This window comes from Pan troglodytes, chromosome 14 (assembly GCF_028858775.2).
Source record: "Pan troglodytes isolate AG18354 chromosome 14, NHGRI_mPanTro3-v2.0_pri, whole genome shotgun sequence".
In the NCBI taxonomy this organism is placed as follows: domain Eukaryota; kingdom Metazoa; phylum Chordata; class Mammalia; order Primates; family Hominidae; genus Pan; species Pan troglodytes.
Window position 1 is genome coordinate 111,058,551 of NC_072412.2, and position 72,089 is coordinate 111,130,639.

Consider the following 72,089-nt stretch of genomic DNA (forward strand, 5'->3'; position numbering starts at 1 on the left):
CAACACATTACCTTGTTGACTATAACCAATGTGTGTTAAATAAATAGACTGTAATTTCTTTTTTAATATTTTTATTGATAGTTCATCTAAAATTGCTTTGGTGTTAATACATGGGCTATGAAAAGTAGCAGATAATTATGAATATTCTTATTTGTTACTTTCTAAATGCATATGTATCCCTCAAAACTTGTATGCTCAATGATTCAGCAAAACTGTCCAATGATTCAGCAAAACCCAGTTCCAGGAATGGTAGTCACACACCTTTCCTGCTGGATCTTATTCCATCAGGTCCAATCCAGCCAGTTGTAGATGATGATTCATTTTTACCTTTTCCTGTCAGTCTCTCTCAAACATGACTGTGAGTTCAGCAGGCAATTTACTTTGCCCTCTTAAACTCCAAAATCACAATCTGAATATCCACAGTATATCTCTTAAGACAGCAGAATAATCTATAGCAATCACATGTCCCTCACAATATCTGATTGGATGTACCATCTTGACAGCACTTTCTACTTGATTGAAACTTAAATGCTTATAATCATAGCCTCTTCATACTTTCACATTTAACCAGGATAATTTGAGATGTACCTTTCCAATGGTCAATGCCATATTTTAATCAAATGATATAAACAAATAGATATATATAAACAGATCAATATGGAGCTATCCATATTGATAAGAATATTAATTATAGGCACCAAAATACATTGCCTAATATTAATGCTTTTATTTTTTTCATTTCTTTTTTTTTTTTTTGACCCATTATTGGAAGCTTACTATGTCCTTCATCAGCATCACAACTCATATCATGGTGTACAACCTGGCTTGTCCTGTGAATGTTTTTGGTACACTGTGTTGTCCTCTACTGGTGATTCCACCATTTTAAAGTCCAACTCCTTCCTTGAATCTCAACCCAACCCAACATCTTCCCTAGCTCATACAGAAATTTCATTGCAATTTTATAGTCAGCTATGTTTAAGAAATAGAAAAATAGAATTAGAAAGAGTCACTGTACTCTTCCTAAAGGGGGCAACCTGCGCATATCCTGACAAGCTCAACATGTCCAAATCATTTAATTATCATAATAGATGTGTTGGTCAAGATCCAAAACTTTTTAAGAACCAGTAAGGATTAAGAAAATACTTTCCTTTGCTCTGCAGCTTTGTAGTTTAATACAGCCCCATTTATTTATTTTTGTTTTTGTCCTCTGTGCTTTTGAGGTCTCCCCCATAAAATGTTTGCCTGGAACAAAGTCCTCACGTGTCTTCCCTGTTTTTTTCTAGTGGTTTTATAGCTTCAGGTCTTACGTTTAAGTCTTTAGTCCATGTTGAGTTGAATTGTGTGTATGGTGAGAGGTAGGGGTCCAGTTTCATTTTTCTGCATATGGAAATCCAATTTTCCTGCAAACGTTTTTTAAAGAGGATATCCTTTTTCCAATGTATGTTCTTGGCATTTTTGTCAAAAATCAGCGAGCTGTAAATATGGGGATTTATTTCTAGATTCTCTATTTTGTTCCATTGGTCTCTATGTGTCTTTTTATACCAACACCATGCTATTTTTGTTACTATAGCCTTGTATTTTGAAGTTAGGTAGTGTGATGCCTAAAGCTTTGTCCTTTTTGCTCAGGATAGTTTTGGCTATTTGCGCTCTTTTTTGGTTCTATACAAACTTCAGGTTTTTAAAATTTTTTTCTGTGAAAAAATAATGTTGCTATTTCGATAGGGATTACATTGAATGTGTGGATTGCTTCGGATGATATGATCATTTTAATCAAATTAAGTCTTTTCATCCATGAGCATGGGATATCTTTCCATTTGTTTGCGCCCTCTTCAATTTCTTTTGTCAGTGTGTTTTGGTGCACCTTGTAGGTATATTTTACCTCCTTAGTTACATTTATTCCTAGGGTTTTTTTTTTTTTTTTTGGATGGAGTCTCGCTCTGTCACCCAGGCTGCAGTGCAGTGGCACAATCTTGGCTCACTGCAAGCTCCGCCTCCCGGGTTCACGCCATTCTCCTGCCTCAGCTTCCCGAGTAGCTGGGACTACAGGCGCCCACCACCACGCCAGGCTAATATTTTTGCATTTTTAGCAGATACGGGGTTTCACTGTGTTAGCTAGGATGGTCTCTATCTCCTGACGTCGTGATCCGCCCGCCTCAGCCTCCCAAAGTACTGGGATTACAGGCATGAGCCACCGTGCTCGGCCGGGTTTGTTTGTTTGTTTGTTTTTTGTAGCTATTTTAAAGAGAATCTCCAAACAACCTGTTGAATGGGTGAAAATATTTGCAAGCTATTCATCTGACAGGTGACTAATATCCAGAAAATACAAGGGACTCAAATAGCTCAACTGTAAAAACAAACAAACAAACAAACAAAAAAAAACCTCACAAATCTCACAAATAATCCTATTAAAAAGTAGGCAAAGGACATGAGAGGACACGAGTAGACATTTCTCAAAAAAAGGCATGCAAATGGCATAACCACCAAGTATATAAAAAAGATGCTCAACATCACTAATTATCAGGGAATTGAGAATCAAAACCACTATGTGATATCACCTTACCCAGTAGAATGGCTATTACTAAAAAAACAAAAAAAACGACAGATACTGGTGAGCGTACAGGGAAAAGGGAGCTTTTATACACTGTTGGTGGAAATGTAAATTAGTACAGCCATTATGAAAAAATACTATGGGGATTTCTGAACAAAATTAAAAATAGAAGTACCATATGATCCAGAAATTCGACTACCAGGTATTTATCCAAAGGAAAATAAATCAGTGTTCTAAAGGGAGACCAGCACTAGCATGTTTACTGTAGCACTATTCACCATTGCAAAGATATAGCATCAACCTATGTCTCCATCAATTAACAAATAGATAAGCAAATGGAATACTAATTGTGCACAAAAACATTGAAATAATGTCATTTGCAGCAACATAAATGGAACTGGAGGTCACTATGTTAAGTGAAATAAGCCAGACACAGAAAGACAAACACCACATGTTGTCACTCATACGTGGGAATTAAAAATGTTGATCTCATGTAGGTAGACAGTAGAATGATAGATGCCAGAGGCTGGGAAGTGTGTATGGCTGAGAGTGGGGAATGAAGAAAAGATGATCAATGGGTACAAACATAGAGTTAGTTGGAAGCTATAAGTTCTTATTTTTTTTTCCTTTGAGACAGAGTTTTGCTCTTGTCACCCAGGCTGGAGTGCAATGACCCAATCTGGGCTCACTACAACATCCACCTCCCAGGTTCAAGCAATTCTCCTGCCTCAGCCTCCTGAGTAGTTAGGATTACAGGTGCCCACCACCACGCCCAGCTAATTGTAGTTTTACAAATACAAACATTTCACCATGTTGGCCAGGCTGGTCTTGAATGCCTGACCTCAGGTGACCTGCCCACCTCGGCCTCCCAAAGTGCTGGGATTACAGGTGTGAGCCACCACTCCTGGCTGGAAAGTATTTTAAGTTCTAATGTTCAATAGCAGAATAGAGTGACTATAGTTAACAACAATGTATTGTATATTTCAAAATAGCGAGAAGAGAGAATGTGAAATGTTCTTAAAACATAAAAATGCTAAATACTGAAGGGGATATATATCCCCAAAACCCTGATGATAATTACACCTATGCATCTAACAAAATATCACATATACTCCATAAATATGTAAAATATTCTGTATCAATAAAAAAATGAAATGATATAGGTAAAAGAAAGAAAATAAGCTGGGCGCAGTGGCTCACGTCCCAGCACTTTGGGAGGCCGAGATGGGCAGATCACGAGATCAGGAGATCAAGACCATCCTGGCTAACACAGTGAAACCCTATCTCCACTAAAAAAAATACAAAAAGCTAGCCAGGCGTGGTGGCACACACCTGTAGTCCCAGCTACTCAGGAGGCTGAGGCAGGAGAGTCACTTGAACCTAGGAGGCAGAGGTTGCAGTGAGCTGAGACTATGCCACTGCACTCCAGCCTGGGTGACAGAGTGAGACTCCATCTCAAAAAAAAAAAAAAAAGAAAGAAAGAAAGAAAATAAATGTATAAACTTGATGCTCAAAAAGTTGTGTAATCTCAGTTTCTTCATTTCAAATATTGTATTAAAATATTTTCATATACAAACATATTATTTACCATTTATCTCCTAAATTTGATACTTTAAACTCTCCAATTTTAGACTTTTTTTTTTTTTTTTTTTTTGAGACAAAATCTCACTCTTGTTCTCCAGGCTGGAGTGCAATGGTGCAATCTCAGCTCATGCAACCTCTCCCTCCCAGGTTCAAGGGATTCTCCTGCCTCAGCCTCCTGAGTAGCTGGGATTACAGGCGCCTGCAACCTTGCCTGGCTAATTTTTGTATTTTCAGTAGAGACGGGGTTTTCACCATGTTGGCCAGGCTGGTATCGAACTCCTGATCCACCCAGTTTGGCCTCCCAAAGTGCTGGGATTACAGGCATGAGCCACCGTGCCCGGCCTCCAATTGTAGTCTTTAAAGACTTACTTGTAGTATACTTCCCAGCTGAATAACAAGGAGAGTTTAAACCAAATTCCTACCAGTAAATATTTTTCTAATATAATAAAATGGCATAGCATTTCTTAACTAAAATATAAACAGATCCTATTTGAGCACAAAAGGGGAGAGCATATCATTCAGTATATTGATTAGATATTGCAGAGATTTTAGTAAAATTGAAGTTTATTAAAAATATATACAAAATGTCAACTTGAAATACATTTAAATGAGATGTACTTTCACTTAGATAAAAATGATGTTTCTTGCACCCCAAACAGCATTTACTCTGTTGTAGTGGTTATTGATTTCATCATCGGTGCTGGTCAGTTACATTATGACTATAGCTGAGTTATGGCAACTCATAAAGTAACCATAATTGAGAGACAATGAGCTTTCCAGATATTCAGTGAGATGCTTCCTCTTGGCAAAACAGACAATATTTTCCGGGTTTGGCTGCACTATTCTTTGTGTTTCGGTATTGACTTTCGGATAATCCTAACTTGGCCTTGCTTACTAACAAGGAAAAGTATCATTTGCCATTTTAATGTAATGGGATTGGGGGAAGAAGAGAAAACTACTATTAAAAGCAGACCTCATCAGACTGCAATAAAGTATAAACTACTAAAAGTCTGACTATCTGATAACCAAAGGCGTAAAATAATCTTTTAACATTTTTACTTTGTTTACATAGACATGAAAGTGTTTTAAAACCATACTACCATGCAGAGCTGATGTTCATGCATGTGCTGGAGTACGTTCTGATTCGTCAGTCTCCCACGATATTTGGTTGGTACTTATTCCTGTTCCAGGTGTTAAATGTCTGGAATAGCATTCCCGCTTTGAAATATTTTTCAAAGTGTAAGAAGCAAAAGAACAAATAGGGTGCTGTTACCCCACTTCTTCCCCCCAGCTCCCCCTTCCTCACACAGTTCATGCCACATGCCACTCTCCTGGACTACTGGAAATGCGTCCGTCCACTCTGGGCTCATCCCATCATCCCCCATGCTGCAACCTGAGAGAGAGTTGCAAGTTGCAAATCTGATCTTGTCACCACCACTCTCCACACTAAATCCCTCTAATGCCTCCCCCATTCTTTTTGGATAAATTCCTTCTGCTTGCATAGCCACGTGGTTGGCTTCTATAGCATCACTTCACACTGTGGTCACCCTCCTTCTACTCACTCGGGAACTTCTCTCCATTGAAGAAGTTCTTCTTCCCCAGCTCCAGAGCTTTCCCACTGACAGTTGTATCTCCCCCATACCAAGCCCAGGTGGTCCTCTCATCCCACAGTTGTCTTTCAGCCCCATCAACAATTATTTGGAAAGGCTTCCTTGATCCCCGAAAGCCAGTTCTTTTGATGTAGGTGTCTTTCCTTCAGAATAATTATTTACATTTGAATCAAGTATATATTAATTAATGTAATTATTTCACTATTATCCTTTTCCCACATAGGATTGTAAGCTGTATGTGAGCAGGGTTCTTGAAACCTGTAAATAGTTTTGATCATCACTATAAACTCAAAGCCTAGGACAGTGATTGCATGGGATAAATACTTAATATGTTGTATCAAATAACAAATGTTTGCCCTTCTGTAAGCAGAGTAACCTCTGCTTATAAGTTTTGTAACCTCTTAATTAATTATATTTTTCATTATAAGTGCTGACTCTTGTTACAAACACATTTTAAGTTGTGACATTATTGGTTGATTTATTCAGTTAAATGTATTAATTCTGAAATTTATTTAAAAATCAGAAAAATGATGATAACATTTATAAATAACCAATGAGTCATAAAGACAGAGTGTTATTAAGGGAATATCCCTCCCTGCAAAAAAAAGCAAGCAAACAAATAAAACCACATTTATCAGGTTTTCTATAAAGAGGTTTGTATTTAAATCAAATTTTAAATTATGATAAAATGCATTTTGAAGTGTTAAACAGAAATCCAAATATAGGTGGTATTTTCAATGCTTCTCAACTACAAAATTTAATTTTAGAGATGGCTAACCATCTATGAAGTGTTATTGGATGAGCGTGGTAACAATATTATGAAATAGAGTTTTTCTCACTTAAAAATCCCAAAAGGAGCCCTGAACAAGTCATTTTAGAAAACAAAAAAAAAAACTGAATAATATATTCACAAGAGTTAAATTAGATATTAAGTATAAATGAAACTTCCAACATGTAACATATTAAAGTAACTTTTGTTATTTAAGCATTACCAATAACATTTCAAAATTATTCTTACTTTAGATTTTAGAAGAATTAAGTAAAAGAGATCAGCCAGGAGTTCTGTGTAACTTTGAGTAAGTTAAATTTCATCTGTAGTTTCCATGTCCAAAATAGAAATTTGAAAGATCCAACAGACCTGAAGACACACATCTTTAAATGGAAAAATTGTTGCTATTTGTTTAATATTTGGTAAGATTTCAAAGTATTGTTTTTTATTACTTCTAAGTAGGAAAGATTCCATCCAAACTTTGAAATGTCCTTTGCCCTTGTATATGAAAATGTGCACGCACGTGCATTCATGAAGGGGAGAGAAATGATCGATGCTCTAATTAGAGCTGGCACCAAACCTGGCGTAGGCAGCTGCTGTGAGCTTTGTCATTACAATTTTGACGTGACATATGATTTGCGAAATACTGGGAGCATTAGAAGGCTGCCCCATCTAGGCCCCATCATGCTCAGCTCCAGACACTACCCCCACCAAAAAAAATCACATAATACCACATAAAATTATTCACTTCCAACCTCTTCCATCACTTGGTTACTCCATACAACCTCAATAGATTCTCCAGAACCTGATCAATTTTGAGACACTATTTGTCAATCTAAAGTGGTCAAGAACATTATGGCTACAATCCCTTGCTGTTCAGTTACTTCTCTTGTATTCAGACAATTTTTCAAAAGAATGACCTCTCTTAAAAGGTTATGTTTTATAAAAAGTCACTTGAAAGGGGGATAAAATTTTCTATCTCAAAATGTTCCTCTGCAATTATAAGTAGCAAAACATGGAGAGACACAGGTCTTTATACTGACTTTAGACTCATTCTGTTTAGATAACTGTATCACAGAAGTATTAGATCAACAAAGGTTCAAATCATTCCTTCACTAAGTTTCACTCTCCCATCAAAATCCAGTGCTCAGCTCTCAAAGTCAGCAGGAGATTTCAGTGTAAGCAGAGCAATGATTTCTGTGCCTACAGGTTGTCTTTCCTAAGAGAAGAAAAAAATGGTAACTATTAATCAATAGAAAATCCAACACCAGTGGAACAAATGTGTGCTTGCTAAAGCAGCATTTTCAGAACCCACATTGAATCTTCAGCATGGAAACAAAGTGCCTGTGCCTGGAGGCTCCTCCAGACCTTTTGCATCCCTAGAATCTTGTGGAGCTATAATCTCTTTTCCATAAATCTCAATTCCAGAAGGTCTTTATTCCTGAAATTATGTTACAATCTCTTTAAAACCAGATTTGGAGAGATGGTATGTGGAAATGTTTCAATGAATCCTTGGCTATCTTTACATTTGTTATGAATGTTCCCTATCTTTGATATTTAATACACAAATGGAATTTATTTCCACACATTTGGCTGGCTTAAGTCTGGGCAGAAACATTACAAGTGTGAGCTTAAGGGAACTATTGCGTTAAAAATGTTATTTGTAACATTTTTGTGTAGACTCTCATGAAGAGGATGTGTAGTCTATTTGTGGAAGAAGAAGGTGGTGAATATATGCATAAATCAATAAGTAGAGAGACACAGAAATGGCTAGATGCTCACTAAGGCACTGTTCATCTTGGGAGGAAGTAGCAACAAATTAAATTACTAGCCACTTACGAGTGATTAATTTATACACTGAAATATTATATACCCATTTAAAGAAATGAATGAATCTGTGTACAACGATATGAAACAAATACATATAGGCCCAGAGAGAGACCTGCCCATATGTTGCATCAGCATAGACAAGCGTTTAACATAATATACATCACTACTTAATTTCAGAGAGTAAGATAATATTAGAATCTATTCATAATATTCAAATTTGTTTTTAAGAGTATATTATAACCATTTAAAAATAATGAAGGAAAAAAGAGGAACGTGCTATGTCAAGGACAGCTTGTATATTATACAAGCACAGACCAGGGGAACATGGAATCTAAAAAATCAAGGTAGCAGGTGGGAGGGAGAGCCCTACACACAAGAAAAGAAAGAGACTCGTCCACTGAAGTTTCACTTGACCTGGTCTTGCTGCATTTATAGTGTACAATTGGACAATGTAGTTAAAATATTCCCTTAAAATGAGAAGATACAACCTTTATAATACATAAAAGATCAAGTCCACTACCATGTGTTAGCTGATTAGCAAATAACACTGCCAAAAGTAAAAATAAAAATAATGGATAATAACAGTAATAATAATGTGTTTTTTTTTTCCTCACTCAAACTGGCTTCCAGTCATTGAAAAATATTCTGTTTGTCTTTGGTGTTGGTAACAAAATACTAATATTTTCTGAATAATTATCTTTTTTATAATATTTCGTATGTTTTTCTTTAACATTTAATGTTTTTATTCTTTTCTTAAGGGAAAATGCCTGTGGACTTTAAAAGTCAAGAACTTCAGATAAATATCTATTTTTTACATCTCAGTTTTAATCATATCTTTTCACTGGTTTTTTGACTGCTGGCGTTTATATTTGCTTTTTGCCTAGAATAATTGCTTCTTATTTAAAACCCTCTGAATTTCTAAATTGAAATATTGGATTACTCCTCACAATGAGGGTTTGGAATTTTCTTCAAGATGCACATTTTTCTTTCTTTAACCTTTAAGGAAACGAGTTGAAGCACGTCATGGTATGTATTTCTACAGCAACCACTTTGCTTCTGCAATTTCAGAAACTTTACACTGTCTTTCAAGAATAAATACCATTTGAGAAAGAGTGGCGGGGGTAGCATATCTCTCCAGCCTCAAACTATTCCTTCCTCAGGGCAGAATTTCCCCGTGACGCTCTCTTGTCATCATCACCTTCTTCTTGTCTGAACTCATCAACATTTCAGCCAAATTACTGTGCTGCTAAGTCACTGGGAAGATCAGGACCCCACACCAAGATGATCATCTTAGAGATGCACAAAACCCTAGAATGGGTAAGGAGAGATCAAATATTTCAGATAGGAAAGTGGGATATTTGTCTAGATAGGTGGCCTAAACGTCTACTCTGATCAGGAAAACTACCTTAAGCAGAATCAATCAAAATAATGCCTTAATAATGAATCAAAAAGTGAATGCCAAAGTATCTGCCTTTAGTCAATTTGAGTGTAGCAAATGAAATATGACTTAAAACAGGGTCAATCTTGAATGCAAAATATGGACTTTCTGAACACATACAAATGTTTCCATAAATATATAAAATGTATTTGTATTTCATAGACAACTAAGGTACAATTTAAACTACGTTTGTTTTTGCAAACTCCTAAATTTCATTATCTGCCATTCATTAAGAAAAGGAGGCGAAAGAAAAAAAAAACTTTAAACACTAATGTATAATTTCAATTTTGTTTTAGGCAACTGTGTAAATGGCATTTTTTTTGGCATATTTGTATAACACAATAAATGTGTAGCCCACAGCCAAGGGGATTGCATAAATTTTCCCCTGGCATAGCTACTATTTCCAATCCAATCATGCTCAAGAGAATATCTTATCTGCTTTGTATACACACACACACACACACACACACACACACACACACACACATCTTCAACATTTGTTAACATTAACATTCATTTTGTTTCCTGTTATGCATGTGTATATGTGCTTTTATTTAATAATGTTAGTTAACATTTCCTTTTTCTGTAAATAATGATAGTATAATTTGAAAAGTCTGGCTCAATTCCCAGACTTAGGTCAAGCTAATATACGAATATATTTAGTCCAGTTTACTGTTTTATTGGACTTTGATGTTGAGTTATATTTTTTGAAAGAGTATTTTTATATTGCAAGTTCCAAAAAAGATCCTAAAAAAGACAAAGCCTTGTTTTCTTTTTATCTTTAACTGTAATAAGAAGTTGGATCTAATTTTGAAACTCCCACAATTTGCAGCACATATATTTTGGATTATGTGGGAGGCTAAAATTATATTGAGCATGAGGAATTGTTCCTATCTATTTTCTGGCATAAAATCGTGTTTTTCTTTATTGTTTTTGTATGTCTCAGAACTTCAGAAAAAGGAAAAGCATGCATCCAAAATAAAGAAAAAGTAATTATAAATTTACAACATCACAAGTGAACACAACCTACTTCTCGTAGTATTTTTGGTTTGGATATATTGCTAAAGAGCATCATCATTCTCTTAGACATGAGGTTGAAAATTTCTGGGTTACTGTTGACTTCTTTCTTATTCTTACTTTTTTAAGTCCTTTTGTTTATTTTTATTCTTTCTGTTATCACAGATCCTACTCATTTTTGTCCTTCTGTAACTATTATCTAAATACATTTAAGAGATTCTTAATTGTCTTTTATAATTTACTTTCTTTCCTCTCCAAGCTATCATTAATTTTGAAGCCAAAACAATCTCAATCAAAATATTTACTTCATTTTAATGATTTATCATTGTCTAGTGTGTTGAGTTTCAGGAAGAATGCCGGTGTCCTCTCTGTTCTGGCTATACCTTAAAATTACTTCAGTGATTTTTAAATACACCAGTCTCTGGACCATAACCTCGAGACTCTGATTCATTACGCAAGAGTGGACATGGGTCTTTGAATTTCTAACAAATGTTATTGTGTTTTAATTGTGCTAAGAAAACCCTGCACTGGCAACCTAATAAAGTAGCCTGCTAATAACAGGTACTCAATAAATATTTGTGGAACAAATGAATTATTGATTCTTTGTATGAATAGTTCATTCTCAAGCAAACACCTGAACATCAACCTCTCCCACCCCACACCCCTTTTGAAATATTCTTCATAAAACTTCCTACTGTATGAAAGTATCTTCTGTGTGTGAATTTTTACTGTCTGCATCACCACATGGAATGTGAGATCCCTGAGAAAGGAGACTTTGTTTGTTTTGTTCCCCACAGTGCCTCAGTGTCTGCAATAGCACCTGGTAAATCATAGGGTCTTCTGAAATACTTTCTGAATGGATAAATGAGTGGTAGGAGAAGTGTGAACATGGTACATAAAGGAGAAGTCACCACTAGAACACCAAGTTCCTGACATACAGTTTCAAGGTCCAGCAACATAGTTGCTACGAACTAGCTGCCTTTAAAGTTCTCTAGATCAACTATATAGATTAGCAAGTCTTTTAACTAAGCATTAAGCAGAGTACTGCTCTGAGATTCAGCACCTCAGTCTTTTAGGTCCCTAAAGACTCCGGATTGGTTCCAGAGGTGGACTGTCAAATAGGAGGACTTTCTGCAGTAATGGAAATGGTCTATGTCTGTGCTGTCCAACATGGTAGCCAAGTGTGTGTGGTTATTGAGTACTTGAAATATGGCTAGTGGCACTGAGGAACTAAAGTTGTAATTTTAATTAATTTAAGTAGCCTTAGGTTGCTAGGGGTTACCATATTGGACATTGCAGTTCTAGAGTTATTCTTCTCTCCTCATATTCAAAATTATCTTATGATGCTATCATAATTGAAAGATTAGCCAGGGACCCTATCATGGCTATGGCAGTCATGTCCGGTGAAAAATTCCATTAATGACCTCCACGTTTTATGATGTGTAGAGCAAAATCTCAGTCTCCCTGAGTAAGGCCTGCTCCATGTGGATACCTGGCTTTCTCCCTTGTCTACCTCCCTCAGTGGAGAGTCCACCTGCTGATAGTGCGCTCCTTAGGTGCCTGTCTCTGGCTGTCCTGTGCCACCTGCACAGAGTCATGCATGAGCTCCACTGTGGGAAGTCTCTAGAGATGAGCTGAGCTTACCCTACACCAACTGAAAGAGTCTATCTTAGTCCTGAAGATCTCAAGTCATCCTCATATTCCCATGAATGTGAATGGAAGTTGGGCCTGCTCAGAGAATCATCAGGGCTCTTTATTGTGGCCTGGAGCCAACTGCCAAGGAATGCCTAGGAACACACTCAGTAAGAGTGTTGCCCTCAGGCCAGATCAGACTTGAACCTGCAGAGAAATCCCCTAGGTATGTCAGCAATTGCTCATTTGGATGCTATAAACTTGAAGTTGTGAAAAATATAAAGACTTACATTATCCAGTCTCTCCTGGCAAAATATGTAGGTTTAATCATACCTGAATTTTCCTTAGTTCACACAGATATACAGATATATATCCTAAAAATTGGCATTGGTAGGTGTGTCAAGTTATCATTTTGAAAACATAGAAACCTGAACAAGATGTATCACTCCAGTCTAGAATGTCTATATGCAGAGTATCCACAAAAAACCAAACTTCAACATTCTTTCATGTCTATATTCCTTCAACATTCTTTGTCTTCAACATTCTTTCATGTCTAGAATGTCTATATGCAAAGTATCCACAAAAGACCCAAACTTTTTTCATTTAAAGAACCAAACTTCTTTAAATAAAAATGACTCACAATAATTTAATATTTTACCATTTACAAAGAGATTAACTACAACAATATTCATCTTGAGTTAATTTCCCATGAATAACTTTTTCATTTCTTAAAATTTGCTGAATGGAAAGCCAGAAAGCAGAGTGAAGCAAGTAATGTGTGTGTGAGTAGTCATTGGATACACGCATAACAGTGAGCAAGTTTCTCAGCTCCTGCATGGCAGTGTTCTGATTATCTTTTGCTGCAAAAGAGCTACACCCCAAATTAGTGGCTTAAAGTAAAAGCTCACTAGTGTATATGATGATTCTGTTGGTCCAGGATTTGGAAAGGGCATGGCAGGATGTCTCATCTCTGCTTCACAATGCCGATGATTTAGCTGGGAGGACCCAAAATGCTGGAAAAGCTGATGGGTGCTGATTCTCTCCAGCTTTTCAGGTAGGTAGCTTGGGGTTTTTTACAGCATGGCGGCCTCAGTGCAATGTGACATTTGCATGGCAGCACAGAGCTCCCAGAGTGAATGTTCCTGGAGACAGGAAGTGGAACATGTCAGAGTTGGAAGCCTGAGCCCAGTATATGGTTCAGCCTTACTTTCTCCCATATTCTGTCAGTCAAAGGAGAACCTAGCCAAGGATCACTCATGTTAATGAGGGGGAGACATAGGCCCTCACCTATCCCTGGGAGGAGGATCAAAGAGTTTGAATCTTTAATCCACAGCAGGCAGACAGCTTTCCATTGTTATAAACCACCTCCCCCTCACTCCATCTGCCTGTGCTAATTGTTTGCTCATAGGAATTTGTTTAGCACTGTGTAGAACTGGGATAACTTTGTGCTTATTTTGCAGTTAAAAGGGAGAGGCGCTAGTTTGGAGATTTTTAAAAAGCAAAGGTTTGAGAGTCAGTAAGACCTGGAGTGAACTCTCCTGTCAGCTATTTACCAACTGTATGACTGAGCAATTTATAAAAAAAAATGCAAACCTAAATATCCTCATCTATAAAAATAAAAAAAAATAAGACGTATTTGGCTGAATAGTTAAGATTAAAAATATGAAAGTGCTAAACCATACATGTTATATGCTCCATTGATGTTGCTTATTCTTTCTCTCTTCTGCAGGGTATAAAGGAATCTGAACACGACTGATATTTTCTTTAATTTTTAGATCCAGATATACATTGGGTAAAATCTACTTCATAGGTTTTCAAAGGAGCATTCTTCTGAGCAAATCTGAAAACTCTCTAAACTCCATTGGTATGTTACTCTTTATCTTTATATGAATTTAAATTCTTCTAGAAGTTAGATAAAACTGTGGTAAAGCTACATAATACTTTTGACATATTTTCAAGAGTAGGCAAACTTCGATTAATTTGTAAGATACAGGAAGAAAATTTTTCCAGTTAAAATGTACCTCTTGGTTTCTGGAGTGTTAGTAACCATTCACACTTACAGTTCAAACAGTGCAACCTTGTAAAACATATATAACTTATGAAGAGATCGAGATCTCTTTTTATAAAGCAAACAAGTAAATTATTTCCCTCAATCCATGATTTACTTTTGTAAAGTGGAAATTTAAGGCAGTAGTTTTGCTTTCAAGTGAAAACCTGGATCAACTTTTAAATATCTATAGGCGCAAACCCAAGCTAGGTCTCACACAGTGCCTCACTTAATAATCTGTTAACGTTTAATTCTTTTTCTTTTTTTTTTTTTCTGGAGACAGGGTCTCACTATGTTGCCCAGGCTGGAGTGCAGCAGCGCCTCGGCCTCCCCAAGTGCTAGGATTACAGGTGTCAGCCACAACACCCAGCCCATTACTGTTTAATCCCCTAGAAGGTGATCCTTTTTTTTTTTTTTTTTCAAAGAGACAAATTGCAGCTCCTTCTCTGGGCTTTTCTAAACTATAGCAGATAACTTAAAATCTGACATGCCAAGATATAGCCTTGTCTTAGTTTTCTATCACTGCTATAACAAATTAGCACAAATTTAGCGGTGAAAAAACAAACACATTCATTATTTCATAGTTCTCATCAGGCTGACAGACATCTTACCTGGCTAAAAGCAAGGAATGGGCAGGGCTGCGTGCCTTCTGGAGGCTCCAGGGCTGAGTCCATTCTCTTGCCTGCCCCAGCTTCTGGAGGCCTCCTGCATGCCTTGGCTCGTGGCCTGTCCTCTGTCTTTAGAGCCAGCAATGTTGCTTCTCTGACCACTCTTCTTCCAGCATCCCCCTCTCTAAGCACAGCAGGGAGACCTTCACTGATTATAAAGATGCCTGTGATTACCTTGGACCCACCAGGATAACTGAGGTCACTCTCCACCTCCTGGTCATTAACATTAATCACGTCTATGAAGTCCTTTTGTTACACAAGATTCCACAGGTTTTCAGGATTAAGAACTGGACATTTTTGGGGGATGGAGCAAAGAAGTTTCTGCCTACCACAGCCCTTGATAGCATAATTAAAACATTGCTTTTCATAAGGTTTTCCTAAACTGAATTTTATTTTGCCTCAAAGGTGCAGATGGTCAGTCTTTGAGTGCCAAGTTTAGATGCTCATCTTACTTTTAATTTCTGACCAAGATTGATGATTACTTGAATATGTTGGCTACCCAAGTAATTTTATTTACTTTTATTAAAGAGGATAATTGTATTTCAATTAATAGATTCTCTTTAACAACAATTAAAAAATTACAAATGTTAGCTGAGAGTGACAGATATGAAATAAATTTAAAAAGTCTAATCAATGCCTGGTGGAATAATTTGAGAAGCAAAATAATTAGAAACAATTTTCATTGAAAGTCATGCAGTATGTTAATTTCTTCCACTTAGCCTTCAACAAAGCTAAGGATGTTGGAATGAAAACAAGCTTATTGTCTTCTAATGATGGCCATGCCTTGGAACACTATTCCCTTCAGAGATTTGTCTCTGGTTTGTGGAATCACAGTAAAATATTATGAAAATAATTGTGGGTAAACAGGGAGAAGCCAGACATGAAAAGAAGCGAGATCTTGGAGCATATATCTATTTGCGTGCTAGTCTTGTTAGCTGTAAATAGACATGAACATGAAATGTGGGAATAGCAGAATAATTTTTCCAAGTGCATATTTTTTATCAAATCAATCTTTACTTTAAAAATTAGTGTAAAATTAAGAAGACAGCAGACATCAGTATGTTTCAGCATGTATATAAGCAGAAGTAGGCAAGGCATCTACATTTTCTACAGGTAGGAGAGAGTTATCATCTCATTAGATAGTTAAGTACCATACCATAGGGTTCAATAATATTCATACTAGGCAGAACACTAAATTCAAAGTAGCTGGAGGGCAGAATTTTCCTTATGTTCTCTTATCATCATCCATGCTGTCTTAACCACCTAGGTGTGTACCGTTAGTTCCTGGCTGCATTTTCTCCTCTTCAACTTGCAAATTTTTCCTGTATTAAAACTAATTCTGCTCTGTCATATTTTATTTGGGCTTTATTTTCTAATAATGACAATGAGTGTAAAAGGAATTCACATTATCCAATCCTATTTTATTTCTTTCAAGTATTCACCAAATCCACAAAAATGTAAGGCCCAAAAATAATGTACCAGTGGTGAAAATTTTAAACATTCCTGACACATAGATGAAGGGGATATATATTTTATGAAGTAATGAGCTTATTATAGGGGACTGAGTTTGATACTTTCTCTGCCTTCACATCGTTGTGAGAGTTTACAGATTTTACAAACTCAAGGTTATAAACTACTTTCCAATTATCGTTTCCCTACTCTGAAATAATTAAAGTAAATTCAAATGGTCTTTTTGGTAGCATTCATTCTTTCTGTCATAGCACTAGTAAAAGCCCTAAATTTGTCAAGAAAAAGAAAATGGTATCAAGCTGAATTTTGTGATGTGTGGGGAACCAACTGAAGGATATTTTTCTAGCAATTGTCTAATTTACTTTCATCATATTTCTAAACTTTCCAAAGCAATATTTAATATTCTGACAGTTGTGTTGTCTCAGTCTCTATTGAATGCAAAGAGAATCACTCTATGTCTTTTTTTATTCCATATTGAGGGCTATTTTTAGTTTTTTATTTCTTGGATGATTTCTTATTGGCTTTTACAATAAATTCCAGCTAATGGATTTTTACTTGGTTAATCTTCCTAACCAAAATTTGATCTACTTTTTTTTGTCCCCAGGCTGGACATGTTTCTTTACTGGATTAATCATCTTGCTCATTGGAATTTTTTTTTTTTTTGCAAGAAGAGACTAGAGTTATATTCTTGTTATATATCTAACCAGAATAAACTATCAAGATTAAAAATAATTGCTTAAGGAATAACAAACATAATTTCTAATATATAGCAGCTATCTTTGTTATATATTAAGCACACTGTCCTCATATAAAATGCTATTATTTTCCAGTTTGGGGGAAACTGGAATTTCTCTGTGTAGCCATGCTGGCAACTTGTCTCAGTTTCCTTTTTCTTTTTTACCCCCATGGCTAATAATTTTAAAATGCCCTGATACCATGCCTTTTTTATCATTCTCATTTTTAAGCCAACTAATAAAATGCCAAACAACACAATCATTAATATTATCTACTATTCATTACATATTTATAAATTATAGAAGCTAGACGGTAAAAGCACAATTATTTTAGAAATTCTACATACATAAAATAAAGCAGCTCACCCATGTACACCCAACCAAAATATTCTATTTTTATTTATTTGTTTATTTTAAATTATTTTGAGACAGAATCTTGCTCTGTTGCCCAGGCTGGAGTGCAGTGGTGCCATCTGGGCTCACTGCAACCTCTGCGTCCTGGGTTCAAGCAATTCTCCTGCCTCAGCCTCCCAAGCAGCTGAGACTACAGGCACACACCACCACAACTAGCTAATTTTTTTTCTTTTCTTTTTGCTTTTTTTCTTTTTTTTGACGGAGTCACGCTCTGTGGCCCAGGCTCGAGTGCAGTGACACGATCTCAGCTCACTGCAAGCTCCGCCTCCCGGGTTCATGCCATTCTCCTGCCTCAACCTCCCGAGTAGCTGGGACTACAGGCGCCCACCACCAAGCCTGGCTAATTTTTTGTTTTTAGTACAGATGGGGTTTCATCGTGTTAGCCAGGATGGTCTTGATCTCCTGACCTTGTGATCTGCCTGCCTCGGCCTCCCAAAATGCTGGGATTACAGGCGTGATCCACCGTGCCCGGCCAATTTTTTGTATTCTTAGTAGAGACAGGGTTTCACCATGTTGGCCAGGCTGGTCTCCAACTCCTGACCTCAGGTGATCCGCCCCCCTCGGCCTCCCAAAGTGCTGGGATTATAGAAGATGTGAGCCACCACACCTGGCCATTCAATTTTTAAAATACTGTTTGATAATTGAGTTAAAGCCACTATACAGAGAATAATATTGGCCAAACCGAATGTGTGGCAAATGCACTTTATATTGATCAAGGTGAAGGATATAGGAGTCGAATAAATGGTATAAAATTTGGACTAAGAACCAGTTCCAGGACAAATAACATATTAGCACAGATTTGATATGAAATTTACCTAGATGATACCAAGAGGGCTTCTAGGAAATGTTCATCCTTTCATATAAAAAAATAAATTGATGGGCTCAGAATTTCAAATAAGTGTTTGCTACTTACTTGAAAATAAGAAAGGGAGTGCTATTTGTCTAGAAAGTAGGTTATGTTAACATCATAAGGTATTTAAAGACATGGTAAGCTCATACAGATGTATCATGAACATGAATCAAAGATTTTACTTGATTAATAAGATAAACAATAAGATGTTACAACCAATTCAAAGGCAAATTTAAAATCATCTATAGGTAAAACTGGTCGATTCACAGGGCAATAATCCTTAGCATTTTCACTGGACACAATCTCTTTGCATTTTTCTGGAAGAAAGTCAATTGCATTTATATCATATTTTTAAAATTTCACAAAGTTGCGAAATAGCTCAAAGATGATGAAAGGCAGAGAAATCTTGGAAGACTCTGCTAGTCAGGTGATTTAGTAATCTTTACAGCTCATTTCACAGTCTTTCACAACTTTTTCCCGCATTCACTATCACACTCCATTCTCTTTCCACACCAAAGTAAGAGGAATTATTTAACCCTATCTAAGATCTCATAAAATACTAATACAACTTAAGATCCCCTCAAAAAACTACCTTGTGGTCAGCACGGGAGGAAAGGCCCCTTGACAGGGAAAAGGAATCTTCGCAACACTCACACAGGGAAGGGAAGAGAGGACTATTTCATCGTGAGGTTTGGAGCTTTGGAAAGGCTATGCACATGTTATTTAAGTATGGTATAGGCAATCCATTTCATGAGGAACAAAGAATTAGGCACCACAGTTAATTTTTTCTTGCCATTTTGATATTTTTGTTTTACTGTAACTAAATGACTCAAAGTATAGTCCGATCCAGAGAGAGAAGCCACCCTTCATTTGGGCTTAATCTCAAAACACAGATGTATATTTCAATCAGCAGATGACATTTGAGTCTCTGAGGGAATTTTGTCTTAACCAAAAACCTCTGAAAAATTAAGTAAAATGGACAATTCCTACAATCGCTCCACAATCATTAAACCAACATGTATGTTAAAAGATGTGATAGAGTTAATATGTATTATATATCCACTTAAATACTGTTGCAGCAAAGGAGACAGAGAGAAGAAGGAAGAGAGACGGTAACAAGGAAAGAAGGATGGAAGAGAAGGCATGAGGACGGCTATTTGGAAATGGCACAGAGGCATTGACAGAGATCATTGTGTCCTAGGGTCTCTTACCTTCCTCAGCCCTGCACAGAGTATGTATCTTCTTCATTTTAAACTTTTAACCAGGAGAAAGCTAAATGCTAATCTTGGAACTTATGAAAGCAGCTTCTCTGGGCTTTTTAATATTAGATTATACTTCATGTTGAACTTTTATCTAGCTCAGAGATTATTTGTCTATTACATAGGAACCATTTTAACACTTTTTAAAAAGTATCCACTGGCTTCTTCACATTTTTTCATGCAGTAGTTTTCCTTGAATTTTGTTTTTTATAAAAATTACCAGGAAAGTTTGTTAAATTTTCAGATTTCCAGGCCTCATATCATCAGTAAATCTGGATCACCCTCAAAATACCCATCTTTGTCAAGCATCTTGGGTGATAATGCTGTGTCTCTCTTTAGAACCCCAAGGCTATTGAGAGGGGAATATGTGAAAAATAAGCCTGCCCATACACAACAATAACATGGGAAAGGAACAATGTAAATTTCACACTGTCTACGTGAGAGAGAGAGAGTGTGTGTGTGTGTGTGTGTGTAGGTGTTTTAAATATAAAACACTTAAAACTGTTTCCCGGATTATTTTCAACTGTTTGACCCCCTAGTACTGAAGCTCTACCAAGCTACAATATCTGATGCTATCTATCTTTTTTTGCCTCTTATGATAATTATTTAATTATGTGTTCACATAATTAAATGGGACTTTTTCCCTTAAATAATGCTTTTATTTTCTTTATGTTAGGCTTAACGAGAATAAGCAACATTGCATTTTTTTTTACCTTTTTAGAATAGTATAAACATTAAGTTAAAATCAGTTGCAAAATATTATTTTTTAAAATTGTTCTGAAAATAATTTTTAACCAAATAATTTAATGTTGACTTTCATGTTTTATCTGAGGCTATTTAAATTTGTCATTTACCATATTCCTAAAGCCCTTTAGTTTGCCACGCAAAAAAAGTATAGCCAAGCAGCTAGAAAATGGAAAAGTCACTCACTGAAATTATATTTATAGACATAGCAACAGGACTATTGCAGAGTAATTCCACAGTGATTTTTAGTCCTACTGATGAGCTATAATCTGTCTATAAAGTAGTAGAGGCTATAGTTTATTGGTGTGAAGCAAAGTTAAATTTAGACGTGTTCTATAAGAGGTTATTTCTACTCATTTTCAATCTAGAGTTCCAATCAGAGCTGCCTAATCTTTTTGTACTACAGGAAAGCTACTTAAATAAGCTCCACCATCTCTAAAAGGAAGCTAAATTATTCAACTTCCTTATCAAACGTTCCTTTGGAACAAGGAATTAGGCAAGAATATATTGTAGGTATGATTGTGTGAAGTTTCATGCTAGAAGCTTACCTGGCCAGAGAGTTAGACTGTACCATTCTATAACAGGTGTTCTAATTTAAACTATGCATATATTTTATTTATCCGTGTTGAATATTTCTATGGCATCCTATTTACTAGGTTATAAAATTTTCCATGATAACTTTTATTATTATAAGTAATGAAATTATTTATTTATACTGAATGAATCTTTGATATGCTGAGAATAATGCCAATGGGACTATGATGTTTCCCAAGTCCTTCAATAAATATCTAAACCATATAATTGCAGGCATCACATAGGAAGACAGAAATTGTTTCGATTTGCTAAACATCTTTCAAAAGATTTTACTTAAAACACTGCTTATTACTAGAAAGTGTGAGTGTGTGCGTGCATGTGTGTGTGTGTGCGTGTGTATTTTAATAACACGATCGTTTGTAATATATAGATATTGTCTTACTAATGGCACTATTCTGCTTCTTCAAAATTATCTCAAGGCAAAGGGCAGTAGATTAATCAATACATGACAATGTTCTATCAACTTGCATTTTAAAATAAAGTCAGAAAATGCTACAAATTCGTAATCAATTATTTCACGGTGAAATTAATCAGTTTGAGGGTTTGGGGATTGACTGACTAAAGCCAGCAAACGTGTATCTAAAACAAAATCTGACATGCATAAATTTACAATTATATGAAACAAATCGGCTGCAAGAAAATACTCCAGAATGGAAAAAGTTAAGATTGCAATTACTCTTTTCAAGTTGGAATTGGGAATTGGGGAAGAGAGGAAGTTGGAGAAAAGCCAGAGTCAAAATTTTGGTGAGAAATAAAGAATAGTTGAAGGAGTGTTTTCACAAGTGTCCTTAAGGCTTTGAAAATGTCATTCCTCTTCTGGAAATCTCATGACTTTTAAAAAGTAAAAGACAAACGTGATGATAAATCTGAAATTAAGCAGAAGATTGTATTTCCCTTTCTGAACGAACATTCACCTCATTTTTTTCTAGACATTCCAAGGTGATTCTAAATGGCAATTTGCACTGTCATTTTAAAAGAATTTCTCAGATATTTGCTGGGCACTTTATGGAAGGAGACACTGAGGTAAAGATGTTAAGCTGCATACTCCCAGTGAGATAAGAAAGCAGAAGTGAAGTCAGCCTTAGAAACCAGATCTCCAGACTCCTGGGCCTTCATTCTTAAACCACACTCTCATTTAATATATCCACTGTGGCTTTTACCATGACAAAAAACGTAATTGGATCCATGAATGCAGAGCCTTGGAGGGCACTATCAGCATTACACATTATCTTTCATCTTGAAATCTCACAAAGCTTTATTAAACTGTTCAAAAAGGAAGTGTTATTGTTCCCAGATACCTCTCTCTCCCCAAAAGATAGCTCAAGTGGATTTATCAGGTGGCTAAATGGGAGTACTAAAGAGGTTAAATTTAATTCAGGAAAGGATCTTTCCCTTAGGAACACAGAAGCTTTTGTAGTGTTGGTGCTAAAATGGTTCCCTTGTCAGAGGAGTTACGTTTTATGAGATCCTCTAAGCAAATTTAGAAAAGGAGAGGAACTTGACCACAGAAACTGTGTTTGATACATTTGAGCAGCAAAGTAAGTTTTCATTCCATGGCATGCTGTAATGCGGGCAGGTAAAAATATCTCAGATTGATCAATTCCGCTAAATTAGATTAATCAAAGGCTGTATTTATGAAGGTAAAATAAAGAAAAAATTAGAAATAATCTGGGTGATTTAGGGTGAAGAATATTACATTATGAATCTTTAAGGCAATTTGAAATCCAATCATTTTTATTTAAAAAGTTTAATATGTAAATACTCTCAATTATATTTATGACAGAATGTAAGATGTTGGTAGTGTCTTTATTGGAATATCTATTTACAGAACTTAGGAGGAAAAATGTCTGTGTAATGGCTTCAATTATTCACATTTATTTTGTGTGTTTTCCATAAAGAAAAACTAAGAACTGCACACTAAATTTTTATGAATGCATACACATATATATATATATATATATACCCACATTTTTAAATGGGTTATGATAGGGGAGAGGACTATTAAAATAATTCTAAATAATATTTATTGGAGGGTCTCATTCTCATACTAGTTTATTAAAATTTTATGTAAATAATTCTCCACATTAATGTATATTTTTTTCAGACTCTTTCAGAGACATTTTAACTCACGATTTGGGAAAACCAATGAGAGAAGAAAAAAGAAATTCTTATCTGAAACTTGAACTTATCAAAACTCACTTGTCTAGAAATTAGCCTGGGAACATCCAGGCACTGGAATTCCTCACTTTTTTTCCTTCTCCCTCTCAACTTCAGTACTGAAAGGAGAAAGTCATTTCCAAATGTCTATGTTTTGACTTTTTAAATAGACCAAATTTAGAGTCATGTAAAGATACAATAATTAGCTTTCTTAATAATTTTCACCCAGAGGTATTTTTATAGAGAATAAAAACAACAACAAAAAAGCCTTTTCGTTATAAAACATTCACTTGTACCAAAAAACATGAATCTGTAAAAAAAAAAAAAAAAAAAAAAATTACATATGAGGTACTACAAAAAGGGAGGTCCACAGGCCTAATTCTCCCTCTCGGTGATTTATGATGTGGGTGTAAAAAATGAGGTGGGTATTTTAAAAAATAATAAAAAGAATCCTTCCTTTACCTCATTCTAAATCTGATGAATGGCTATAAATAGGGCATGAAATTTGGGGCCAGCCACAGTTCCAATTATTCCTAATTTCCTTATACCCAAGGCATATGATTGAGTTAGAGTACCTGGTGAGTACTCTAACTCAAAATGTTTGAGTCTCAGCACGATTCCAGTCCCTGCCTCAGTTTCTCCAGGCTCCCATTGATTGGTGTCACGCACAGTTCCTTCACCCCCTACAGAGCCCCTGTATTCCCAACCCACCACCCACCAGGGGCTCCTGTCAGCACCCATGAGTGTTTTCATAGCCCTCTGCTGCTTACAGTTATCTCTGTAAATTGTTCTGAGGAATCCTCAGCAACTTTCTGATGAAATTTGTTAGTAGCCACAAGCTAGTGGAAGAACAACGTCACTCTTCTCTTACTTTCTCCTGTCTGCCTCCTGTAGTTCTCCCTCTAACCTGGTGGCTTACATCTTTCAATCAGGCTCATTTTGTATAAAGCAGGCCTTTATGTCAGAAGCTGAGACCTCCAACAGATGGAAATGAAAACCATCCTGCTACCAGACCTTGGATCTGGAAGGTCAGTCTTGGTGCTTGTTTTTCCCAAAGTCACTGAGGCTCTTCAAGGCTGTGACACTTTACCTTCAGTGCAGTCTATCAGATAGAGTTTCTACTCTCCCTAAATTATACTTCCTCCGGTGCAGATTAATTAGTGATTTACTTCTGGGTTACATACCTAAAACATATTGGTTATAAAAATAATCCTACACAAATGCCAGTCACATAAAAATGAACTGAATGTAAAAATTAGAAACTAACCAGGCATAGTGGCTCACGCTTGTAATCCCATACTTTGGAAGGCCAAAGTAGGAGGACTGCTTGAGCCCAGGAGTTCAAGACCAACCAGGGAAACCTAGATGCCATCTCTACAAAGAATTTAAAAATTAGCCAGACATGTTGGTGCATGCCTGTAGCCCCAGCTTCTTGGGAAGCTGAGGGGGGAGGATCCCTTGAACCCAGAAAGGAGAGTATTCAGTCAACCGAGATCACAGCACTGCAGTCCAGCCTGGGTGACAGAGCCAAACTATAAACTAAAACATTTAAAAAATTTACTTATGACAGAAAAACATGATTTGTGAGATAGATATTTATCAGGTATCTACCAGAGCAATTTAATTCCTAAAAATAGGCACATAGTTTTTAAAATAATAGAATATCATGAGAGTCATTTCCAAAAGGCATGATTCTATGTCTTGAACATTAATTATTTCACTTGTAAAATCTCATTAAAAATTTATTTAACTTGTTATGTTTAAGTCTTTGCCTCAAACCAAAATAGAATCTATCATTTAAAATATTTTTCAAAAGATCTCTACTGTGCAGTATTATTTAACAGTTTGTAATGATAGTTAATACTATGAAATATATTTGGTTTCTTGGTCATTTGTGACCATCCAGTTAGGCAATTATTTTAAGCCAAAGCAGCCTATAAGAAATTTTAAGCTGAGTTTTCTTAGAACAACATCTAACAATACAGCTGCACTTCAATGAAAAAATGATTGTTTTTTACACAAATGTACCTTATACAGATGTACTTTTCTAAAAAACCTTTTCTTCAGATTCACCAGGAAGATTATGATGTGTTTCTTTAATTAGAGGATTTCTGCAATCATGTGGTTTACTGGTCTGTACAGAAGCTTGCCTTAGTACACATTCAATAGTCAATTGGTATCGAGGAGTGCTGAAACCTGTACTAATTTTCCAACTGAACAGAGCAGATGCATACTCACCCATTTGTACTTTTACAAACTAGGACAATAGCAGCTTTTCTTAGGGGCTTATATAAAATTCCAAAGAGAAAGGGCACTGTGTTCTTTTCTGTTCAAGAATAGACTTGATTACATATTTTGGGGCATAGGGTTTAAAGGAATATAGGAAAAGGGAGTCTCCAGTTGCCTACATTTAGACTAGACCCTTCTCTGCACCTTCCATGGAAGGGTAGTGTGAAAGATATTTTAAACCAATTGATTTATCTTGCTTTATTTCTGAGCATCTTGACTCCAACTGTATTGCAATTAAAAATAATTGTTTTAAATGGCAGAGACTCTGATTTGTCCTATGCCCCTTCTTCTAAATTCCAAGAGTCTATGTTCCTTGACAGTAGGACTTTGTTTTGCTATTTCATTACGCCAAACACCAATACCCATGCCTGGCAAATAGCAGATGCCCGCCTACTTGGCTGAAAAAATGGGTGATCTTCAATTTTTAGTCAAACTAACCCACTCTTGTCTACTCATTTGTGTTGCTTTTTGTCTCACAGATTGATTATCTCATCAATTCATTTATTTGTTGATTCATCCATTCATTCAACAACTATTCACTGGGCACTAACATATTCTTAAGTTTTGTTCAGAGCTCTCAGAATTCAGTGGTGCACAGGACCATTTATCTTTATCTCTTTATCTTCGCTCTAAATTTCTCCTCACCTTTTAGAACACAGCCCCCATCTTTCCATTTGAGGTTGCTTCCCAAAACAAGTACATAGCTTTGTTTCTGTTCGTATTGTTTCTTGGTTTTTTCAAGGGATTTTTGCCAATCACAATAAAAGAAAATAGGAAAGACCGAAAGAGCAACAAACATTACAGAAGTGTAAGAATGTTAGAAGGTCCTATCAGTATTGTCTGTGATCTATATTTCCTGACACCTTTATTGAAATTCTCTAGGGCTTTGTATTAGCTTTTTAGGGCTGACATAATACACTATTGCAAACCGAGTGGCTTAAACTAGTTTTAGGCAATTTATTGTCTCATAGTTCTGGAGGGTAGAAGTCTGAAATTAACACACAGGCTGGTTCATACTGGATGGAGAATCTGTGCCAGGCTTCTCTCCGACTTCCTGGTGGTGGCCGGCAATGCGCCACCTTCCTTGGCTGGCAGGCACATCAGTCAATCTCTACCTCTGTCTTCACATGGTCACCATTCCCTGTGGCTCTGCTCCTCTTCCTAGAAAGACACCAGCAATATTGGATGTAGAGCCCACTCTACTCTAGTATTACCTCATCTTAACTAAGTACATCCACAATGACCCTATTTCCAAATAAGGGCACATTCTGGGGTTCCGGAAATGACATAAATTTTGAGGGGACCCCATTTAAACCAGTAGAGACTACTTTCGTGAATTTTAAGAAACTCATAGAAAGAGTTCACATAGACTCTTGGAATTTAGAAGAAGGGGCATAGGACAAATCAGAGTCTCCACCATTTAAAAAAATTATTTTTAATTGCAATACAGTTGGAGTCAAGATGCTCAGAAATAAAGCAAGATAAATCAATTGGAAGACATTTTCTCTGATGTCTTCTTTAGCAGAAGCCTTTATAAACTCCTTTATCTATAAGTACCCCTGAAAATAAAATAGGTCAGAATAATAGGTCATTTTTCAGTGACAAAATATTTAATAACACATAGTATTTATCATTTTAGTACATAACAATATTCAGCCAGTCACATCTTATAAATTGAAATAGTAAGATTAAAATTCCCTGTCATTAAAATTTCATTTCTTTTTCTTCTAAGTAAAAATTGATGATTTTAGTCTTTTGAAGGTTGTCATTTTCTAAATCAGTATTTGAATAATGGTAGATTGTGGTAGTGAAATGAGCTGTGTGAACTAGCAGATACAATATTTTACCTTTTCTGGCTTGTGTATTACATGGAATTTTACATGTGTTTTTGGTTCCTAAGAGTCATTAAGGAAGGAGAGGAATGTCAATGGTAGACATTTGCCACTTGGTTTTGGTTTGCTGGCATCTGTATTACGGTTCTCCAGACAGATAGAACCAATAGGATAGATATAGATAATAGATACATAGATGGATGGATGGATGGATACATAGATAGATAGATAGATAGATAGATAGATAGATAGATAGATAGCATTTGTTAGGAGAATTGGCTCATTATTATAGAGACTGAAAAGCCTCCAGACAAGCCGTCTGCAAGCTGGAGATCCCGGCATGGAGTAGTGTGGCCCTGGAAGCCAATGGTGTAACTCTCAGACCAAGATCTAAGGAGTAAGAACTCGGCTATGGGAAGTGGGGTGCTAGTGTAATACCTAGAGTCCAAAAAGTGGAGTTCTGTTGTCCAAGAGCAGGGAATGAAGAGTAAGTTCCAGCCCTAAGAAGGAGAGAAACACATATTCCTTCCTCTATCTTATTCCATCTGGGCCATCAGCTGATGAGACGGCACCTGCCCACGATAAGGAGGGCTCTTCCTCACTCAGTCCACTGACGCAGATGCCAAAGTCTTCTGGAAACATCCTCACAGAAACACCAAAAATCATGCTTTCCCAGTTCTCTGGGTATTTCCATAATCCAGTCCATTTGACATCTAAAAGTATCACAGCATCTAAACCTGCCTCCTCTTTGAGCAAGATCTCCACATGTTAACCTAGTAATGTGGATTTCCATTTCCAACAATACTTTTCTTCTTAGTATTGAACTCCTTGGAAACATATTAATCGGGCCATTGTGTTTTTTCATTTTGCTTTATAATAGCAATAGTCCTGGGCACAATTTATTCAAAACCCAGCGTCAGGACCTGTGAAAACAGTTGAACTAAAGTATTTCATTTATTACTCCCAAGAAGCCTATGGTGAACATGCCATTATCATCCCACTTTAAAGAAGATTTGGGGTCTTAACTTGGTTCTGTCATTGTTCACAGTACCACAGGTGAATGGAGGAGCTAGGATTTGAATTCAAACCCCTATAACTCCAGGGACTCTGGTCTAAACTAAAACACATACTGTCTGCCCCACTCTCTGAAGTGGCTATTTCATATATGTTTTTATTCATTAAAACTATGATCCTCCTGTCCAAACCCTTAAATCTTGGCAGACATCCTTTCTGCCAAGATCAAAGAGAAAATAAAAGCCATAAAAAACAGACTCCCTTAATATCCCACCCTTAGGATCCAGCATTCAAACCCATCTGCTCTTATCTCTCCAATGAGGAAAACTCATTCCTCTATCAAACCTCTGGATCTCATCCTTTTCTGTGGTAGTGGAAACAAACTATTGATTCAAATTTTCTCTCTCCCTTGTATCCTTCTCATCAGTATTTAAATATGTTCTAGGCTCTGATATCTTAATAACAAGAATCCTTTACCCTTCAGCTAACAATCTCTCTCTCTCTACTCTCCTCTCTTCCTTTAGAAGACAAACATTTAATGCTTTTTATACTTGCTGTATTAGTCTGTTCTCACACTGCTAGTAAAGACATACCTGAGACAAAGGAAAGAGGTTTAATTGACTCACCTTTCCACATGGCTGGGAAGGCCTTACAATTATGGCAGAAGATGAAGGAAGAGCAAAGGGACTTATACGGCAGCGGTCAAGAGAGAGAGCCTGTGTAGAAAAATTCCCCTTTATAAAACCATCAGATCTCATGAGACTTATTCACTATCACGAGAACAGCACAGGAAAGACCTGCCCCCATGATTCAATTACCTCCCACTGGGTCCCTCCCATGACACGTGGGATTGTGGAAACTACAATTCAAGATGAGATATGGGTAGGGACACAGCCAAACCATATTACTTGCTACCTCTATTTCATCATTTCTCAGTCAACCTACTTTCTTTTGTCTCATGCCTTATTTATCTAATTTCCTTTTCATTAGTCCATAATGTTACTTCTGAATCGAATGGCATTTTTTAACTCTCATTTTCTTTTAACTTCTAAGTAGCATGAGGAAGGACTGTGTGGTTCCTACCCTTAGCTTCCGTGGGAGCTCTCATTTCTTATTCTCTATCACTCTGCTCTTTTTCTCAGTCTCTTTTGCCAGCTCCTCTGCTTTGACCTTGGTGTAAGTTTTTTTTTTTTTTTTTTCTTCGAGATGGAGTCTCACTCTGTCACCCAAGCTGGAGTGCAGTGGTGCGATCACGGCTCACTGCAACTTCCGCCTCCCAGGTACAAGCAATTCTCCTGCCTCAGCCTCCTGGAACTGGAATTACAGGTGCCCACCACCACGTCTGGCTACTTTTTGTATTTTTAGTAGAGACAGGGTTTCACCATGTTGTTCAGGCTGGTGTCAAACTCCTAACCTCGTGATCTGCCTGCTTCTGCTCCTCAAAGTGCTGGGATTACAGGCATGAGCCACTGCACCCGGCCAGTTTTTAAGAGTTCAAATGAAATTGTGAACTTGGAAATAGGAACTTTTTTAAAAATCAACTTTACAGAGGCATAACTGACACACTAAACTGTACATATTTAAAATGTATAATTGGATAAGTTTTTACATGTGAATATACCCTAAAAACATTACCACGGTAATGTTTACCACAAACCTATTATTCTCTGAGGTTTTCTTATGCTCCTTTTAATCTCTCCTCTTTTCTTTATCTACCCCTTTCCCTCTCCTTCCTCTCCCCAGTTCTCAAATAAGTAATTTTTGTCATTGTGTATTAGTTTGCATTTACTGGAGTAAGGTATAAACAGGATGGCACAGTGTTTGCTCTATTTTGTTTGGATTCTTTTACTCAGTATAATTATTTTTAGTCTCATCTTTGTTGAGTCGTATTCCACTGCATCAGTTTCTTTATCCATCCATTCCTCTGTTGATGGGCATTAGAGTTGTTTCCAGGTTTCAGCTGCTGTAAGTAAAGATGTGATAATTTGTGTAGAAGTCTTATAATGAACATATGCTTTTACTTCCATGGGTAAATACCTAGATCAATTGAATAGATCTAATAGTAGTTGGATAGATCACCCTTTATTTAAGGAATCTGCTTCATTATTGTTTTTCAAAGTAATTTAACCATTTTGCATTCCTACAGACAGGATATGAGTGTTCTAGTTTCTCCATATTCTCACCAACACTTGGTATGGTCAGCATTTTTAGTTTTAGACTTTTAAAAAAGAGTTCAGTGCTATCTCGTTATGCTTTCATTTGCATTTTCCTAATGACTAATGATATTGAGCATCTTTTCATATGCATATTCTCTACCCATTTTTTTCCAGTGGTCTGCTAAAGCTTTTGCTCATTTTTATTTTTTTTTCTCTTATTGAGCATTGAGGTTTCTTTATACTTTCTGGATACAAATCTTACATTAGATATATCCTTTGTAAATCTTTTCTTGTGTACCATGGAGAATTGTCTTTTAATTCTCTTAATAATGACTTTTAAAGAGCAGAAGCTGTTTTTCAATTTCTTTGTTATTTTTTGTTGTTGTGATTGTTTAATTTTTATGAAGTCCAGTTTATCACATTTATTCTTGCATGGATCACGTTTTGTTCTGTTGCATCTAATACATCTTTACTTAACGCTAATTGACACTGTTAGTCTCATATGTTTTCTTCCATGAGTTTTATAGTTTAAGATTTTACACTAACATCTATAATTCAACTTGAGTTAAATGTTAAATATGGATCAAAGATTAACCGTTTTGTAATGAATACCCAGATGTTCCAACATCATTTGTTGAAAATATGATATTGCTATTCTCCCAACAAGTTTCCTTTGCCCCTTGGCCAAAATCAGTTGTCCATATATGTATAGGTCTATTTTTTTTTTACTTTCTATTTTATCCTATTGATTTGTCTATCTTAATGCTAATAACTGTCTTAAAAATATACTTATTCCCAGTTTTGTTCTTTTAGAAAAGTGTTACAGCTATAATAATTCTTTTGCGTTTACATAGGAATTTTAAATTCAGCTTGTCAATTTCCACAATGTAGCTTGCTGGGATTACATGGAAGCTATAGATGAATTTGGGGACAACTGACATCTTAAGAATATTGTCTTCTAACCCATTAAAAATGTATCTTTCTGCATTTATTTAGGTAATCATTAATTTTTCCTTAGTGTTTTCCATTTTTAACTGTGTGAAACTTTCACAAATTTTGTCAGATTTATCTGGAAATATTTTATTTTTTTGCTATTATAAGTACAATTTTTTAAAATTCAATTACATATTGTTCTTTGCTCTTGTATCAAGTGATTTTAATGTTATATATTAAATTTGAATTTTGAAACCTCACTAAAATCATGCATTAGCTCTTATACCTTTTTGTATGTTTCATAGTTATTTATATAGTTTATGATATTGTCTACAGATAAAACCAGTTTATTTCTTCCTATACAATTTGGATGCCTTTTATTTATTGCTGCCTTACTACTATGAATGCAAATTTCAATGTCAAATTAAATAGAAATATTGAGTGCAGACAATCTTGTCTTTTACCTGAACTTAGGTAATCTCAGGCAATTGTTGGGCTCAATGTATTTGCTTATTTTTCTGTCCTTGGCTGCCTGATGTTTTTTGTCTCTAAAACCATCGTTTCAAATGTCCTGTTTCTTGATGGTTTGTTTTTTCTTATGGCAGGGTTAGTCTGGTCCTTTTTGTGCATATTAGTCTGAAATAGTCCACATTGTTCTTTAAAATGTTTAATGTTGATGTCAAGGTTTCTTCTATTCTGACTAAACATTATCTGGTTGAGGAAAGTTATCTACTTGCATAGCTTTGATGATAATTTGAATAGAAATGACTCCCACACTTATCTCTCCAACTCAAATCTCTCATTTGAATTCCAAAGACATTTTTAACCACCAAATCTACAGCTCCACATAAAAATTTCACAGACAGATCAAACTTGGCATGTCAAAAAATGAACCCATGTTCAACCCACCACTTACTTGATCCGTTGGATTTTGTGTCTCAACAAATGGCATCATGATCTGGAAGAAACCTGGAAGTCAACCACGACTCTGCTTCCATCCCTAAACTCAGACTTAATCATGAAGTCCTGTTGAGTCTACCACCAAAAATATATTTTAAAACCTTTACATGTTTTCTTTCCACTAACCCTTATCTCACTTCCTTTCAATAATCCCCTGTTTGGGCTTAAACTATATCCCCAAGAAAGATATATTGCAGTCTTAATCTGCAATACCTATGAATATGACCTTGTTTAGAAATAGGATATTTGCAGATGTAATCAGTTAAAATGAGGTCATTAGAGTGGCTCTATTCCATTATGACTGGGGTCCTTGTTGGAAGAGGAGAAGAGGTACAGAGGCAGACATACACGGAGAAGAGAAGGTGAAGACGTACAGGAAGAACACCGTGATGATGGAGTGATATTCCAACAAGCAAGGAGCTCCATGGATTGCCAGCAACACTGGAAGCTAAGAGAAGGACATTGAACAGATTTTCCCCTAAGGTCTTTAGAGAGAGCATGTCCTGCTGAAACCTCCATCCCAAACTGGGAGAGAATAGATTTCTGTTATTTTAAGCTACTCCATTCACAGTACTCTGTTGTAGCAGCCTAGGAAACAAATCCACTCCCATCCCCATCACCTTATTTTGACAAGAGCCACTTCAGCTCCTATGTGCCACCTGGTATCGTGCTTAGTCCCTTTATACGCTACTCCAGGCAGAAGTCAGAGTGATCTTGTAAAAAAGCAAATTGGAACATGTCATTGCCCTTCTTCAAACTTTTAGTGGCTCCTTATTATTTTAAGGATGCTGTCCAGGATGTAAAACATGATCTAAATGGACCTCAATAATCTGCTCTCCACCCTTTTCTTCATACGCGCTCACTCATTGGAGTGTTTTTTCCACTTCATCAAAGTATTCTAGTCACTCTTGCTCCTTAGTTGTCCCGCACCCTGCCCCTCTCCTTGGAATACTTTTTTCCCCAAACCCACCTGCTTCATTTGGTTAACATCTGTATATTCTTCAGATGCCACTGCCTCAGAGAAACCTCTCCAGAATATCTGATAACAAAACTGTGTGTCTGTTTCTGGGCGGCTCTCTCACCCCGTTGACCTATATAGTGTCACATGTGAACAACAGAGTGTGCTTATTTGCTTGATTTGTATAATGAATAAGACGTAGTACAAAATATTCTTTGGATGCAGCATTCGTGAACGCTCTCAGTTTCCAGGTCTCGGTATCGACTATTTTCTTTCTTTCTTTTTTTTTTTTTTTCTTTTGAGACAGAGTTTCACTCTTGTTGCCCAGGCTGGAGTGCAATGGCGCAATCTCGGCTCACTGCAACCTCTGCCTCCCAGGTTCAAGCGATTCTCCTGCCCCAGCCTCCCGAGTAGCTGGGATTACAGGCACCCACAACCAAGCCTGGATAATTTTCGTATTTTTTAGTAAAGATGAGGTTTCACCATGTTGGCCCAGCTGGTCTCAAACTCCTGACCTCCAGTGATCTGCCCACTTCAGCATCCCATAGTGCTGAGATTACAGGCATGAGCCATGCACGGTACCTGGCCTCAGTATTGACTATTTTTGTACAGCTTCTATTTCTTCATTTTCTCCCCTCTCCATTACAGGTCTACATTTCCAAACAATTCCATGGATAACCTTAATCGTCCAAATCCTAAAACCTTAGTGTATTGGATTACAGTGGTCAGGAATTAGGGTAAGAGGAGAATGGAGGAAAAGGAGAGAGAACAGAGAACCCGTGAAAGCCAGCAGAGGGTAGGAAATAACACAATTTTGCCAGCTGATTTTGAAAATACCCAGAGTCTCACATATATGCAATTATTTAGCAATTATTTTGCACACGAACCAAATCAGTAAATGAACTGGCTTCTGCTCCCCATCGACTCCTCATGGTGCACTCCTCTCCTTCCCCAGGCTTTTGCTGTTGTTCTGTACTAAGGCCATGTTCTTTTTTAAAAAAGTGATCTAATTCATATAATAATATTCTGATGATGGAGCAGGAAATGATGTGATTTATCCTGTATCTTTGTAAGAGCATCTGAGTTCTGTGCTCTGTAAGAAACAGGACTGGCAAACACTTTTAACATTCCCTGTCTTTGGAATTTACATTTTAGAAATCATTTCCTCTCCCTGATACTTTTTCCCTTTGTTCCTACAAAATATACCTAAATGTGTTAAGGCATAAACTCTAAAACTATTACAGGAAAAAGAAAAAAAGAAAAAAAACCCAGTTTGCACGAAAATAATCTAATGCTAGAGGGAATAGAGTAAATAATCATTATTTGAAGTGAAAACTAGAAAATTAATTAACCAATTTTGAAAATATACTACATACTATTTTAAAATAAAAGTTTTATATAAAATAGTGAATTCCAAATGCCTTCTTTTGTTTGGGCTAAACATAAAATATTTATAGAAAATTGATCATCAAAGTCCTATTTCTATAATTGCCTGATATTTATTTCAACATTTCTGATACAGCAAATGGAGTGACCAAGTCAACAGGCAACATGTAAAAAGCCATTTCTTTGAGATTTTGAATACTTTTGCCACCCCTGGGGACATGCTTTGAATCTGGCAGGAACATTAGCTGATCATGCTACTTCAGTGTGACAGCTTCAGATTTTTAACAGGGGAAAAATGCAGAACTAATGGATGTGAATAAGCTTAAAAGCACGGGAACTTATCAATCACTGTAAACAGCTGTATTTTGGGAAGCTAACAGAGGTACCTCTAAAAATGTAAAAAGTCAATAGATATATTTCTGGCAACTAATAATTTCAGTCTGGTCTTCTTCATTTGTCTGTCCTCCAACCCCCAACCTGCCTGCCTTCTGTGTTTTTTAAGTGTAATATTCTTGTCAGCATTGATTAACATGAAAACATTCTCCTCACATGCACAATTGTACTTTCCAGAAGGAAATAACACAGTATCTAATTTTATGAAAAGATAACTCAAAAGATGAATGAAGCAAGTCAAATTATTAACGTGATTATAATCTTTTTCATCCCGTTCTGATTTTATAATAGAGGACATGTACACACAATGCTATTTATAATTGGTACATTATTGGGTAATGACTGTAACTATTTATCTTTTTGTTCAACCTCAGGCACATAACATCTTACGTATATATTTCAAAGAGCTTGAAAACACAATTAACTGTTTTGCTTTACAATTATTTCAAAATATTCCACTACTGTATTCCTCCACAGAGGCCTCTAACCCATTATTTTCCAGAACAAATTCGCTTTTGAAGAGATTACTAGTGTGACAATGATTCAAGAAGCACAATAAAACCCTGCTTACTCCACTGGAAAAGTGAAAAACATATTTAATTTTATTCTCTAGCCTTCTAAAGGATTAGGTTAGGATCAGGCCAAGTCATTAGACCTTAGAATCCTATGAAGAAAATGTCCTCAATATGGAGTCCCCAAGGATACAATCTTGTTTCAAATACTCTGATGGTAATCTCTCAAACTGAGGAGCTACTTTTCAATCAACATGGCTTGACTGTTTGGGGTGGAACTTGAAAGCCATCAAGGTTAATTTCTTCCTATACACAAGGCACTACATTATTTACTAAGGATAATGGGACACACAACACAGTCATGCTCTGATGAATTAACTATTCACCAGGAGAGACAAACAGTGTGAACACACCTATTGCATTACAATGTGGTAGAGCCCGGATACTGTGGGTAGTACTTACAGGACAGTGTGATTAACTCTATTACTTAGTGTGTCCAGGAAATTTGTTGGTTGGAAGTAACATCTGAGCTGGGTTTTATAAATGCGTTATTTTCCTGATAGAGAGAGTAACATTTGCATGTAAGATGGATGTCAAGTTTAATATCAGGTTTAATAGCATGAGGTCTGAAGCCAGCTGCCTGAATTTGAATTCCTGCTCCAAAATTCTTTAGCTGTGTGACTCTGCAAAAGATACTTAACCCCAGTGTTTCAGTTTCCTCACCTGAAAAATTAGGTTTAATAATTAAATTTACTCATTTCAAAGCATTCTGTGTTCACATCAGGTTTGAATCAGGTCTGCTGGGCTTTTCTGTTAGATCATATTCCAGGAATTGTTTTGCAGAGAGAGTATATGTGTATTTTTTAATTATTTTTCCCCTCAAAGACAAGTCAAATAGCTTTTCCCAATAAGTAAAGTCATACAAACCCATTTTTTAAAACTTGCTCAGTAAGCTAGACTTGTTTAATGTAAGCCTTACAGGCATTGCGGATAAACATCCTCAATTCTCAGGCAATTCCCACAATTCTTTATGCTTTTTCAGAGTCTTTCTTTGAAATTATATCCAAATATGTAGTTGTGGCAGTTAGACCCTAAGTGACCCACATAATCTTGACTTCATGGTGGTCACACATTTGTATAACCCCTTACCCTTGAATGTGGGCAGGAGCTGGGACTTCTAACCAATGGAACATGGGAATGGTGATGAGACGTGACTCCGGTGATGAGGTTACCTTTTACAAGACTTGGCCAACTGAGACTGGATCTCCTTACAGGCTTTAAGAAGTAAGCAGCCATGTTGGAAAAGTCTTCATGGCAAGGAACTATGAGTGGCCTCTAAGGACCGCAGGCAGCCTCTAGAACGAATGTGGACCTGCAACTACAACCAGCAAAAAGACCAGTCATGCAACCACAAGGAAATAACTTCCACCAAAGCCGAATGAGTTTGGAAGCAGATTCTTCCCAGCCATTCCTTCTGATGACAATGTAGTCTGGCCAACATCTTCACTGGACTCTGACAGACTCTGTGTCTGGGACCCAGCTGATAACACGTGGTAATATGTTTTATAAAATTATATTTTTATGAAGATTCGTTACACAGTGATATAAACTAATACCATAGGTAATCAAAATCCTCTCCTCTTGTTTGGTAATATTTCATCACTAAATTATTATTGAAAGTTACACATACTGCTTTGTGAGCTGTCATAATCAGTAAAACAAACAACGGAAATTCAAAAGTCCTGTGAAGTTTTTTGAATAGTTAGTGAATTTATGTGGGAAAATATTCAAGTATATTAATTTATCTCAAATAGTAATGATGTCTCCCTTTGCCATTGTTATGGATTTATGGATTTATGTATCTGATACATGTAACATTACATTTTCAATCAATACTATTGATGGACCCTTCCCTACTTTTATAATTTCTAACTGTAGTTTTAGGGAGAATACTAATAATGGAAGCATTACTTTTATTTTTTCTATAAATTCCTCTGGAAATATGTATTTCTTATGTCCTAAGGTTATTAACAAAAAGAGAAAATAATTTCTGATTTATAATTCACTTTCCTTCAAAAAATAATAACTCAGTGTCTAGTGAGGTAAAGCAAAAAAAGTTAAAAGAACCCATAAGTATATTTCAAAATACCTACTCAGAAGCAAAACTGACTTTCTATTAAAAATTTTTAAAAAAAGTTTTATTATTATTGTTTTGTTTCCTTGTTTTTAGGTGATGGGATTGTATTTGCAACTCTCTGGTCAGTAAGTGATAAAATGCCATTTCTATGCACCCACCTGGCCTGTGTGACTGGGAGAATCTCTCTTTTTATTAAATGTGCTTCAAGTTTTAACAACTGACTTTTGTTAGTGATATGATTAATCTGCCTGTGACTGTCAAACAACACAGATGATTTGCATATCTCACCTCAGCCAAGATGCCTCATCTTGGGATGAATTTCAGTTAATTCTTCTAGAAAAAACAAATAGAAAGAAAAGAATGAAATGTTGTGTAGATATGAAATGAAGTCTTCTGCCTTAACGGAATTGTATCATTATAGATAGCTTACTTAGTACTGAGAATGTAATGCTACAAAAGAGGGCATTCATTTTTATTTGGATGTATCTGAGACTCAAGTTAAATAAGTTACTTGCATTTCATTTATCCTGATAGGAATAAATTCACATGCTCCTAGCTCAAAATCAACGCGTTAGAGACCATGGTCAAATGTTGAGTCTTTAGAAGTGACTTCCTGTGATCAAGTTCCACTTCTATCTCTTACTTTCTCATTGTGTAATCTTGGTCAACTGTCATAATCTCTCTTAGCTTTGTAGAGTCTAAGGTGGCGTTTAAATGAAACAAAGTATTCACAGTGCTTAACACAAAGCCCTCCACATACAAACCCTCCGAACATATTCATTATCATTAGTTTACATAAGACTCTCTCCTATGTAATTTAAAGCAGATTCACTAGAATGCCTTTCTTCCTCATATTTGTTATTTAAATAATTAACCAAGAAAATAGACTTTACAAGTTTGGGCCATCAGGTTTTCATTTTGTTTTGTTTTGTTTTTGAGTTTTTGTTTGCTTGTTTTTTTCTGTTGTTGTTAAGCAGCTTAGACAAAGCAAGTATTCAATATGTAGGTATATTTTTAGGAAATAAGGTTTGAGTCAACAAATTCACCTTTAACTTACAGTTATCCCCCATGAAAGGAAAATACGAAATATGGATACAAGAATAATGGGCTAAATGTCCAGGAATGAAATGGAGTACTGAACTCCAGAGTCTCTGTCAACACTAGAGGAATCGGAGAGCAGTTTCATGAGCTTTAGAAGAAGAGATGTTCACATACCATACTTGGTTATCTTTGCATGAGATTTTGCAGTAACAGAGTAAAATTCTGAGATGGTTCTTTATAATTCCTTAAGATAATTTCTATTCATTCTCTTAGGAGTTTTTGTTTTCTGAAACTGGAACATTAATGGTCGATATTAGGTTTCTGAATAAACAATAATTTTATCAGAGATATAATTATATAAGTAAAAAATAAATTGGTAGTTTTTTTGTGTGCATTAGCAGTGGTGGAATCATAATATTAGACACACAAATATATCAGTACTTAAGAGCTATTCAACTTTGCTTAAGTTTAAAATTATTCTATGCTGTCAGAGTCTATCTACATAGCTGCATGCAATATGGATACGCATATACATAGTTTGTACAATAAGAATGTATATATTATACTCAGACATGTATATTATACTTAAACATATGTACATATGTACTGGCATACAAGTATGTAAATCCATATAATCCAGAGATATAGAAAGAACATAACATACATACAGAGCCTTACTTATGTTGGAAATTTTATTGGAACATAGATTAATTCACACACAAAAATAATGCTACCTTTTAGATAAAGCATAAAGTTGTCATTAAATCAAAATGTAATATATTATTTGTCATATTAAATGATTGTAAAAAGAAGTCATTCCTCCTATAATAAATATAAGTTAAACTAATAACAGAAATAATAAATGTGGGTTCAGCCTAATGTGGCAACTTCTGGATTTTTAGTGAACTTTAGCTATTGACGGTGTGTAGTCTATTAGGGAACAAAATAATATCCTTAAAAACTTTAAATCTTGTGATACTGCTTCTTAATTGCTTTTGTAAGTTTAAAACATTTGGGGAAAGGAATATAACCGTATCTGTTCTTTTTATTTCCAAAGCTAATTTTATTAGCTAATATCTCTCCACTCTTAAAATTAAATAAAAATATACAGAATTAATTTATACTAAAATGTTTGCATTTAGACTGAACACATTTAGAATAAGAGGGTAAGAATCACTTTATAATTCTTTATGACTACTCAAAAAAAAAAAAAAAGACACCCAAAATACAAGAATAGTCCGGGTACCATAGCTCATGCCTGTAATCTCAGCACTTTGGGAGGCCGAGGAGGCCGGTTCACTTGAGTTCCATAGTTCAAGACAAGCGTGGCCAACATGGTGAAACCCCGTCTCTACTAAAAATACAAAAAATTAGCCTGGTGTGGTGTCACATGCCTGTAATCTGAGCTACTGGGGAGGATGAGGCAGAAGAATTGCTTGAACCCAGGAGGCGGAGGTTTCAGTGAGCCAAGGTTGTGCCACTGTACTTCAGCCTGGGTGACAAAGCTAGATCCTGTCTCTCTCTCTCTCTCTCTCTCTCTCTCTCTCTCTATATATATATATATATATATATATGTATATGAATAATTTAATGAGTGGAGTACTTTCAAGGTCAGAGTTAGGAAAGATAATTGAAGTAAACTAATATTACTACATGTAATGCATTTGCAAGTTGATCCAGTTTCCATATGATCAGCATTATTAGGCAATAGATGACATATCAGAGTGCTTTTCAAGATTTGCTGAAGTAGAAATTATACAGATTTCATCCTCAAGATACGTATTCCCTATGTTTCTAATATTCTTCACGTAAGACTTTCAAATAAGTCCTCAGGCTCAAATATATGACACTTTTTATTTTTAGTAATGTATAAATTTAGCAGTAAGAGTATATTAATATCATTATTCTTTATATACATGGATATAATATAATCTAAATGACAAGACCAAGCACATTTTGAAGATAAGCTAATATACTCAAAAATGTTATTCATACAACTATTCCATCTATCCATTGTAGACTTCACCCCAAGAATACAATTCCCTGTTGTCTATTATTTCTAGGAATACACTAATTTTTATTGTAAGTCATTTATATACATAGATAAATTACATAAATGGACATAAAAATAAATGATTATATATGATCTTTCTTTTTTTCTCCACCTCTCCTTAATGTATATGTTAGTTTTCTCTGTATGTATATATTTTATGAATGCTGGCTCCCACCTTATTTTAAGGAAGTATAATGTGTTAGTCACAGATGTAAGGAGAAGGGATAAAGAAATCTATCAAAGGATTGTTATATAGGAAATTACAGTCATTTTCTTCTGCTGGATTTTGGTGTAACTACTAAACTCTTCTAAACAAAACTTTACTTAGTTGTTTAATCAAGATAGTAAAATAATTTATCTCATGAATCAGTAAATGAGTTAAAACCTGAGAAATATTTTGGCGCAGCCTAGTCAGTAGAAAAACTCAATAAATGTTAGCACCTGTGGCAGGATTGCTATATGCTATTTATTATGAGTTAAGAGGCATGGTGCTTAATAGATTGGACATGCTACTTTGCATTGTGCTTAGAAGGTTGAATTGTCCTGTGCAAAAATTTATATAAATATAAACCAGGTGTCTCACACTTATTCAGCCTTCAGGGGTGGGTCAAGCTTCCCTTTAATGCCTAAATACCAATAGCCTGTGTCCCTTTGTGTATTATGGCAGAAAATCTAGCCTTTTATGGGGTTTCTCTCCCTAGGTATTTCTGAGAATCCCTATAAAATGGTAATATGTCCCACAACTTTTTCATAGTTGCTGCTTGACCTTCAGTGAGCCAACTGATTCCAGAAGCCTGTAGCACTTTTCCACACTCAAACTTTGTGGGTTTTCTTGTTCTGACTTTTTTGGGGGGCACATGCTGTCCCTTCCCATGGCACAGCATGACTGCTAGGCTGCATCCAGCCTTGGCCCTTACCTCCTAAAATTCAGGTAAAATCAGACTTTCACTCTACATGCCTTTAATAAAAGCTTGCAGGGCACAGAATAGAAATTCATGCAGAAAGCTTTATATTTATGAAGTTTTTAGTGAGTAATGCTGCTTTATACATAACCAGGAAACCCAAAGGCTTGCAACAACAGCCATTCCCTGCTCTTGAAACTGCTGGGAAGCTTTCGGCTCACTCTGGGTCTGTTGGGATGGGCTGGATGTGATTCTAGGCTATAGCTTAAGTCTAGATCAGCTGCATGCATCTTCTCATTTGGGGACCTGTGGTGGCATGAATAATGTTGCTCCGACAAATGGCAGAAGCACAGGAGGCCAATCCAAATCACACACGTTTACTTAGAGCCTCTGCTCATATTAGGTCTGCAACATTTCTGTTGACTGATGCAAGTCAATGGCCAAGACCAGAGCCACTGGCCAAGGAAAATGTGCAGTCAACATAAATTCCTGAAGGCTCTGCAAGGTCACATGACAAAGAGGAGACGTGTCAGTCATCCTGTTACAAGAGGAAGTAAAAATGAGCATAGTAAGCTGGTCATCAGGTAGAACTGCTCAAAAACTTCATAAGCTAAGCCCTCTCCAAAGGAGTTTCAGTAATGGTCATTTCCCCATTGCCTGCAGTTTTATTGCATTTTATAAGAGCCAGATTCCTGGTGAAGTGCCTTTGACAGATTTCTTACCAGAAAGAGAAGTGTAGTGCCCAGAGAAGGCGAGAAGGGTAAATGGTTTCCTAGAAGAAATAGTCTGCCGAGATGGAATTCTACTAACAATAAGGAAAGTATTTTACAATATTTAACAAATTATAAGACATGTTTTATTCCCGATTTTCTCAAAGTGCCATGTTCCTGGAGGGGAAAAGAAAGGATCTTTCTCTTCCTTCCTTCCTTCCTTCCTTCCTTCCTTCCTTCCTTCCTTCCTTCCTTCCTTCCTCCCTTTCTTCCTTCCTTCCTTCCTTCTCTATATAACCAATAACCCATTTTGTTTTTTTTCCTCTAAACCAAAGTCACAGTGAATTCCTAATCATGTATTCAAGCTGCCTCTATGGAAAAAGGTAGTATTTCCATAGGTGTGAAGTGGCAGTCTTTCTTTACTTCCAGTCCTCAATATATCAAAATATTGGGAGATCTAGTCTCAGCCAAGGCCCTACAATGCAAATACGAGAGCTGCAAAAGTGTTTGGCTAATCTAAGAAACCTCAGAGGTAAATAGATAGATAGAATCTAGGAATGGTAGGTGAGAACCTAATGATACGTGTGTGATAACTGCAGAAATCTTCCTAATGATACATGTATGATAACTGCAGAAATCTTCCTAATGATACGTGTATGATGACTGCAGAAATCTTCCTAATGATACGTGTATGATGACTGCAGAAATCTTCCTAATGATACGTGTATGATGACTGCAGAAATCTTCCTAATGATACGTGTATGATGACTGCAGAAATCTTCCTAATGATACGTGTATGATGACTGCAGAAATCTTCCTAATGATACGTGTATGATGACTGCAGAAATCTTCCTAATGATACGTGTATGATGACTGCAGAAATCTTCCTAATGATACGTGTATGATGACTGCAGAAATCTTCCTAATGATACGTGTATGATGACTGCAGAAATCTTCCTAATGATACGTGTATGATGACTGCAGAAATCTTCCTAATGATACGTGTATGATGACTGCAGAAATCTTCCTAATGATACGTGTATGATGACTGCAGAAATCTTCCTAATGATACGTGTATGATGACTGCAGAAATCTTCCTAATGATACGTGTATGATGACTGCAGAAATCTTCCTAATGATACGTGTATGATGACTGCAGAAATCTTCCTAATGATACGTGTATGATGACTGCAGAAATCTTCCTAATGATACGTGTATGATGACTGCAGAAATCTTCCTAATGATACGTGTATGATGACTGCAGAAATCTTCCTAATGATACGTGTATGATGACTGCAGAAATCTTCCTAATGATACATGTATGATGACTGCAGAAATCTTCCTAATGATACATGTATGATGACTGCAGAAATCTTCCTAATGATACGTGTATGATGACTGCAGAAATCTTCCTAATGATACGTGTATGATGACTGCAGAAATCTTCCTAATGATACGTGTATGATGACTGCAGAAATCTTCCTAATGATACATGTATGATAACTGCAGAAATCTTCCTAATGATACGTGTATGATAACTGCAGAAATCTTCCTAATGATACGTGTATGATGACTGCAGAAATCTTCCAGTAGTAACTGGAAAGATTTTTGTTGCTTTTCTGGATTTCTTAAGAAAGGAGTCCATCCTCAGTCCAGTTACTCCAATGGAGAGGCTACCTGCACAAAAACATTTAATGGAGCCACGGGTGAAAGAATGAAGAAAGACTGCATTAGAATGGACAATTCTGCAAAGATTAGGAGAGGCTGGTTAAAGATGAGATGGATGGTACTTTAAGTAAAACCTTAAGACAAGTTTATGTCCTAAAAACATGTTTGCAAGCTCCCGGTTATGATCTTGGTAGCTTGGGGTTGTCGGATATGCCAATTTGCATTACCCGAGGGTTTGTCGCTCCTTATGCTGTCAGTGATACCTCAGCTACCTGAGATAGTCATGACAGGAGAGTTTGACAGTAACACACTGAGTCTTAAGTCAAATTTTCAGTAAAACACAATGAAATATATACTAAAAGATGCTCAACCCAGGCAAGTAAATTGAAAAAAAATACACAAAATTGAAATAAATTAAAGACATTTTATTTACATTTTGCTAAATAGGAGTAGAAAAATTTGTGTTTATGCATATAGACACTGGGGATAAAGTCAGGGGTGAAAATAGCAATGATTAAGATTTTTAAAAATCAATGTCTATGAATTAAAAAATAACATAAAAATTAAACACTTTGTACAAATATGATTATCAAAATTAATTTTAGTAAAGATTAAATTGCATTAAGAAAAAAAGTGCAGTGCTTATGCAGTTATATTTTTTCCCACTCATAGCAAAAAAATGAAAAGAGAAGAGTGAGTCCTGATGTCATTCAGTATCATTAAACTCGGTAAACTCCAAGCTAGTTTTGCCAGAATCTGACACACTTGCAGGGAAATAAGAAAATCAATAGTTTTTGGACGCAAAGCATAGGAAGTGTCACAAGACTTGTTCTTAAAATCTCCCCGTGTGTGGTTCAGATCTACCTGAGACTGGGCTCTGGAGGAAGCTAGCCCGGGTAGAAAACGCAGAGACTCAGCAGGAGGCACAGATGGTCTCTGAAGGATTCTGCATGTTCACTTAGAAGGAGAAACAGTAAAATAAATCACATATCACTTATTTCACAAGGACGGCACAGGTCAAAGTTACAGAAAGGTGCAGTTGAGGGAAAATCGTGTTCTGAGTAAGGTAGAAAAAATGACAATGGGCAGTGAGGAAAAACCAAGAGTTCCTGTGTAGGAAAAAAAATCCATTTTGTTCTACTGTCTCCAAAGACATCTTCTTCCAAACTAATATTCATTTATATAATAGGCCAGATGTTCTGCTTTGACTATATTAGTGGAACACTCTAATGGCTGACGAGAGAAACAGGTACACAGCTGAGTCCAAGTAGAAGAAATACATAGTTTCTTGGGAAACTTTCTTGGAAGGGGCTGCTCCGTGGAGCCAAGCCAATAACAAGGTAATTTGGTGAAAATCAACAGTTAGCTGTGCCTGACCTCGTGAAAAAATAAAATTGCATGAAACAATGAAAAGGCATAAAACAGAAATTCTAAAACACAGAAGTGAAGAGGTTGTTTTCCCATTAATTTGCCAAGGGGATAACTAAAGTGTATTTCTAGATGACAGAATCCAGACTTTCCAGTCGCCTGTGAAGAATGTGCTGCATTCCTCTCCAGAGGAGAGGCAGTGCCAGCCCAGCTATGTGCGATCTGACACCTGCGCAGCAATGTACCTGTAATTTGCATCAGACAGGACCGACGAGAGCTTTCACTTGTGTGCAAGAGCAGTCTTCTCCAGATTGTGGCATTGTACTTTAAATTACTATTCTCCCTTGATTGTCAAAATAGCCATGTTCAACAAATATGTTCTTTGGTCATTTTCACTTCTTGTTCCACTTGCTTTTATAGTTGTGTACTCTCTCCATCTCTCCTTTTAAGTTTCTTCAAGCATAACTTACAATTAGGTTGGTGCAAAAGTAATTAGTGCAATAACTTTTGCACCAACTTAGTTTCTCAAGTGGACTTGTGAAGATGTTTTCTGTATCTTTTCCCCCATTTCTACACAATTTCACATTAAAGTTGGTCTCAAATGATCCTCCTTTTTGTAATCATGTTGTTTTTTATCTCCTACTCTAGCTAACCTTCCTAATAGAGAATATCAGTTTTCACAATTGATCACCCGTTGACTATGGGCTGAAGGGTCCCTGCATTGTCCATTATGATATCCCATGGCAAATTTTAAAAGTGACAATTTTATTCAAAACCATGAGAATAATATTTGTTTTATATGTATGAAAATATCATAAATGCAGGTGATGCTGTACTTCAAAAAGTCTTTCTTCATGTTTTTTTTTTTTTATTTGTTTTTTCCATAGATGGGATGTGATAGCACATCTCTCTGCGTGGTGATTCATTTCTTATCTTTAAATTCCATATGACAGAAAATATTCCTGTTATAGATCAGCTAGGACCAGGGACATTCTCAAGTGTGACATTCAGTGCCCACAGTGTGTGGGCACACTTAACAGTTCTTTCCCAAAATTTCATACAGTTTCTTATCATCATATTAAATATGCCTTCTCATATAAATGTCTAAATTAAAATGAATGTACTATCAAACTCAATTATGAATAAGAGAATTAGTATGTAGGATCACTATTTCAAATTAGAAATGTAGTGGAGATATATATATATATATATATATATACATTTTTTTTTAATCACACATTGATGCTTTCTTCTCTGGTCACCAAACCTTAATTTTTCTCTGTAGGAAAATATAACAATATTAATACATATAGATTACACTAATTATTTGTTTATTTGGCTGTGTACATATATTTGTGTATAAATATATATGTTCATATCCACATATCCTAGTACATAATATTTAAAAATGATTCTAGTCATTTGAAGTAAGAATTTGTTAGCCCTAGAAAGCACTGAAGATAAACAAAATTTCTTTTAAACTGCAAAAAGTGGTAATTCATACTTAAATGTCTTGAATATTTGAAGACAAAAAATGTCATATAAGGATCCTGCGTTTGCTCTAAAAATGTCTATAATGGAGTTTGGTACCTCTTGTGTAATACTGTATGCACTGCATTTTGTTACACTTATTATACAAATTGAAATGAATAATAATTTGCAGTTTTACATCCCATGAATATTTTCTGTATTCTCCAGCAGTAGTTAATATGCTAACCAACTTTACTGAAAGGCATACAGATGTGGAAGAAATCTATCTGGGGACTTTAATTATCACCTTGTCAAATTCAAATTATTATCTTGTGAGTTCATTTCCATAAAGTATCCCCTTTGCTGTTCCATGATTTAACATGTGTCTACTTTAAAAAAATCTTATTTGTATCTATCTGGAGGCTTTAATCCTTTCAAAGAAGATAGTTCCCTTTCAGACTGTGATGTTTACCATAAAGTATTTGGTCAAATACGTTTTTGTAAACACTTCTTTTTGGCAGAAGAAAGGTATGTGCAATGTATCAAGTAGACTTACTATCGATAATGCCCCATAAATCCGATTGAAAACTACCTTTTTAATAAATAATGTCAACCTAAAGGGGATACTAAAATGAAGACATTATGATCAACCCTAAGCTCTAATTTGAATGATCATCAGTGCTGCATGGTAGTTTATTTCACGAGTTAGAAGATCAGACTGGATCCAAGAGTAAGAAATTGGTGGGCCTGCTAATTTGTGCTGATATATATGTCCCATATATGTATGGGAAATAGGAGTAGAGGCAAAATAAATAACAAAATTGATGTATCTCTTCTCAGGTCAAAATCAATGCATTTTTGCTTGGGGTTAATTGGGGGAAGGGAAAAGTAAAGGCTAATAGAATACAAACAACTTGAGTTCATTCCCTTATTCATTTATAAAGGGATAGAATTCAATAAAGTGATTTAATCCATTTATAAAAACATAAAAATACTTATTTTGAATTGAAATTAAATGTTAGTACATATTTGAAATCACTGGACAGCTTTTATATAAAGTTGAATAACAAATAATGCTTTGTTTGGACTTACATGCAATTTTTGTTTGGACTTGCATGCAATTTTAAAAGCTTTCATTTAGAAGAGCTACTGTTACTAAGGGACAGTCTCAATAATTATTAAAATGTGCTAAAGTCTATCTTCAAATATTTTAATAAGCATTGCAGCTAATAACCTTTATTATCACCTGTCATGTGTCCCAACCAAAATTTACTGATGAAGGAATGAGCACATAGTATGTTTAGCTAACGAGGTGGTGGCAGTGACTTAGTAGCTGAACAAATGCTCAAATTCTCAACAGATCCTCATCCAGAAATGTATCTCACCTCCGGGGGTCCATCACAAGGCCGATTTCCTTAGGTAAGTAAATGTATTAGGACTAGAGTTTAATATTATTTATTAGAGGAGAGTAAATGTCAGGCAAATACTGTTGTACAAAGGAAAATAAAATGTCCCTTTGAACAGGGTCTCTTAGAACAAATAGAAGAAAAGACCAAAAAGACTTAAGTTAGGAAAAGGCAAATCAATCAACAATAACATTACTATAAAGCAGACATAACCAATATGATTATCTTCCTACAACAGAACATTGCTGTTAACACTTCCATTTCATGGGTGCTCTTTAGTGGTCATAATTAAATATACAATTCAGAAACATATCTTGATATTACCTATGTTTAAAGTGATAACTCAAAGTAATGGAGAAAATATTTTTTAATTCATGATAATTTTATAAAATCATATTAACCAATTAAAAAAATAAACCCAGTATTCTAGAGCACTCTTAAGTTAAAATTATAATATTTCTCTTTTCATGGTCTTTACTGGACAGAAAAAATCAATTTCTATTATTTATTACCTGCCTATTCATGGTTTTTACATTGCATAAGCTTGTTGACTTACATTTTCTTTCCTACATTCTTGAGAGGTTGCCTAATTCTCTCAAATATTGGTAGATTAGTTGCTATGCATATTTTCCCCCAGCATTAATGAACTTATGAAGACGTCAAGAGGATCCACAGTTAATGTTGTCACCATGGTTGTAAAAGCCACTATTCTGACTAAAAAGTCAACCAACTCCCCTACAATATTGCATATCAGCTCTTATTTCAAATTAAAAAAAACAAAACTGTGTTTTTCCAATTTAAAATCAACCCCAGACCACTCTGCAACCAAATTTGTTCTATTTTCCCAAAGGAATCTTTATATAAATGTTCAAGAAAAATTTGTTTTTCTTACAATTTTGTGTGCCATGTTCTGGGTACCTTGCAAATCAAATTCCCTTTTAAAAATCCTGCTAATCTTCTTGATCCCTCTCCTCATTAATTATGTCTCTTTTCCTCTCTCCCAAATTTCCTAGACCCTTACTTGGTTCCTCCATGTTTCTTCTTACGTTACTGGTGGGAACGCCCTTATGCCATTGTTTTGCAACACATCAAATATGGTGAATGGACCACAGGTGAAACAACAAACAGAAATACGCAAAACAAAGTGAGGTCTACAATCCAAAACTGTCTGTCACTGAGACAGAGTTCGAATGGGTCAGGCCGCAATTCTTTTGTGTATACATAATTTTTCATACTTCCTGAAATCAAAAACAACTGAAAATATTTTATGCGTATAGAAGAAACTTGAAATTATTTTTGTATGAAAAAAGCTGTACATGCATTTTTAAGAGCAAAAAGGCAATTTTTAGAAAGCCGAGGGCAGGTGGAATTCACTTTTTTATTCTTCAAAGGCCTAACAATGTTTAATCAGTAGTAGCAATAATTGTGTTTTTTTATTTTTAAATTCATAATTGCCACATGGTAATTGCTTGTGGTGTGTTAAATATACAGGGGAAAATGTCAGCAACTATTAAATTGGAATAGATCAGGAACCTAGGACAACTTTGGAAATCACTTCTAGTGGGGGGAGATGAAATGAGGCTCAAAGTTTTACGTTGTGGCAATTTCCTGCAGCAAAGCGGGACCAAAGGGGGTGAAGGTGAAAAGTACGATTTCCTTAATTTAATTTAGCCTTGATAGGCATTCGAGATATGTATCTTCAGCTACATCAGAAACTAATAATTACAACAAATGGGTGTGTATGCAGCTGAGATCAATAAAAACAGCTGTGGCTGCATCTGAACGTGCAAAAATAATAGAGCTGTCACTTGTGACTATTTTAAATTAAAGCTTTGCTAAAGGCAACCCTTTTTAATTCCCAGCCAAGTGGTACTTTGAGGGCGCATGTTGGAGGACAACAATGAAGTGTTGAATCCACATTCAGAGCAGTCTTAACTTGCAGTTTTACCCCCATTTCCACCACTCTTGTGGTGTGAAGAGAACCATTGATTTCTGCCAAATGACAAGCACTCATGCATAAAAAACCAGTAGCAGCGGCACCCGTTGAGAAATTCCTGCTAATTCTTTCCCCAGGCTTCTCTCTGTAAGGAAATCATTGAGTTTGTCTTGTTTTGGTAGGTTTTCCAAACAGATCTCTTAAAAAAAAAAAAAAAAAAAGTTTATATTCTAGACTACCGAGGAGAAGGGGCCCAAATTAAAGTGCATTAAAGTAGTTGGAACTAATCAAACTTCACGTTTTCCAGGCAAAAATGTTGCCTTGGGTTTTGTTCTGTTTAAGGGGATTTAGGGCAAATGGAGGACAGAAAAAATACAAATTTTTGTTATATCTAAGTTATGGACTAAGAATTATATTAAATTAAGTGAATGATGAAAATAAGACTAAATATAACTAATTCTATTTTTACATGAGTTTAAATTAAGCGTATGGTGATAAAACCTCTAGGTAAATAGAACCCATTGTAGTTTTACATTTGCTTTAAAGAAACAAATTAAAGGCAAATATTTTGGGGCAATTCAGTATTTGTGCAATTCTGCAGTAGCCTGATAAAGGACATTTACAAAAAAAAAAGCAAGGCTCTGGCACAAAAGCAAAACTAAAATATTAACTGAGAAAAACAATATCTTCATCCATATGTGCCATGGGATATGAATACATGTTTTGATTTTTAAAATTTAAAAGGAGACTTGAGTCTTGTAGTTTGTCATAATTTCTTGAAATTTCCTCCTTGCACCTATGTTAGAAGTGCCAAAAGAGTGCTTTAGGCAGTATATGTGGTTGGGTTCCCTCAGGAAAGGAAGAGCACAGGATAAGCCAGTGTAAGGTACGGCTAGAGACGGGTAGAGAGAACAGGCCATTAAAGTGCTATAGAATTCACAATATTTCTCTCTCATCTATAATTCAGACATGTGCTTTGACAATTGACATAACTTATTGAGTGATTACTATGTACCAGGCATTATAAGAAATTTCTTGTTTATTAAATTCTCACAATAATCTTATGTAAAAGGGTATGATTATTTTCCTCATTATACAAAGAAATCAAGCTACAGAGACATCACATAACTTGATCATTATAACACAGCTGTTAAGTAGCAGAACTTGGAATTAAAAGCCCCAGGCAAAACTAACTCATGCTACCCCATGTAAGCATTAAAACAGCAGTTTTCAAAGTGTGGTACCTGGACCAGAAGCTTCAGCATCGCCTGGGAACGTGTTAGAAATGGAAATTCTGGGACCCACCCCCAAATCTATGGAGTTAGAAACTCTGAGGGAGAACCTAGGAAATCCTATAAGGGATTACGTTTAAGACTTAACCCTAGACTGCATTGCCATCAATCATAGCGCAAGAAAACTGTTTAATTTTCAAGTATTCACTTGACCAGGTAAATGGCTGCACATTAAATGACATGCCAAGCAGATGGGGACTGTGTGCCAATTAGTGTGATTCTTATTCCTGTGAATTAATCGTCATTCCTTTGTAAGGACATAGAGCATTAGAAAGAAAAGAAAGTGGCCCTTCAGAGAATACCAATAACAAATACCAAAAAATTCAGAAATATTTATTTGGAAATACAATTTATTTTCTGAGCTTCCATTATACTAGATTAGTCATATACTTCAGAATATTTATGGGTCTTCTCTCTCTCTCTTCTTTTATCCCCCTTTACTTTTCTTGCAACTTCTGGAACATAGCCCATCAGTGAACGATGGACGCCATGCTTTGCTGTAGCTCAAACGTGATTGAGCCTTGAAAGGATCAATTGAGCAAAAGCAGGAAACCCTGAAGTTGGAAAAAGGCCCTATAAGCAGACAGACCTGGGTTTCAATCCAGAATTCACCTTAGCATCATGAGCCTCAATGAGTTGGAGGCGATGAACATAGGTAACAGTGTACAGAACACTAGAACTGTTAAGCAAATTTTAATTCTCGACACCAAGTTTACACACTGTCATAATATTAACTCTAAAAACACCAAAGATCAGGAAACACATGCCAGGCTCCTTATACACAGTGTTGTAAATCCTGCTAACTACTTAATTCAGTATGTATTAGTTATTAAATGATGCACAAACATTCAGCAGGATTAATGTTTCCAAGTTTTCCCAGTTGTCCACTGGGATGAGATTTAAGTCCAGTTCTATTTAATTCCAAATATTCTGTTGCTCTGTCTTTAAGAGATAGGACCATCATTTTGCCTCTGCTTGGACCCTTTAGTGAGTAGCCATTCACGGGCTGTCAAGCTGGCTGGTTTAACCTATGAAATTGTTTCAACTGCTAAGATTTGGAAGAGAGATGCGTTTGAAATAATACCCAAGTTCTAATGATGATTGTTTCTAAGAGTTCGTCATCGAATTAACCTCTCTAATTTGGTTAGCATGAGCAATTAGACTTCTGGAGATTCATTTTAAAAAATGTGTTTAAAATATATAAATGATCTTTCAAAGGCAAGGTTCAAAATGGAAAAATAAAGTATAACCTTCAGGATTGATTTTTAGATAATTTTTACTGATCACTGCTGAAAAAGGCAAGAGTCAATATGAAATTGAATGTATGTACATGAATGGATAGGACACATCTTTGAATGTGATCAACTTAAAAGCATCGTAAACAAGGCATGTAATTATTTTGATGTCTTTAGAGCAATAACAAAATAATTCTCTACAACATTGGAGTTTCTTTGATATTTTTCTTGAGGGGCTCTGACTATATCAGTTTATTAATAGATTTTCTTTTCAATGGAGACATTGTATTAGTCAGGGTTCTCTAGAGGGACAGAACTAATAGGATGTATATATAAAGGAGAGGGTATTAAGTATTAACTCACACGATCACAAGACCCCACAGTAGGGCATCTGCAAGCTGAGGAGCAAGGAAGCCAGTCTGAGTCCCAAAACTGAAGAACTTGGAGTCTGATATTCAAGGGCAGGAAGCATCCAGCATAGGAGAAAGGTGCAGGCTGGAAGGCTAAGCCAGTCTAGTCTTTTCATTGATAAAAGAAAAACTTCAGCTGAATTAATTTAAAGGAGTTTAACTGAGAAATGAACGATTCGCGAATCGGGCAGTCCCCAGAACCACAGCAGACTCACAGAGGCTCCAGGGGTGCCTTGTGGTCAGAATAAATTTATAGACAAAAAAGGTAAAGTGACGTACAGGAATTAGAAGCGAGGTACAGAAACAGTGAGATTGGTTCCAGCTCGGCGTTTGCCTTATTTGAACGCAGTTTGAACAAAAGCAGTCTATGAGTGGTTGAATCCCACTGGGATTGGGCAACATTCAGCCATTGTTACAGTGCATACTATTAAGTTAGGTTTTAAATTTTGTCTGACTATTAAGCTAGGTTACAGTTCATCCACAAGGACTCACCTGTAGAAGTACAGAGTCCTTCTCAGGCCATATTTAGTTTGCTTAACCATCATGATTTTCTGCCTTCTTTATATCCCGGCCGAGCTGGTAGCCGATTTAGGTGCTGCCCACCCAGATAAAGGGTGTGTCTGCCTTTCCAGCCCACTGACTCAAATCTCCTTTGGCAACACCTCCAAAGACACAACAGCATCAATACTTTGCATCCTTCAATCCAATCAAGTGGACACTCAGTATTATCCCTCACCGGCATATATTAAAATATATTTAAATGATACTAATGTATTGAACATAGCAATATAGAACTCTCCTGTAAAATAATAAACAGCACAGACCAGTTTTGAGAATAAGTGAGTTAAGGGTCTAAGCTTAAGTCTGGCTCTACCACTCGCAAATTGGATTTCCTTATAACGTCTCAGTTCCCACATCTGTAATATGATGAAGAACAATTAGCTCATGGCTTAACTTAAAGCAGGTGTTCCCAAACATTGCCATTCATGAAACTCACCAGGGGCAATTTAAAAATGTTAATGCCAGATTACACCCTACACCAATCAAAACAGAATCTCTATGGATGGGATCCAAACATCAGTATTTATTAAATCTCCTGTTTCTCAAACTTGAGTACATGGTAGAATATCCTGAGAATTTACTAAAGCCTGTATCCCATAGCAATATTTTAAGAACACTAATTAGAACAGTGTTTCTAAAGCTTTAAGGTGCATGAGAATCACTTGGGAATTTTGGAAACAGCAGATTCTGATTCAGCAGGTCTGGGTGGGCCTGAGAGGTATATTTCTAATCAGCACCCAGGGAACGCTGATGCTGCCGGTTCACAGATCACACAGCTAAGCATCCAGGGCTTAGACTTCCAGCACAGCCGTCCAGCTGGTGGCAGGTGTGTAGAAATACGGACCCGCTCATCCTTAATTGGTCTCCTTCCATCACACTGTCCATGTGTGCTGTGCCAGCATTATCACCTTCTATCTGTTTCATCATAAGAAATCTGGGAAACCCTGGTTTCGATGTGTAAGTGTACAACACACCTAAGAGGGTTACTAGTACATGGCGGCTGTTCAATAAAGTTCATTGACATACATTGAAAAGTGTTTGTCTTCGAACTAGAACTGTAATAATCCCCTAATTCTTTTCAACCCTTGACCTGGTACAGCCCCAGCTTGCCTTCCCCCACTCCAATCACTTTCACACTTAGTGTGTAGTTAGGTTTTTGTTTGTTTGTTTTTTGGAAAAATAACACAGGGCAGGAGGAGGGAAGGAACTTTGTTTTTCTATACTGTTCTTATAAAAGGTGTGATGCTGGGAGCTCTGAGGATATAGGGGCTATCTGGTAATATCCCCGACTTATTTTGTTTATTAAAACCTCTCTTAAGAAGAGATTTTCTGTAATCAGGAAAAACTCCCAAATAAAGCCTCAGAGTTCCAACTGCAATAGTAGTTCCTAGTGAGGAGTGTAAATTCTGACACTTCCCAGAGGACTTCAGAATTGGAAAGGGATAACTAATAATCGTGAGATTTCTGATGATAGCTCTACCATGAACCAGCTCTGTGTCTTGAGACAAATTTTACAATTTATTGAGTTCTCAGTTATCCCATTTGTAAAGTGAAAGTAATAATATCTTCCCTGAATATTTCATAAGAATAGAATAGAGAAAAAATAGCTATGTAGAGTCTGAAAATTAACAAAAAATTGTCATTTTTATTATTTATACTATTTAAATCAGCATGATATTTAAATTGGTTTCTTCTTGTTACTAAATAGAGCGCTAGGATTATTCTGCATTAAAACAAGTTCCAAAATAAATAAAGTTTGTATTTTAGGGTATTTCCCACCCATAACTGTAAGCAGTATCTTTCAGTCTAAGTTTTTGTGATTAACTTTTGCGCATCCTAAATAATAACCATTATTGAGTGATTCAACAGAATGCTAGTTTCTTAACATAAACTTTACTTGATAATTCCTGAGCATTTGAGGGTCTTGCATTCAAACTGCAAGACATAGGCAGCCATTCCTGTTTAAAATAGAGTTAAACATATTGAGTCCTTTATTGAAAGGACAAAAAGAATACAAATTCTCAGAAAATTCCTAATTTTAATGTAGATGGTAAAAGTTAATTTTATAATAATTAACCTTAGCAGTTAAATTCTTACTCTTTTGAGAAGTAGCACAGTTGCAATTTCTTTATTTCCTTGTATTGAAATCTTTTTATATTACTACTTCTTTCCAAGTTGAAATAGTTTGGCCAAAGGATCTCCCCCAAGATAAAGCATTTCTTTTAATGTTGCAATGACTGCATTCTAGCACTTTTTCTCTTTTTTATACCACACTTTACTCTTCTTATCTCTGAAGGGCCTATTCAACACCTGTGCACATACTATGCCTTCAACAATATGCCATCTTGGGGAGTTTCCGGTAGCTTATAATTTTGATCAACTAAAGCAATTCTCTCTCAATTTTTTTTTAAAAAGAGCGAATGTTTTTCCCAGTAAAAATCCCACCGTGTATTTGTATAAGCGTTATTATTTTAGATACTTCATATAAGTGGAATCATGCAATATGTGTCCTTCTGTAACTGGCTTATTTTATTTAGCATAATGATCTCCAGGTTTATCATTCTGTTGCAGAGGTGAAAGGAGGGAGAAATGGCAAGTTGCTGTTCAACAGTAATGGTACAGAGTTTTATTATGGAAGATAAATAAGCCCTAGAAGTCTGCTGTGCAACATTGCACCTATAGTTAACAACACAACAGTGGGTGTGTAAAAATGTGCTAACAGGATAGATCTCACATTAAGTGGTCTTACCACGATAATATTAACAATAATCATCTTTCTGTTGAAACTTTTCTCTTTCAATAATGGCTCTCTGAAAGTAGACTTAACTGGAAAATAAACACAACTGACAATTCTCAGGAGATCTGCCTCTAGAGACTCAGTTAACACAGCTGGAAAATATTTGAATATTGTGTTATCAGATCCACATCATCAAATATAGTATAGAAACCACTTCTCAAGCAAGGCACATCAGAGATAAGTGATGGCTCAAATTCCCAAGAATATGGAAGAGACAGGAGAATACATCTAATATATTTCCCAAACTCACTTCTTTTCCTAAGAAATCATCTCCTTTGGGATGGGTGATTACAGTGCCTCTTCCGCTCTCAGATGTGGTACTTCTTACTTCCATCTGAACCTATGTATACATTTGTTGTATAAATTGAGAAAACCCAAGGTACAACACAGTAATTTCCTGCATCAAAACCCACTACCTCCCACTGTGGGTGCCCCCATAAAGAGAGCCCCGGATGCACCCCTGGCTCTGTTAGTTAGCTGCCTCTGCAGCTGGCAATGCCAGGAAATAGTGACAATCAAGCACCCGGTACCAGCAACTTCCAGGCAGCCGTGCCTGCATTGTTCCCTAGAAGCTGTTCTGGTACCCTCACTGTTGTGAACTTTGAATTATGCCTGGTTCATGCTCTTGGTTTTCTAGTCTCTCTGCCCATCTGCAGAATCCCTGAAGATAAATGAACTCCCAACATCTTTTCAATAAAATCCTTTCTCACTAGCCGGTGATAGTTCTTTATGTTTGTAACTAAGAATCCACTTTCATAGAACTAAAGTCATTTCTTAACAAACTACAGCAGCGTGGGGGGCAGGGTGCCATCCGCTTTCATCTTGGTGTCCTTAAGCAGGAGTAAAATTCAAATCAAAGTATTACATTTCAAAAATGTGAGAAATAAAATTTCTGCACCCCAGCAAGGCCCCACATCGGTGGCAATTCTGTCTCTGATTCCTCTTCCCATGCTGTTTCAGACAGAACACCTGGCACATAGTAATAGATCATTAAATGTGAGCAAGGATTATTTGCAAACCATCTACAATTTTGCAGAGTTATACCTGATATAGTAGCTTCCAGTGGAGGGTGTAAATCCTGACACTCTAATTATACGGCTTTTTATTATTTCCCAACCTAATCTCCCACAATTACACTTCTTGCGTATTGAATAAAGATTTGAATTTACGTCTCAAATATCAATGTATTTTTTTCTTAATACTGGATGTGTTGATTGAAGAGCTAAAGTTACTCTAGCTGGCTCTATTTTCTATTGACAATTGGTACCTGGCAGAGAGAGCAGAGCATAATCTTTCCATCCCTATGGAAATAAATGTTTGTAATTGCAACAAAGCAAGAATGCTGTTCATAAAGCTAAATAGTAACTAAAACAATAAAAATGCTTGCCTTCCAGTTAGACAAGTGATGGATAACATAAGAAATTACTGTGAAGCAATTTTGAAATATAAAGTTGAAGAGAATGTTTAACGAATTTCACTTGCATTACTTAGATTCCAGGGGGAAATACTTTATTTTTGTTTCAATAATTTCAGGAACTTCCTGCAGCTTTTTTAAACCACGTCACATTAACATAAGTAGCAAGTGGTTAATTCCTAACCCCATAATGACATTTCTTTTTCTAGAATTCCATATTTCCATTTCCAATAATAGAACTATTAGCAAGTGATGTTTCAATGTGCAAACTTTCCTTTATTTTCAGGTTCCTAATATATTGGGCTTCTCTTAAAAGCTAACCTGGGAGGTGGCAATTTTCAAAGAGATTTGCACAGAAAAGTCCAATCCTTTTCAAGTTTCTCTCTTTTAGCAGTTTCCCAGTGGTCAGAGAGATAAGTACTCTGTCAGAAGCAAAGTTGTGGGAGCACGAGGCTGGAGCAAAGGGCATCCAGGTATTTTATCTCATGCTCCGATCTCTGCTTATGTGGGAGGAGAGGATGCTGACCCGCTAAGCTGGCGGTATTTGACTTCCTGCATCACCAGTTCTTCTTTCTCATACAAGCTGTTAGAAAATAAAGACATAGTGCAATGGTTAATACATGTTAAAGATTTATCCATTTATGTTAACAGTGCAAAGTTTTTTTTTTTCCATCACTTTATGGTTCATTTTTTTTAGCTTAATGTCCTCATTTGCAGAAAACATGCAGAGATATGTATTTAATCACGGAGAAGATTAAAGTCAAAACTTAAATTAAAAATGTAATTTTTTGATAATCTGTTTTATTGTTAAAAGTACCCTCAGTGTTCCTGTATGTGTAGGGATAATTATGCATGGTACAACGCTGTGTGTAGACACCCCATAGTCTCAATTAAATATTTTAACTGCTTAATGAAAGGCAATAGGATTTTTGCAGTTAGTAATTATAACCATAACCTGGAATCAAAACTCTCTATTCACCCTCAGACTGCTTAGTAAGTCAGAAGATAAAATGGTTGTGGCTATCGTGTCTTTAAAAGAATTTTTCATGATCAAAGAATAATTGTAGCATGACAAAAATTTCCTACAATTGTTTCAGGAAAGGCATGAAAAGCTGTTTTTTCTTCCTTTGTCCATTTCCTTAGCACTGCAGCAATATATTATTTGAGAGTTTGGAATTATCAATAGAATAAATTATTTTATTATTTTATATAAAATTAAAAGCCCTTCTTTTGCAGTTATCCACTGGCTTTTAACGTTTTTAAAGTGGCATACTAGTAGATAGGTTGGATTATTTTCTTCATAGAAAATAAAACAATAAAGATAATGTTTAAAGTAAGTTTAAGCTTAAATTCAAGATTAAGATTCTTGGAAATTAAGGAGAAGTGAGTGAACAGTAAATTTTTATATCTTTTGTTTCCATAGGTAATGATATTACAAATCCATAGTACATCATCCTTATATTTGAGAAAGCAAAAAGTAAGTACTTTAAAATAGGGTTTAAACAGCAATTCTTTTTATCAATAAGAGGTAGTTGCTCACGAAATCTCATAGAATGTTATGGTTTGAAGTACACTTCAAGTATGCATGGTCCAGTCCTATAACCCATGCCTGAAACTCTTTGATGCTAATCACAGAATAAAATGTTGCTTTCCAAAACTTCCACAAACAGAAAAGAAAATCAAAAATAGTAGAAGTTTGGAGAAACAAATCTTCTAATTTCCAATTAGCTGTTTAATTAGTATAGCCTTTAAACTTTTTTTGATTTACAATTATCTTTTTTATCATAAAGCCGAAGTCTCTGAACTCATCCAAATGGCTCTACCATTTTGATAACTGAATAAAGAATGGCTCTGACCCAACATTTGACTTGATAGATCTATGTAAACAATACAGAATAATCATGATGCTAATTTTTTATGCTAGCACTTTATCACTTCTCTGTTGTTTGCTAAGTTTATACTTGAACTTCATATTTCTTGCTTAGAAAAAAAAGTTTCTTTTTAATTTTTCAAAGAATCTAGATATATTTTTATATGTCTAATCGATTCAGAACACATGCACATGTATTTATTCTACCACTCTAATCAGTTCCCACTCTTGAACTTGCAGCCATGCACAACCTTTTGTTGTGTGTGCCTTATTTTATTAGTTATTAATCTACTGGATTCTGTTAGCAAGATTTTCCCACCAACCACGTTTATTACATATTTTCTTGGAGCCCTTGTATACACAACAACAAAAATTCAAACGATTATATTGTGATCCAGGAGATTAAAAAAAAAAATCAGGGAAACAAATTAAAATAAGAGACCAGGTGATGTAGTAGAAAAACTCTAAACTAGATGTTGGAGCATGACCCCTCTTCAGGAATCAAGTCCCTAGAACCAAAAGGAGGGGAGCAGGGGCCCCCGGCCATCTAGGAGAAATGTGGTCTGGAGTGACCTGTGTTCCTCAAGAGGATGTGAAATGACCTCTCCTTGTCCCATGCACCTTTTTGAATATTCTTTTTTGTTTGTTTTTGTTTTGATACAGAGTCTCGATCTGTCGCCCACGCTGGATGGAGTGCAGTGGCGCAATCTTGACTCGCTGCAACCTCTGCCTCCCGGGTTCAAGCAATTCTCCTGCCTCAGCCTCCCTAGTAGCTGGAATTACAGGCACTCACCACAACTCCTAGCTAATTTTTTTTTTTTTTTTTTTTGTATTTTTAGTAGAGACGAGGTTTCACCATTTTGGCTAGGCTGGTCTTGAACTCCTGACCTCAGATGATCCACCTGCCTTGGCCTCCCAGGCATGAGCCACTGTGCCCGGGACCTTCTGAATATTCTTAAGAGTAATATTATAGAGTTGGCTTTACCATGGACTGATTAATTTGGGGGCAAATCCCTTAAATGAGACAGAAGAATCTGTCTCCAATTCTGATGTCAGAATGCTAATGTCTATCAACCATACCTCTTAGGATTATTATGAGAAATATATAAGATGACTTTGGTGAAATTTTCTTGTGAGCTATCCATGCACTCTATGTGCAAAGAATCATTAATAATAAGTGTCCAATAATTGAGCTTTAGGTCTAACCTTCCATTAATTTAATAGAAATATGGCATATTAAAACATAAGTGAAAGATGACTCATTTCCTTCAAGTTTCAGATGAATGTGGATGCAGTCCAGATTGAATGGTTTATTTCACAAAGAGAATAAACCTCACGTCAAGCTTTGTGTGCAATCAAATTTCAATGGAACATACTTCTCTTCAGTGGAGAAATACATTTTTAAAGCTTAGTGCGATGCAACTTACAATAAATACAACTCTTTATTATAGAAACAGCTAAAACCCAATAATAAACATTTACATATTTAGTACGAATATCATACTAACTTAAAAATAAGATCAGGGAAAAAACTGATCCAGCATGGTAAATGTAGAAACAGGAATAGAATTACCTGCAAACGAAACAAATGTGGAGGATAAATAAAAGATTTCAGCCAAAGTAGACAAGACAATAGGAGCTCTGTCCAGTTGCCAGCCAAGGAAATGACCTGGTCTAATAGGATTTGATATACCTCAGTGAGACGCCCTTGCCTTTAATTTCTTCATTTCCTGCCCTGTCCCCATCCCCAAGTTACAGAGTGTGTTCCGTCACTTAAAGTGGCTGGAGCTGGCTTATTTTTATTTAGCTTTCATTATTTGCAAAGCATTCTTTTTATAGTAAGGCTAGAGGGCATTCAGTAAAATTCATGTATTTCCAAAAGTATTATTTAATCAACTTTTAATATTGGACTATTTATAAACTTCTTTATTAAAGTAAATTAACAACATTCTTAATATTTATGTAACCTGGAAAAAGAGCAAAGATAAAATCAGAAATCCATTTTCTTACCCCGCCCCCACAGACTGCCTACTTAAAACCACCCCCACTTTGAGAGGCAAACCCCTGTTGCTTAATGAAATATAGAGCATTTCTCATAAAGTATCTGTTCACCCCCAGGTAACAAAATGTCCTCTAATCACCCTTCCTCTCAAGAATTGTCTCTTTTATCAGTTGAAATTCTGTGTACTCCATAAGAATCAAGATGCCAACCTTTGATCCAAGTTCTCTTCACATGTTTGGGCCCACTTTAATCAGCAGGCTACTTGTAGTAAACTTTCTTCCTATTTCCAGACCTGAGGCTTCCATCGCTTCATCACACACCCTTGAAACACTATGGCTCACGGAGGACTGAAGTGAGAGGTGTTACAGAGAAAGGGAGAGCACGGCACTAGCATTGGCATGCCCCCTTAGAAACCGTTGTTTGATTCCTTTGAAAGTAATAGGAGGTTGGGTGCTGAATTCTTCAGGGCATACTTGGGGGTTCTTTGAGATCCCTGCCCACGAATGGTTATCCGTCACATGCAGTTTTCCCAGGTAGAATGAATCCCTCAACCTCAGCTGTTCTCCTGAGGCTGGTCTCTCAACCTAGGATCTGGGATGATGTACTTCCAGCTGCTTCCTGCAGAGATCGCCTCATTGGCCAGGGCCTTCTTTGACAAGATCTAAGATAATCCCAGGCTAAGCTCTGTCTCACAATGCCCACCAGAAAGCGATAAGAAAGATGCAATCTGGCCTGCTATTGGGGGAATAAAATTATTTTCAGGCTATAGCCTTCTTTGATTTTGCTCTGGGCCTCTTTGCAAGCCTCTCATCCTTTAAATATTTTCTGGAATAAATAGGACACTTCTTTGTCCTTGTAAGTCCAGGGATGCACATCAAGTTGTCTGTCAGGGAAGGGGAAGAAGATGAGCACTCAGAATCCATCCAATCTCTCCAAGTGGAGACCAAAGCTCTTCCTTCATAACCTTCAGGGGGATGTTGAGCCTAAAGCCAGGAAAACATTTTGGACACCTCTTTGCAAGTCCTGCAAAGCAAGTCTGTGCCTCCCTTTGGAATGTGGAGCGGTTGGCACCTGTTGTATATCCCCATAAAGTTACTCAAAAAGAGCCCTGTTGTAGACACTTAATCTAGTTATAAAGAATATAAGCAAATCTGTGGGATTCACTTTATTTTTTTATTTATTTTTTTATTTTTATTTTTATTTTTTTGACACAGAGTCTTGCTTTGTTGTCCAGGCTGAAGTACAGTGGCATGATCTCGGCTCACTGCAACCTCCACTTCCCAGGTTCAAGTGATTCTCCTGCCTCAGCCTCCCGAGTAGCTGGTATTACAGGTGCCTGTCACCACACCTGACTAATTTTTGTATTTTTAGTAGAGACAGAGTTTCATCGTGTTGGCTAGGCTGGTCTCAAACTCCTGATCTCAGGTGATCCGCCCGCCTCGGCCTCCCAAAGTGCTGTGAATACAGGTGTGAGCCGCCGTGCCTGGCCTTCACTTTAAATTTTTAATGATTTACTCTTTCATATTCATTATCTAAAGTTATCAAATTTTCTGATAAGATGAGCAAAAAACGCAATAGAAACAAAGAAAACCACCATTTAAAAATCTACATGGTCAAGCTGATCTTACCACAGTGGCATTTATATTTAGTTGGTGTTATGAATTGAATTGTGCCCACTTCCTTCCTTTCTCCCTCCTCGAAAAAAAAAAATTCCTAACCCTAGGAAAAGTGACCTTATTTGAAAATTGGGTGTTTGCAGATACAATCAAGTTATAATGAGATCATACTTAATTAGGGTGAGTGCATATAGCTAATGTCCTTATTAGAAGAAAAAGCAGACACTGGACAAAGACACTGGACACAGACACAGTGGACAACACCTTGTGGAGCAGGCAGAGATTGAAGTGATGCATCTACAAGTCAAGGGTTGCCGGCAATGCCCTAAGGTTAAGGCAGGAGCACAGAACAGATTCTCCAGAGGGAACCAACCCCACCAACACATTGACTGCAGACTTCTAGTTTCCAGAACTGTGAGAGAACAAATTTCTGCAGTACTTTACCAAACTCATGCACTTAAGAGGGAGGGATAATAGGGAAAAGGTTTTGCTTGAGATCAAAGTCCAGGGGTTTACACATATTCCTATATAGTATCATTCTGGTAAAAATATATCTTAGAGACACAATTCATTATTTTTTTAAAAACTGTCTACTTATTTAAACAGTATGTTGCCTCCAACCCATCCCAGTATCCCACCGAAATATTAGGAAGCCAACAAGCCTGTCTGCCTGAAGATCTATAGAAAGGTCTCTTATTCTTCTCTCATCTTTCACCTGCTGGTTCAGAAATTAAGGGTTGCACTATCCAAAAGCTGTGAGTGATCATACATAAACTGCAAGTAGCTTGTTGGAATTTCTTAGCAATACTTTTGTAATCCTACATTGCTGCCCTTTTTTCTACAACTAGAAAATCATTGCCTCTACCAAAATCATGACAAAAATGTAAGAGGAACTAGCCATGGCACACTGCATGCAGAAGGTGAAGGTGCAAATCCCATAAATAAAGCCCGATAGGCTGAGGCAAAAAAAAAAAAAAAAAGAAAGAAAGAGAGAGAGAGAGACAGAGAGAGAGCCTGGGAGCTGTGCTCACTGGAAATTACAGGTGTTTGTATACTCCATTGACTCAAAGTGTTGGAGAGCTAAGAAGTATGAGTGGTTAAATACACGCTGCTCAATTTTGCAGAGCAACAATTTACAGCCTAGTAATGACTTTGTCTTAAACTGATTCAGGCAACAGCTTGGAAAGAATGTAGTATCAAGAACCATCTCACACCCTGACAGCTGACAATAACATTCATAGAAGAAAAGCTTGTGAAAATACAGATATGAAATATCATCTTGAAAATTCAGCTTTAAAATCACACCATAGAATACAATTTTGGGGGGCAACTAGGAGAAATCATTAGAATAAAGTCTGACATCCTAAAAATGTATGCAGGAAAAGGTGATTTCTGTGAGTCAGGAAAACAAGTTAACACGAAGAAAACGGCAGGGTGGTAGGAGATGAAAATGGGGATGACGAATATGTCTGGGAATTCAATGGCGGAATTGAAATCTGCATTGCTGTAGTCAAGAGAAAAAAATGGCCTTGAGGAAAAGTAAGATAATGATGTGAAATAAATTTGGAAGACATGGGAAACTGCAGGAGAAGAAAGATATGAAAGTTATTAGCATTTATCTGATAAAAACAGAAGGACAAAAATTGAGAACCCGTGAAATAATTTTTGTTTTGTATTATTTTTTCCAGAAAAAAGAGCATGAGAATAGCATCCAAATACACACAAAAGTCTCCAAAATATTTATATTTTAGTTTTGACATCAAGAATATATATTTTTTATTATATTTATCTCCTCCTTTCACTTTTATGTTTCGTAGGACATTTCACATGTGAACCACTGCACCCAAGCATGCTTATCTATCTTTCAAAGGCTCTGGTCTCAATGAATGGCATCAGCCTTCACCCCTAAACCTTCTGAAACATGGCCCTATCAATGACTTCTTTCTTCCTTTCTTATCCCAACACTAATCCGTCCACTTGTCTTTTCGATCTAACTCTCAACAGCCTCTTCAGTCTTTACACATTTCTCCACCTCTACATTCATTCAAGCCTGGGATATTTTAATATTCCTAAAATTGTTTCCTCTCCATTATTACCCACTGTATCAAATTCCTTCTCTATTACATTTAACCAAAAATAACTTTATAAACAAATTCAATCACATCACCTCCCTAATTAAAATATTCCACCCACTTCCTATTCCAGGAAGACAAACTTCAACACGACTTTTAAGGCACCCCTTATTTTAGAAAGCACCTCGGATGCTGGCGCCACTCCATGTCTCTTCCATTTTACACACAAAGACCATTCAGAGGTAATTTTAGGTCAAAGCATGCTGTTCTTTTCTTAAGTACAGGGCCTGACAGGTCAAGGTAAGAATATTGACTTTCATTCCCAGTGGGAGGAAAAGCTAAGGAGCGTTTCTAGCTGAGTAAGTGGCACACTTCCATTTTGTATGGTCACTCTTGTGACTGGTCTAGAACAAAAGGTAATTTGTAAAACAGAAAGTATCTGAGACAAGTCTCAATCAATTTAGAAAGTTTATTTTGCAAAGGTTAAGGATGTACCCATGACACAGCCTCAGGAGGTCCTGATGACATGTGCCCAAGGTAGTCAGCGCAAAGCTTGGTTTTGTACATTTTAAGGAGATATGGGATGTATTAGTGCATTCGCACGCTGCTAGTAAAGGCATTCCTGAGGCTGAGGTTTAACTGACTCACAGTTCAGCATGACTGAGGAGGCCTCAGGAAACTTACGATCATGGAGGAGGAGGAAACAAAAATGTCCTACTTCACATGGCAGCAGCAAAGAGAAGTGCAGAGCAAAGGTTATAAAACCATCAGATCCCACAAGAACTCATTCACTATCATGAGAACAGCATGGAGGTAATTGCCCCCATGATTCAATTCCCACCAGGTCCCTCTCACTAGTTGTGGGGATTATGGGAACTACAGTTCACAATGAGATTTACTTCTGTCTTTGGGTTTTCTTCCTTGTCTTGTTATAACTTCTTCAATACATGCCAAGCTTATTTACTTTAGTATTTTCCTTTCTAATATCTGCATTAAATCCATTTCTGTCTGACTGTAAGTTACTAGGCTTAATATATATTTTCATTATCTATTTTTTAAAAATATTTTCTAATATCTATTTTGGGTTCTTCTTTGACCCAAGACTTTTTTAAGAGGGCATTCATTGATCTGTAAACTAGTTGTCCTTTTGTTATTTATTTGCAAATTAATGTTTCTGCTTTCAGAGGCAGTTATCTACATAACATAAATCTTTTAAATACCATGGAAACACATTTTATATCTGTCAATTTTATAGGTGTCCTATGGATTTGTAAAAGAAATCTGTGTTAGGCAATTGTGGAGTATACTTTATTTATATATTTATATTATATTTATATAGTATATATTTATATAGTATACTAAATTTATATATATAAATATATATTATTTATATATATATAAAAATAATGAGTGCCTTGAAAAATACATTGAACTTTATTGTATGTATATAATCCTGCTTATATAGTTTGGATATTTCCAAACTTCATGTTTCCAAACTCCAAATTTCATGTTGAAATGTGACCCCCAATATTGGAAGTGGAGCCTAAGGGGAGGTATAGATAATTCTCTAAAGAAAATATAAAAATGGCCCACAAGCATATGGAAAAATGCTCAACATCTAATTATCAGGGAACTGCAAATCAAACCCACAATGCGATACCACCTCACTCCTGCAAGAATGGCCATAACCAAAAAATTGAAACATAATAGATGTTGGCGTGGATGCAGTGAAAAGGGAACAGTGTTGGTGGGAATGTAAACTAGTACAACCATTATGGAGATTCCTTACACAACTAAAAGTAGAACTACCATTTGATCCAGCAATCCCACTACTAGGTATCTACCCAGAGGAAAATAAGTCATTATACAAAAAAGATACTTGCACATGCATTTTTCTAGCAGCACAATTCACAATTGCAAAAATACGGAACCAGCCCAAATGCCCATCAGTGAACAAGTAGATAAAGAAAATGTGGTGTGTATATATATATATGTGTGTATATATATATATAATATATATAGCATATATATTTATACTATATGTGTATATATATGTTTGTATATAATATATAGTATATTTATATACTATATATATTTATATACTATATATTTATATACTATATTTATATGCATATATAGTATGTATATTTAGTATATGTATATATTTGTGGCATATATACTACTCAGCCATAAAAAAGAATGAAATAATGGCATTCGCAACAACTTGGATGGAATTTGAGACTATTATTCTAAGTGAAGTAATTCAGTCATAGAAAACCAAACAAACATCGTATGTTCTCACTCATGTGTCAGAGCTAAGCTATGAGGATGCAAATGCATAAGAATGATACATTGGACTTTGGGGACTTGGGGGAAAGAATAGGGGGTGGCGAGGGATAAAAGACTACACATTGGGCACAGTGTATACTGCTCGGGTGATAGGTGTACCAAAATCTCAGAAATCACCTCTAAAGAACTTATTCATGTAACCAAACACCAGCTGTTCCCCAAAAACCTATTGAAATAAAAAAAATAAATAAAAAATAAACTTAGCCTGAAATTCAAAAAAGAAAAGAAAAGGAAGAAACAATTGAGTTAAGATAAGGGGGATTATGGAAACCAAGGTTCTTGTTATGTGGATGAAGTCTCCAGGTAGCAGGCTTCAGAGACAATAGATCGTATATATTTCCTATCATACCTTAAAAGATGTCAGACTCTAGAAAATATCTAGCTTACTAGGAAGCTTACTAGGAAGGAGATTATTTACGGGCTGCAAATTTCCTCTACAAAAAACAGCTTTTCAGGGTCATTTCAAAATATGTCAAAGAAATACATTTGATATATTATATATACCTTGATTTCCTTCAAAGCCTGCGGCTATCTGTCATGTGATGCTATACCAGACTCAGGTTAGAATTTGGTATCTTCTTGTTACAAAAAGTCTGTGTTGTCAGTCTTCTGATCTCTATTGTAATATTAATGCCAGTCAGTTGTATGCCTGAACTCCAAAGGGAAGGGTATAAGGAGGCATGTTTAACCCCCCTTCCTATTGTGGTCTGAACTAGTTTTTTGGGTTTCCTTGAGATACTCTTGGCCAAGGGGAGTCCATTTAATCAGTTGGAGTTCTTTGAATTTTATTCTTGATTCATATGCCTTATGAAATGAGTATTGCCCCATGCTATTAATGAATTTTTTAAATACTATTTTCCTGTTGTTGGAAATTTAAGTAGTTGCTACATTTATGCTAATTATAAATCATGGAATAATAAGCATGTCTATAGATACATATTTTCTTAGTGTCACTTTTCTTAGGACCTAAGGGTATTACGTTTTTCAGGTTCTTGGGGTGTATTGTTTTCAGAAAGTTTACACAGTTTACACTTTCATTGGCAGTGCATGTGGTATATTTTGCATACCCTCCCCTGAGAATCTTCTTCTTATTGTTATAAAACAGGGTATATCTATACTTTTAAAAATATTTTCTCTATTGTACTGTCACCAGATTGTCCCAGTTAAGTGTGCTGTTTGTTTCCTTCTAAGACCCTGGATGCTGTATATCTATGATTTCTTACCTGGAGTATTTATTTAATTTATACATATTCTAATTATTCACATACTAAACTTATTTTTAGAATATTAGTTTTTCTTTCTATTTATCCCACCTTTATATGATTTTCTTGCTTATAGATTCAGATGGTTGATTATTTTTCTCATTAATTTGTGATTACTTTTTTGGGAATTATATGTTGTATTTTCATTATATTCAGTGCCTTAAAAACTACTCCGTTACCCAAGGAATTTTTTTATTACAGTTAACTTACCTAAGTTTAAAAATAATTTAAAAACTGGTAATTCTCCCTAAACAATACAGGGAATTTAGGAAATTTATCTTCACATTTTCCCCAGGCTATATTGTATCGATATGGCATAATTTAGTCTATCTTGTTTAGTTTTGTTTTATCCCAAGATAAATGATTATTTTTGTATTATTTTGATTTTTATTTACCCATGTAAATATATTTTTGCTCCCAACTCCCCACTTCCATTTTAGTCCTCTCTAAGTTCTTATTTCTCTACTCCTATTTTGGGTTTAATTTAATCAGGATCGACTTGGACAAAATCTCCGGGTTTCTCCTGTCTTGTAAGTTTTACAGGCAATAGTGTTGTAGGTTGGCAGTTATTTTCTTTCAGAACAATACAGAACAAACATCACTCTACTTTCTGCTAATGTCACTTTTGCTCTTGGAAAGTCAGCAGTTGATATAACTGTCACTCTCTGGGATTTAATCTGTCTTTTCTTGCTGACTATTTTTACAATGCTCTTTTTACTTTGGTGTTCTCCCGTTTTATCATAAGGTGTGTTAAGGTGTGAGTGTTTTATTTTAATTTAACTATCCTGGTTAGTATTTATATGTTTTCATGAATGTATTAATTGTCATCATTCATCAGTCATCAATAATCCTGAGTTACAATCTTTATATTTTCCTGCCACTTCCGTTTTCAGAACTCCAGTGAGAGATATGTTCATCCTTCACATTCTTTCCTCCACCTGTGCTAGCTTGTCCTTCATTGCACTTATTTCCTTGCTTGTCTGCACTGCCTTCCAGGTAATTTATTCAGGTCCCTCAGTTCACTAAGGCACTGAGCTCTGTCCTCGCTGTGGTCATACCCAGGACCACTGGTTCTTTTATATCTGAAAGTTCTACTTGCTTCTTCTTTTAAAAATCATCATGTTTATTCTTACGTTTTCTTTTTCCATGATCATATTTTAAAACTAGTCTTTCATTTCTTTAAAGATATTAAATATAGATTTTATATTCCATGTGTGATTACATTCCTACGGGTTCTTACTAAACAGCCTTCTTTCTGATGCCTCTTGTGTTTGCAAGTTCTTCCTCATGGTTCTTTCTTTCTTGATTCTTTAGTGAAATCTGCTGGTGAGTGCTCATTTTTCTAGTAACATTCTCTAGAGATGAGTTTAATAATGAAGCTGAAATTCTCCAAAAAGATTTGTATTCTTTTTGCCGTATGTAAATTGCCTATAAAATAAACTCTGGGTTTTTTGTGATATATATCCATGTCTATATCTGTATCTACCATGCGTATGTGTAAATTGGAGGGAGGTCTAGCTTTTTCCTTTCTTTCTTACTAAAGGGTTGATGGGAAGTTTGTGTGTATGTTTGTATCTCTGTGTATTTACGTGTTTACCTTCCATTCAGGGTCAAGTTTATCGACAATTTACCTTGTATCAGCTGGAGAAAGGAGTTGTCTTTAGTTTCAGCTCACAGCTATGCTAAGAGTGTAGCCTTCTCCTCATTCCAGCTCATCAAGAATACTTATGATCAACTCACATCTTTTTAGGGACCTGGATGTCCTCCTGTTTCCTGCACTCTGAGAGGCTGTGCAAACAAATTTGCAAGTCAACATTTTTGGGTGATATCCTCAAATTCAAACCTGTTTCAGAATTCTTCTTTCTTCTCAAGGTTTATTTCTCTATTTAGTTTTCAAATGAGAATTCTTACTTTCTTTCTGGTGCATTGATTCATTTATAAAACAAATTTCCCCAGACTTTTTAGGTGTTTTTAATTAGTAGAAAGACCAGTTAGAATATCTAGTCTCCCATATTACTAGAAGAGGAAAATTGTGTTGAGAAAATTTAATGAAATCTTGCAAATGTGCAAATGCTCCATAAAATTTAGCCTTTGTCTGCTCTATGCCTTTCACCTGCTTTAAGCTTGTTTTTTTGCTATTAAAATAAATCACTTATTTCTATTCACTAATCTACTTAACTAAATTGTGACTTGCAATTTAACTCACATTTGGAAATAATTCATGTATTTATGTACTGCTTTAAAAATGCTCTGTAAGTATCCTGTATGAGTGACACACACAGCTTTTAACAGAAACGATACTATAGTGAGAAGAATCTGTGTATAATAATGAAGCACACTGCATAATTCCTAACAAATAAGTACCAGATTTCCATCAATTTAACAGTTTTTTTTTTAATGGTGAGCTGCTTGTGGGTTTCTTTTAATGAGTTTATGTGGTAGATTATAAATCAGAATATACTAATTACATTTAACATAGGCATTTTGAACAGATTTGGTATGGACTCCACATACAGAATATATTCTTTACAGATTCTCGTATTTATAGCTTTACAAAATATTGACTATCCATACTCAAGGAATGGTAGTACTCTGCTATTGCACTTAGGAAATTCCCTTAACATGGTCATTCATACCATTGATGGTAGCTAAATGTTTACAGACAAGTAATCTATGTAATTAATCTTAATTTGTGGTTGATGAGTGTAATTGGGGAAACA

The 72,089-nt window shown here is 35.9% G+C and overlaps 1 protein-coding gene and 1 long non-coding RNA gene across 2 annotated transcripts; one reads left to right on the plus strand and one right to left on the minus strand.

Annotated features, from left to right (window-relative positions):
* Nucleotides 1-6,385: 6,385 nt before the first annotated feature.
* Nucleotides 6,386-12,940, minus strand: LOC134808246 (uncharacterized). The gene is made up of 3 exons (XR_010150781.1): nucleotides 12,857-12,940; nucleotides 9,441-9,649; nucleotides 6,386-7,730 (listed from the first exon to the last, which is right to left on the minus strand). It is a non-coding gene; the product is annotated as an uncharacterized LOC134808246 (long non-coding RNA).
* A 6,814-nt stretch (nucleotides 12,941-19,754) lies between these two features.
* DAOA (D-amino acid oxidase activator) lies at nucleotides 19,755-37,345 on the plus strand. Its single transcript, XM_054665064.1, is given in 3 exon segments — nucleotides 19,755-19,842; nucleotides 36,964-37,125; nucleotides 37,128-37,345. Coding segments are annotated over 3 exon segments (363 nt in total). The 3' UTR covers nucleotides 37,241-37,345.
* The last annotated feature ends 34,744 nt before the right edge of the window (nucleotides 37,346-72,089 follow it).